General features: G+C 43.0%; 1 protein-coding gene across 1 annotated transcript; it reads right to left on the reverse strand.

Moving 5' to 3' along the window:
• Positions 1-8,322: 8,322 nt before the first annotated feature.
• NAPG (NSF attachment protein gamma) lies at positions 8,323-35,960 on the reverse strand. The gene is made up of 12 exons (XM_047090266.1): positions 35,825-35,960; positions 26,396-26,463; positions 24,355-24,439; positions 23,645-23,662; positions 22,976-23,006; positions 19,713-19,822; positions 19,532-19,598; positions 19,177-19,247; positions 13,555-13,633; positions 11,386-11,465; positions 10,709-10,838; positions 8,323-9,664 (listed from the first exon to the last, which is right to left on the reverse strand). The coding sequence occupies exons 1-12, from the start codon at positions 35,878-35,880 to the stop codon at positions 9,524-9,526; spliced, it is 936 nt and encodes a 311-aa protein (XP_046946222.1). The 5' UTR covers positions 35,881-35,960; the 3' UTR covers positions 8,323-9,523.
• Between the last annotated feature and the right edge of the window lie 31,690 nt (positions 35,961-67,650).

The following is a 67,650-nucleotide window of genomic DNA, read 5'->3' on the forward strand; positions in this document are numbered from 1 at the left end:
CCCGAAGCAGGCTCCAGGCTCTGAGCTGTCAGCACAGAGCCCGACGCGGGGCTCGAACCCACGGACCGTGAGATCGTGACCTGAGCCGGTCAGGCACTCAACCAACCGAGGCACCCAGGAGCCCCAGAACTTCTCTGAATCTTTAATATGCTGTAGTGCATTCCAGAAAATACTATGTAGACTTTCTTAAACATTGAGCTGTTTTCTTAGAACTGTTTTCTCAAGGAGCATCTCACGAGAACATGGTCTGAGACACACCCTGGGAGATGCTACGTGCTGGAAGGGTTTCAGAAACCGCTAGTTGAGATGGAAAAGTGTCGGACGGGCTCATTGCTTCTCCAGGATGCCGCTTAGAGTGTCTCTTCCTCTCTGGGGTGAGGAGATGTTTATTTTACTTAAAGTATGTCTCTCTCTGCTAACAGTTCTTACTTGTTGAGCCAACTTAGAAGCCCGCCTAACACGGAGCTGAAGCCCACGCTCACAGGACCTCCCTGGGGAGGGTCCATGCTCCCTGCTCCCAAGCCGCCACCGCCTGGCGCCTGCTGTGGAACTGAGCCCCCTGTGTCCTCTGTTGGGGAAGAGGGAATTTCTGTCAGAAACCTTTATTTATTTTTTTTTTAAATTTTTTTTTCAACGTTTTATTTATTTTTGGGACAGAGAGAGACAGAGCATGAACGGGGGAGGGGCAGAGAGAGAGGGAGACACAGAATCGGAAACAGGCTCCAGGCTCTGAGCCATCAGCCCAGAGCCTGACGCGGGGCTCGAACTCACGGACCGCGAGATCGTGACCTGGCTGAAGTCGGACGCTTAACCGACTGCGCCACCCAGGCGCCCCTGTCAGAAACCTTTAAATGTCTCCGGGTTGCTAGCCTGGGAAACCTTCCTCTAATCCAGTAATCCAGTCTGAAAGGAGAAAGAGGAGGGGCCAAGGACTTTGCATTTAGGCAACTTTGTGACTCTCGGGAGAAGGAATAAACCCAGTGGGGTGAGACCGAAAACAGTTACTTGGGGGCCTGGATACCAGGTCCCCTGCATCAGGCGTATGTGAAACTCAAGGGGGTCGGACAGGAGGAGCCAAATACATGCTCTGTTGTGCACACCAGGTCCGGTAGCACTGGACCCTGGGGCTATCGAGCATTTGGGGTGTGACTAGCGCGGCCGAAGAGAGGAATTTTACTTGGATCTCCTTTTGATTTCTTTCCATTTGAGCAGCCCATGTGGGGATTATGTAGGGCAATACGGTCTAGAGCCGTGTTGCTGATGCTCTGACGGTAGGTCTATTTAGAAGGTAAGGCAGAGAGATACTGTATTCTCAAAGCGGTCTTGGTTCACAACAAGGGACGTTAACCCAACCCTGGGCGGGGCACGTGCACATGTAGGAGGACATTACTGGTTGGTCACAATGCGTGGGGGACACAGCCAGCATTTAGCGGGCGAGAGTCAAGGAAAGCTAAGTGACCTGCAGTGAGGGGAACAGGTCCACACAAAGAATTGCCCTGGCCAAAGTTAACGCCTCCTTACCCTCCACCACCCCCCCCCTTCCCCTCACCACCACCGGAAGAACTGAAAGTAGCCCAGGACAGAGCCTTCAGGAAGTCCCAGTCCTGTTCACGTCGACTACATAATTTTATGCTAAAAGAGTAACGACACGTAAATAAATATAACCAAGGGTTTGCCTACAGAATGCACAATTCACAGAGACACAGAGCTGCAAGTTTTCATCTGAGTGGTAACTTTGAATCCTAATCAGCCATCCTATAGTTTGTTCACAGTCCCTGTGAGCAGTAACTTTGGAGTTGATCTGTGCGAAGCACGGCCACCCTAGGCCACAGACCCAGGCGCCCCCCCGCCACCGGCAGGCTCCCTTCAAGCCCACTCTAAGCTTGCTCTGCAGCGCCACCTGGTGGCTGGAAAATTCTAACCCTGGAGCCCTGGAACTGTCCTGATAAACCTAAATTATTATGCCCCCCAAAGGGAGGAGAGAAATGAGCAATAAATAAAGGTTCCATTCCAGAAATGTTTTCTCGCGGAAAATGGCATGAGGCGTGTCTTCAGAGCTCTGTTCCCAGGTGAAATCTGGGGAGGGTTTGAGAGGAGCGTCTTCATGAGAGCACGAACCCTGCAGCAGGCCTTTCCCAGGAGGACGTCCTCACCTCCAACACACGGCCCCCCACCCCCTACCCCCAGGGTCCGGGGAAAAACCGTGGCTCGGTCTGACTTGGGTCTACGGGCTTCCTGCCTCTCACGTGGGTAGGTGGCTTCCCTCAGCCCTGGTTGGAGGTCTTCTTCACTCTCTGCTTCTCCATCCATTTTCCAAGGCTCCTTCCAGATGGACTGGCCATGTGCTCTCCCTGCCCTGCTTCCCCTACTGCATCTCTAAAGTGGGAGGCCTCCGGCTCCTGTGTCAGTTATCAGACAATCGGCGTGCACAGACTGGGTCTGAGGACATTTCTTTATTTCTTTTTTTATTTTTTAAAAATGTTTATTTTTGAGAGATACGGAGACACAACGCGAGCAGGGAAGGGGCAGAGAGAGAGAGGGAGACGCAGAATCCTAAGCAGGCTCCGGGCTGTCAGCACAGAGCCCGATGCGGGGCTCAAACTCACGAACTGTGAGATCACGACCTGAGCCGAAGTCGGACGCTCAACCGATTAAGCCCCCAAGGGGCCCCGGTCTGAGGACATCTCTAGAGGGCACCCAGAGAGGCCGACGTGTGCCCCGCACTTGAGAAGGCGGAAGAGAAATCACAACGGGAAAACCATGGACACAGGCAAGCCAGAATCACAGCCGGCAGAGAAGCCCCCGAGGGTCTGTTGGTAAAGTACGAGAATCCTGTCCCCAGCAGCCCTTCCCTGGCATTCCCATTGGGTCTAGGGCTTGGCTACGGCAGACTGATAAAGTCTGGGTCCCCTTAGACCTCCCCACTTTTCCCTCACCCCCAGGGGTGTCTCTTAGCTTAATAATTCAAGGAAGATGGATCATGAGAAGGGGTCGGTATTAGCATGAGAAGTGCTATTTGTGTTTATTTACTCTGCACTCGAGAGCCTGGAAGGCCTTGGCCCCCTCCTGCTAATGACAGTGACAACATCTGCACTCCTATGGGTCCATCGTCAACCCCCTTCTGGAATGAAGATCCACAGGGCCCCTGAGGAACTCCTCCAGGATGGAATAACATCTGGGATGCCAAGAGCGAGAAATGCGTACCTGACCTGAAGCCCTTGCTTCCCAGCTGCCACGGGTCTGGGCTGGGCTCCGGCACTTTTGGCCTTTGGCAGGCGACCGGTGCGATTGCACAGGGTCCACGCGCAAAGGGCCCCACGCCTGGGGTCATCTTGAATTTCTCAGTAATCTTGTCTTTGGAGGTGTCTTTTGTAAGCCAATCTGATGGGATAGTGGGGGATGTGCCAGGGCCTTGGAGCCTTGGCTCATGCGGGGTCCGCCTCCCCATCGTCATGGGAAGGCTTCTCAGCAGCCGGCTCCCTGCCCCTGCCCACCGACCTGGGGCCGCCTCTGCTGGGAGGGCGGCCTGAGTGTGGGAAGGGTCGGCGTCAGGCATGCATCCCTGTGCAGAGGTGCACGGCAGGGCCAAGGCCCCATGAGGGTCTGCTCCAGAAGCACCCACATTGAATAGCAAATGCAAACACTGTGATAGGCAGAGAGAGAGAGAGAGACACACACACGCAAAGAAACAGAACTTTTTTTTTTTTCTGTTTTTGAACAAAGGGGCCTGTTCTTTCACGTGGCACTGGGCCCAGAAAAATCATCGAGTTGACCCTGGCTAGAGAAGGCCTCCAAACTCCAGACTCACTGGAGCTGGGTATGGGTCGCCAGCAGCTGTGGGGCAACTCGTGGCAGCCTTGAATTTCTAGGTCATTTGGGGATCCTTGCATTTCCTCCCTTGTGCAGCTGTCCACAGGCACACCACTGATGCAGGGGGATGCAGGAAAGGGGGGGCAGGGCCACCGCTCACCATCCTGGGTAGCCACACGGTAACGTGCCAACCCATACATCCCGGTTGAGTAAGCACCAGCGGTGGGAGAAGTCGCCAGCGTCACAATGGCAGTCGGGTCCTGATAAATCTTAAAATACTTCCGTCCCATTCATCTTTCTTCTCGTGCCTTCTGCACCCTTCTCGGATAACACAGCTACAGAAACCCACTGCTTTTGCCAAGAGAATTGGTTAGGATTATCGCATTGCAACGTTTAAGCCAATGTTCAGCTCTGAATATACAAGTCCGGACGTGCCTCTCATACGTCTGCCAGGTGACAGGACGGTCCAGCTTCCGGTGGGGTGTTCATCTGTCTATATGCCCACAGAAGCCACGGGTACGGCCCCGGAGCTAAGCGGCTTCTGTAGAGGTGTGGATGAGACAGCGGAGGATATGAAGAGGAAAACATTCAGAGACCGAGACGTGGAAGATGCTGGAAAAACGCAAGACAGCTACAAAGCGACTTCCAAAATACGGGAAGAGATCAAAACGTGTTGCTCATTCTACAACGCTCTACACATCACAGTTCAATTTTGTGAGTGAGTTCACGTAGCATGCTTGACGTCAGCCCTGAAGTTAGAAATATTCATCTGCACGGTTCTGGGAGGTATCACTCTGCCCCATTTTATAAAGCCTCCCTCATCAAAATCATATTCAATCAAATCTCAAGAAACATTTGCTAACATCACAGTTAAAAGGAGCTATTGGCCAAAGGACTAAACCTAAACACACCAAAAAGGTGAAACACTGGTTTCATTTTGAACAGAAATCTTCTGCAGGGGGACTTCTGCAAGCCGCCCATGCAATAAGCTATCGGAATGTCGCCTGTTCTCACCATCAAGGTCGTAGGTGCAAAGGAGGCAGGATGTTCCGCTCTCTTGAACTGGGAAGCCCAGGTTCTAGAAAGAGCTTCAGAGAGGCTTGAAGAGGAAAGGCAAGGTTTCTGTGTACAAGTTCTAAGATTTGAACAGCACAGCTCGAACCAATTTTGTTTTCAGATTCTCCAATCTCCGCCCCTCTGATGGATCGCCCCTGTGAAATCAAAGCCAGACTGGACCTCAGCTTCGAGCAATAAAACAACTTCAGGGTCTGGCTCTGATATCTGGAGAACTTGCAGCCTGAGACTCACCCAACATGGCCTCGCTGGGCTCTGGAAGGCAAATAGTCGAACGCATCTCCGTGTGCTCAGGTATTTCTCAGAGCCTCCCTGAGGAGGCTTGTGTCCTACGAGTGCCTTGGTCTAAGATATAGGGAATGTTCAGTCCCTCTAAATGAGGCATGGAGGGACAGGGAAAACAGAGAAGCTCCTAAGTTAACATTTCATGACCTTAGAATGCTACGTCTACTGGGTTTGAAAGCACTGGATAAATATTGGCTAATACAAATTAAGAGTGACAGAACAGGACCAGAGACCAGCCAATTTCTTTTTCTTTTTTTCTAATTTTTTTTAATGTTTATTTGTTTTTGAGAGAGACAGAGCATGAGCAGGGGAGGAGCAGACAGAGAGGGAGACACAGAATTAGAAGCAGGCTTCAGGCTCTAAGCTGTCAGCACAGTGCCCGACGCGGGGCTCGAACTCACAAACCGTGAGATCACGACCTGAGCCGAAGCCGGACACTCAACCGACTGAGACACTCAGGCGCCCTGAGACCAGCCGATTTCAGTAAGAGCAAACGGAATAACATTTGCTGAGTGCTTTTGTTCCCGTATCTATTAATATTTATTCAGTGCCCACTATGTGCCGGAAACTGTTCTGAAAGACTCACAGGTGAGGGAGAGAATGAAGAACCTGCTCTCATGGCGGCCGTATTTTAACCTAATGGAGTTCACATTTTCTTCACAATTCGTACACAAAAAACACATGCACACATGCCGTAATTCCAAGTACCGAGAAGCACTAGGAAGCAAAATAACACAGGATGAAGAAAGGGCAATCTGGAGAGTGAGAACAAATCCCACATTCTCTGGGAGGGAACGAACCCTAATTTGCTCAGCTGGAGTCAGAAGCCAAGTCTGGGACCAAACCACTGTGGCCAGGAGGATGGGGACAGTGTCTGAACCTGACTGCTGAGGGCCCACCACACAGCCTGCAGAGGGAGGAGGGAGATGTTGGGCTGTCCCCCCACTCCGCCCCCAAGTGCAGAGCCACTGGTCCTGGTCTGAAGGCAGGCAGAGGTCAGCCTCCAAGAGATCACGGGGCAGTAGAGGACGCAAACGGAACTGTGGGAGAGGCCGGCAGGCAGCATCCTGGGTACGCAAAGCCCGAGGGCTGCGGCCCATCAGTCAGTCTAACCGGGAGGTGCCAACAGGCACAGAGACACAAGTCTCTAGCAGAGATTTGGCCTCAGTTGTCATCTGGCCACAATGAGAATAAAATGAAATCTTAGATCAAATGACTTACACCGGAGTCTGAAATGCAGAAGTTCGCAAGGAAGTTTGGCTGTCAAAATTGGAACGACTAAGTGACCTTTTCTCTCCCAGAGTTCATGATCTCATTCATCCCTGAGCACCCGCTATTTGTCAATTACTCCGTGAGGTGCTTTGCGTTTGAGAACTCACTTTATCCCCCAAGCCCCTTTAAGTAGACGCCATGAGGCTCCTGTGGTTAAGTGAGGAAGCCAGCTTGCCCAAGATCCACAGCAAGTCAGCTGGGAGCACCGCGGGCCGGCTTGTCCAGGAGCCTGGCTCACCAGCGCCGCACAAAAAACACAATATAGCTTCCGTCAACTCTTAACAGTAAAGTCATACACGCTTTTCGAAGACCAACCAGAACACTTTACAACAAAACGTGCCTTACTCCAGGCTTATATTCTTACAGAAGTAATAACATTTTTCAAGAAAAATTTCTTGAATAATTAGTCAACTTCTGCACAAATCCTGGGGACAGTCTTTACGTACTAAGACGCACTGGAAACCAAGTTCATTCCTGCTTTGTGTGCATCACAGGTCAGCTGAGGGCTCTGCTTATGGCTTCCGCTCTCAGGGCGGGACACGGGAGCATTCCGGATCTGAGTGGCAGGGGAAAGGAACTCGTGAGTGTCCCTCCAGCAGTAAGTGGTCTGGCCTGGAAATGATGCACTTGACTTCCACCGCCTCCCTTCGTGAAAGAATTACTCTCTTGGAAGAGGTATTAAAGTCTTCCACCTCAACAAGCAGCAGATAGTACAGTATTATACTAACTGGAGGATCAGTATCTTAAAAACTCAAATAGTTTAAAGTAACTCCTAAAGGTACTTAACTGACTCCCAAAGAGCAGAATACAGGACCTAACAAAATATTGTTCTTGTATATGTATGGCTGGAAATCACATAAATGAGACTATGTTCTTGGAAGGAAGGAAATAAGTAAAGCGAAATGAGTAACAGTAATAATCATACTTTCATATCATATATATCATAGTTACAGATTTTATTTTCATAATATCTTCCCACTGAAGCAATAGTCTACATTTCCGTAACAACACACTTAATGTTTTCTCATCAAAGAACTGGAAAAAATAGGAAGGAAGCACAGATTCCATACACAAATACCATACATACTCTATGTACAAACAAATTCAATATATTAAATAGATTTGTAGATCGACTTCACTTACAATATAATAGAACACTGAGTATTCAATTCTGAGCATACTCATGCAGACTTCCACTTTGGTAAAAGTGATGGCGCGAGCTCTGCAAAAGGTTTTCCTGTTGTTGTAAACACACGTTTCCCACTTCGGACCACACTCAGGATACAGACTTCCGTGCGTGGAACACTAAACTGCATGAGGATGGAACAAGGGCTCTTTCCTGGACACCACAGCGTGCGTCCTGCACGTAAGTCCCTGAGCGTGGGCAGGGAGGGGGAAGGAGGCTGCACTTGGAAGAAACAGAGCCTTTTACGTTGCTAAGGGTCAGCTGCCCTGCGGATGCAGAATGCACTGAATCACTCCTCGTTTTTAGAATGTAAAAGTTACCGATTTTTCCAAGGCTGCAATGGGTAATATGGTCTTTAAACAAACAGTCTAAAGTATCTTTTAAGTGCTGCCAAATCTGTTTAGACAGATGGTGACTTAGCTCACAGGAGCGTTAATATGAGGCTCCCGAAGTTTCCAACTAGATCTAAAGGGCACAGCAGCAATGGCGGGATCTTGGCAGCATTCTAGTATGTCCTTCAGTACAAATGTCTAAGTGCAGCTTTACTGAGATTGTTCAAAGTTAATCTCCATACAGTCAGTGAAAATGGGCTGCTACCAGAACTAGGAGAGCAACTTGGGGAATCCAAACATTGTATTTGTTAGTATTTTAAATAGGGTCTTCAATAAATCTGTCTCCCCTCCCACCCACCCCCACCCAAGAGCACCTGCCACATGAAGGTAACGTCCTGGCTAAGCCCTCTTCTCCCTCGGCTAAAACCATGGCTAAACACCACACATCGTGATGGATCGGCCCTGGGGTCTTCAGGGAGCAGCGAACAGACACACGCTGCACTCGCATAAGGCCGGGCTCTGTGAAGACAGGACACGCGGACAGGAAACCACCCTGCCTGCAGAAGGCACCCTGCTGCTGACCGGTGCCTCTTTCCGCTTAGCAGACTGGGAGACAGAGGTGAAAAAGGAATGCTTCAAAAATAATCTCTTAGGAATACCCACCAGGACTAAAATGCTGGCAGTCAGTCCTTTAAACAGAAGTACTTCAGAAACCATTCTTCCCTCTCAGCTAAATGTCTATGGTATACGGCATTCCCACATCTAGTTACCGTCCGGTTACAGCTCTAAGTGAATCGAAAATTATTTTGGAGGGAAGAAATGTTCTAGACTGCTGGGAATTAGAATGCATAAAAACAGTCCTCATTAATTCCCATTTAGTCAAAACCAAGTGGATTTGGGGAGAGCCGCTGTGTTTTTTTAGGTGGAAAAAATGCATTTCAAAGAGGAGCTAAATATGCCTTCAAAGGATTCAATTTACGTGTAAGACTTTAAATGTAACTTTCATTGGGCTAAACAATATTGTAAGGCTCAAAATAGCATCCTGTCCCAGTCTTGCCTTGGAAAAGACTTAGATTTAATAATTTAAATGTATCTGATATCACTGGGGATAAATCTCCTTTTCAAAACAAAAGTTTAAAATACTACTTTGTTTAACCAGTAAACTTTACTTTTAGCAGCAATGATTAAATAAAATGCAAAGAAAATTCTCTAACAATAAATTAAAAAAGCCCAAGAGAAAAGAATTTCTATGTCTACTGTCCCTTTTGTTTAGAACATCATTTGTGGCCTGCAAATTTCAAAATCAACTGTATTAAAATGTGACAATACATTTACCTGTTCATTCTTGCTGGGTGTCTTAGAAAGGCTCTTATGGACAGAAAAAAAAAAAATGTTCTCAGGTAGTGGGTACAATGGGTGACTTCGCAAAATGATGACTAAAGATGAGTCTTTATTAGCATTTTCAAAACCATGACTGCAGTGAAGTCTGGATCCCCTTAGACAAGGTCCAAGTCCATGAACGGCACGTCAGAAATTTCCTCTTCCTTTCCGCGGAGCCAAGACCCTAGCACAGGCCTCCGGCGTACTCGTCCTCGTCTTCCTCGGTGGCAGGGGCAGTGGCGCCTTCAGACTTAGCCTGTGGTGCTGCAGATTTCTTCTTGATTCCCCCTCCTGGAACCACCAAACTCAGGCCCAGCTTAGCATACTGTCAACGACAAAACATGTTCTCAGGAGCTGGATGACCAGAATCTCAGTGTGCCACGTGTCAACAGTAGTTATCTATACGAGACAGATCTTAGTTCTCTACCAATACTACCATTTAGATGGACGAACACCCACAGCACAACCCACACTGCTCTGCCAGCGGATGGCTCATGACCGTGACGTGACAGGTATGCAACCAGTAAAAACATCAGTTCTCTGCCACACCTAGGAATCTGAGATCATTGGGAGCCGCTAAGTAATACTGGCAGGTACCTACAAAATAAAGATCTGTGCAGTAAATGAGAAGTTAAGCTAGAGACAAATTCTTCAAAAATCATCAAACTTACAAAAACCTACAGAAGAATTTATCAAGAAAAAAACCTATATACATCATTACAAAAAACCGAAGGTCTTAAGCTGCTCTAACATCAAATCAAATAAACAGGGGCTCATCAATCTACTGAAAAGGGAAGCACACAAGGGAGACCCACAGACACGGCTCGCGCTCTGTATACGGCCCTGTGCGAGGCTGTTTCCCACATGCATATCTATTCTTCGAGACAGGTGGGCAAGACAGGGACCTGCTGCTCCATTCTTACAGATGAGTTAAGTGAGGCTTCCAGAGTTCAGGAGTTCAGTAATATCTCGTGTCACACAACCAGCTGTCACGGAAGTGGGCCTCCGACAAGGCCCCTGAATTACAAAGGCCACTACCTGAGGAGCTTCTTTCGGTGAAGCCTAAAAGAAACTCAAACTAAGCGACCTGCAGAGGTCTACGGGAGGAAGGCAAAGCTGAGAACTGGAACCGAATTAAAAACTACAGATATGGTCAACAGTTAGAAGGCTAGATAAATGGCTGTGAACCCACATGGCTGACATCTCAACAGTCTAAGACTATGGTGAAATTCAGGGCAACTGCCGCATTCCTTGTCGGGCAGTAGCCGGAGGTGAAAAATAGAGGGGGAACATCTCACACGCCCACAGGAGAAAAATGATCTCACTAGAAGCCTCCACCTTTGAAGGGGAAAGAAAAGAGGCCACTTACATCATTGTCCATGTACTTGAAAAGGGGCGAGTTGCAGACCTCCGACACTTGGTCTTGGTCTTGCTGGTCATAGCCTTCAAGGAGCTGCTCCAGGGCGGCGCAGTCCTCGCTCCCGCTGAACCCTGGAATGCTGAGGCAAGCACGAGTCACACGTCTCCACCTGCCCCCCGGCCATCCTGCCCCCCAGCAAATGTTTGGCAATATCTGGAGACATTTTTGTTAACAAGTGGGTGGCGGCCTGGGATGCCCCAGACGCCCCACAAGGTACAGGACAGGCCAGACAGCAAGGAATTATGTATGCGCCCCAAAATGTCAGCAGTGCCCAGGCTGAGACCACTCATTTGAACTACCTTCAGTAAGACATGATCCTCCTGTAACATATAATCTGAGAACATTTCTTTACTCCTTTTTTTGTTGTTCTTTTTTTCTTAGAAGGCAAACAGAACAAAATCATTGAAGTCATTCACTCCCATGAAATCCCCAGGAGAAAAACACAGGGAAGATCCGAACTTGTCAAAATCCTGCTGAAGTGGTTAGGGAAGTCCCACCACCACTATGAAATGTATTAAAAACCAAAAATGGCTTCAGGACCAATAGCAGCTGTCTAAGCAGTGGTCTGACACTGAGAACTACAGACGTTAACACCGCACATCCGGGCAGCGCTGCCTCCGTCTTACCTGTAGCTCTCTCTGACACACCTCTCCGCGGCCACGTAGTCACTCCTGTGCAGGTGAACTAAGACTTGAGCGATTGTCTTCTAAAACAGAAGAGGTGATTACGGCCCAAATTTACATCTGTTTAGCAAAGTCAATCCCCTGACATCTGGAGTCATACGGAGACTTATAAATTCTTAGTAGCTTCCACAGGACGCGTGAAGGAAAACCCACAACGGCACAGGTCAAACTGTACTGTGCCCACGAGCCACGCAGGGTCTTGCTAAATGAAGGCTGATTTAGGGGGTCCGAGGCAAGCCTGCAATCCCGCTTGCTCCCAGGTGTCCCAACACTGCCAGTCTGAGGACCACACTGAATAACACAACTTAGAACACAACTACCACACGCTGTAAGAAAACGTCTCTTAGGTATCTACATAGGCTCAATCTTGAAAAAGGAATGAAAAAGAGGGGAGACCTGTGACGCCACAATAATACTCTGGAATTCTTAGACAGTAGGAAAAAGACAAATGAATGAATAAAAACTTTAGGTAATAGGAACAATACTATCTATAAGCCCACAAAAGCATCATGAAGACCAAAGATATGACTGATAAGATCTTATTGGCAGAACGGCTCTTCAAAACGGGTTTTTCAATCTTTTTCCGTTCTTCAGACAACTTTTACTGATCCATCTTTAAGTTCACTGTATCTTTTATCATCTCCATTATCAGATTAAGTTCATCCAATATTTACTGCAGACACTGCCTTTTCAGTTCCAAAATTCTCATTTAGCTCATCTTTAGTTTTTATTGAAAGAAAGAAAGAAAGAAAGAAAGAAAGAAAGAAAGAAAGAAAAGAAAGAAAAGAAAAGAAAAGAAAAGAAAAGAAAAGAAAAGAAAAGAAAAGAAAAGAAAGAGAAGAGGAAACAACAGTCCTTTTGTCTATTCATCTGTTTGCCTTTCCACCTCATGGGCCAGCTGCTTCAAAGTTGTGAAGTTGTGGGGTGCCTGGGTGGCTCAGTCAGTTGGGCGTCTGACTTCGGCTCAGGTCATGGCCTCATGGTTTGTGAGTTCGAGCCCTGCGTCGGGCTCTGTGCTGACAGCTCAGAGGCTGGAGCCTGTCCTCAGATTCTGTGTCTCCCTCTCTCAAAAATAAATAAAACATTAAAAAAAAAAAAAAAAAAAAAAGGTTGGGAAGTTGTGACCTGGTAATTCCTACATCTGGGGCACCTCTGGGTGGGCGTCCACTGTCTTCTCTTGAAAACTGGCCGACTTCCTGGCTCCTTCTGTGTGGAGTGCTTTGGGGCTGTATCCTGGACACTGTGGATGTTATGCTGCATAGACTCTCCTAGAGTTCTCAGGGGAGCATGGATGCTTTCAGCAGGCAATACCGCAGGCAGGCTCAGACTGCAGGTTCCGTCTGCGGCTGGCGGGCAGCGGCTCTCGTCTTCAGCGCCTCTGCCCTGCTGCTGCGGCTCGGCCCCAAGCAAGAGTCCTGCCAGGGTGCTGTGGGCCCTGGACAGCGGTCAAATCTTACTTCAGCTCCCAAAGCCTATGCCCTGCTACTCTGGGTCTGTCCGGCACACGCGGAGCTGGAGAGTAAACCCAGGACTTGTGTGGGCGCCTGCTCACACCCACACTCGGGATTCCCTTCTCCTCCTTCCTGGATGTTCTACCTTGCTCTTAGCTCATCGTCCCAGCTCCTCTGGCCAAAGAGACTGATAAGCCTCTCGCGGTGTTTCATCTGCTTGCACCATCGTCACAGCCGATGAACTCACCCTCAGAACAAAGCCATGGGAGAAACACGGGATAGATGGGTCCCTCCAGTTAGAAACATGGGGTTGATGGGTTTTAGCTGCTGGAGCCTCTGCTGCCGAGCTCCAGGACTGGGGGCCTCTCTCAAGCAATGCCACAAGAAAAATAGGGAAAACTCTGGAAACCATCTCCTGTACTGGCTGCCTGTCCAAGTGCTTACTCACCCCCTGCTTTTATTTTTCAGAGTCCAGGAATTTTTATATTTTGTCCAGAAGTTTTAGCTGTAATCAGCAGGAGAGACAGACTATAGGGGGCTTACTCCATCTTGCCCAAAATTATTTTTAAAAATATCCATGGAATCCAGTCCTAGGTACACAGTTACACCAATATGAAAAATTAACAAATATAAAGCCAAAATAAGCACTTTCAAAGCATACCTTATAACAAGTTGGATAATTCTCAATCTCCTTATAAATATTTTTTTCTTTCTGAATAGAAAGTGCTGCCTCATCAAACCTAAAGACAAAACAAAGAAATGTCAAACAAGGCAGCTCTAAATGACCTAAAGGGAAGATCGCCTTTGTATTTGATAGCACAGACTTTAGCGAAAATAACACATAAAGCACTTTTAGCTCAGTAACCCAGTTTCCATGAGCTCTGCACATCTGGCTTATGTTTTTGTTTGGTTTTTAATGTTTATTTATTTTTGAGACAGAGACAGAGCACAAGCAGGCTCCAAGCTCTGAGCTGTCAGCATAGAGCCCGATGCGGGGCTCAAACTCATGAACGGCGAGATCATGACCTGAGCCGAAGTCGGATGCCTAACCGACTGAGCCACCCAGGCGCCCCATGGCTTATCTTTGAAACACTCCACTCACCCGTTCAGGCATCAAGCAGACAGACAAAAAGCAGCACGTAAGGATAAGTTACTTCAAACAGAGAAGTTTAAGTCTGGTAAAGATCACCCATTAATGAGCCATCTATCCAATTCAACAAACTGCTCTGTGAATTTCCATGAAAAGCATTAGACAAGCCCTGATTTAATCACCCCAGAGTTCTTTCCTTCCACTAAGGCCATCCGGACACCCCAAGGGCAGTGCCTCACAGCTGGACAGTTCTTTCCCCAACTCTGTCCTCACCACCACACGCTCCACTGCTGCTCAGTGAGCCAGGAAAAATGTCCCTTTCGTCCTCACCATTCACCGGTTTCAATGAACTCTCATCCGTTTTCCTTTTCTTCCATCCCATTCAGACGGCAGGATGAAGAGGAAAAGCACTGCTAACACTGTTCCCCCGAATCCTCCAAGGCCCTCGCCCTTCCCATTCCGCAGCCTCAATCCCAGCACACCGTACACAGTTCCTCGTCTCTTTCTACAGGCGTACCATGGCCCCGTCCTGGGACTCCCTTCCTGGCACCTAACCCGTGCCTCAAGAAAGTGTGCAGGCCTCACCCCAAAAGCCAAAAGGGCAAGCAGTCTGTACTGTTTGGATGCAGAGGCAAAGAGCTGTTTCGTAACCCAAATTAACGTATAAAAATGTTAACAATTATCTTTTTAAAAAGATAATTTTAAAATTATGCCTGAATAGTTGAGTCGCATATGCGTGCACACACCACACACACACAGTATTGGCTTGGTTTAATTCTTATAAATTAAATTGAATTTCTGTGGGCCTTACCCTGGCAACTTAATACCTCATACAATAAGAGCACCTGTTGGGATGAGCAGTGGGCGTTGTATGTAAGCGATGAACCACAGGAATCTACCCCCAAAAACCAAGAGCACACTTTACACACTGTATGTTAGCCAATCTGACAATAAATTAAATAAATTTAAAAAAAATAAGGCTCATTGGACAAATACATTCTGAATTTCTTAAGCCCAACTTGATAAATCTGGGGAACAAAGCCAGTTTATAAATTGCACATGGTAGCAGAATTCTAAGACTGTTCCCCAAGATTCTTGCTCCTTATATATACCCTTATGTAGTCTTCCCTTGAATGTGGGCATGACCTCTGAATATGATAGAACTCACTCCTATGAGGAGTGACTCAGTGACTAATCAACTGACTTTGAGGGAAGCAGAGAGAATGTCTGGATGGGCCTGACCTAATCAGAAGAGCTCTTAAAAGGTCAGAGATTGAAGTCAAGAGACATGCTCTCACCAACCTTGAAGAAGCCACAGAACTACTATCTTGTGAACCGTCCAGAGGGCACATGCCAAGGAACTATGGGTACCTTTAGAGCTGAGGACTGCCCCCAGGCCAACGACTAACAAGAAAATATGGGCGTGCGTCCTACAGCCACAAGAAAAGGAATCCTGCCGACAGCCAATGAGCCCAGAATGACTTCACAGCCATACTGGACACCTCATTCCAGCCTAATGAGACTCTGAGCACAGGACCCAGCTATACTGGAGCTGGACTTCTAACCTGCAGAACTGTGAGACAATGAATGAGTGACTGTTGTTTTAAGCTGCTGGGTTTGTGGTTACTTGTCATATAGAAAAGGAAATTAATATGCTGGGTAACATACATTTGTATCATTTGTAATTACGACATGAGCTTATCCCAGATCCTGTTTTATAAAACATATTACATCAGGACATTCGGTGAACATCACACCAGATTACACCACTCTAGTAGGAATCTTAACATTTTAAGTTTTTCATATATTTAACGATAAAGGCTGTATTCTTCACACGTGACTCACTTATCTCCTTGGCATAAAAACAGCATTTCCATGTGCTAACAGCTAGTTAGCAAAACAGCCATCTAAGAGAAATACTGTTTATTTATGTGTGATTTAAAAAAATGATCAACTTGGCTAAAAGTCCATGAAACTGACATATAAAGCCAACTGTTTTCAAATGTACCCAGGAAATTATTCATAAATTATAATGGAACATGGAGATAATTCTTAATACTCCTAACAAAATAAAATGCATCTGGTTTTGCTGAAAAGAGAATAAACTGTTTTTGATCTTCCTACAATTCAAAAATAAAATAAAATGTAAGCCCCACAAAAATTATGTGCATACGGCAGGAAATTGTCACAGGACTTCACTCAACCCAGTTTTCAATGGACATCTCCCTCACAATAACTCAAAACTCCTCCACGGCCTCCTGAAATCCAGAACGTATTTTTAACTACCTACAAAACTTTCAGCCAATTCATCACATTGCCAACTAAGCTTAATATCACCCTAATAAACCTTGGCATCACAACGGACAGGACAGGACAAGGACAGGAAACTAGTTATGTTCAACTAGTACCTACCCCACATACACACACCCAGTTCTCCCTGTGTTTATAATCTCATGACTGTCTCAGCCACCAGGGGAGAGTCTGAGAGAGAGCCTTAGAAGTGGGGAGTCAGGTAGTGGTGGGGGTGGTTAACTGATACAGAAGTCAGATTATCCTCCTCACTGAGAATTATGACAAAGCTCTGGAAAGCACTCTGACTTGGTTCACTGAGCACCAACCACACAGTGTTACCAACCAGCTCAGCTGCCTCAGAACTTCTCTGGAAGGCACAGGAATGGTCTGTTAAGTCAAACCAACTGGAAGGGCCTGTTCAGGGAGGGGACACGGGCACTGGTGTGGACAGATTTAAGGCCTCACAGATGGAACCTAAATGAACTCTGACTCACTTCTGAATTATGGCTCTCCAGAAATGTGGGAAGAGCACGAGACTAATACCAATATATTAAACAGGATATTTAATGTCACTATACTTAGAAACTACTGTTAAGTTATGACTAAATATTACAGAATCACATTAATGTAAAAATATATTATTCTAAATGTAACAAACATAAAATTTAAAATTGCAAGCTATACTCTATTAGATACTCTTTCTATCATTATATAAAATTACTATTTTAGTTCTTTTGGACAACTGACAGCCCCAATTGAGATTAGAATCAAAGTATATATTCAAAATACACAAATATCATATAAATTCTCACAGCTATCTTTTTTTAACATATATCCTCCAGGTTTTTCTCATCCCGTACTACTGAAATTCCTGACGGCAGTACTGTGACAGCTGACTTGTAACTCTTTCATACTATCCATACCCAGGGATAGTTTTCAAAACATCAAATTCCTTACCACTCCTGAATAAATTCAAATCAATCTTTCTGTTCTTATAAAACTTAAAGAAAGTATTGCCATAAAACTTTTGTTCAAGATACTACATAAAATACTATTTTTCAATGCACCTTTACTAAAAAGGAAGAAAAAAAGCAATAAAACATTCATGAAGTAAATAAAAGACATACTGGCTGCCCTAGACATATAAATGTCCCCCTTCCAGCATCTCCATACCACTTTCTCGGACTGTGAAGAAAACTCCGTATTTGTTCTAGAATAATGGTTCTCATCACACACGCTACAGCTGACTAGTAACTTCTGGGAATGGTGGTGGCTACTGCTCGGCCGGGGACCATGTACATGTAGCTAGAAAAGGCGGCTCAGCTGCCCTCCTGGGGAGCTCCTCCTGGCCCCCTCCTTCCCTTTGCTCCACCCCCTAGAAACCAGCTTTAGATAATCTCAGTCTGGACAACAGGTGAGCAGATGTGAAAGCAGAAATACCCTGGGGAGACTGAAGCAGCGTGCACTCGTGCCCAGAGCAGGCCTGACTTTCTGTCCCTAGCTCCAACTTCGCTTCGGATGCCTTCAGTGGTTAAGGGACCTCGGTCGGGCCTTAAGAAGGCTCTGGAGGTCTGCGGGGAGGACTGTCAGGGAGTGGATGAGAAGAGGACAAAGTATGCCGGAGCATGCCTGTCGGCCCTGGGATGAGAAGAGTCCAGGGCACCGTTGCCTGTTTCTCCAAGTGCGAGGCTCTGCTCAGAGAATCAGAATCCAGGTACACTTCAGCTATGCTGCACCACCTGGGACCATCACCACAGACAGCTCTGTTTCTATAAGAAACCCTTTCAGGGACTGACCTCAACTTACTATATCACCATTTATAAATTGGGAATCGTTGGAGTTAGCATTCCAGTTGTTTGGATCTCTAGGAAGCTTAGATAAGTAAAATGAATAAATGTAATGACCCAAGGCTTATGTATATGTTAAGTTTTGCCTCACGGTTTAATACAAAACTCTTAACTTAAAATCACAACAAAAATACTACGCCGTTTAGCCCAACAAAAAAATCCTAATCAATGAAACAAGGTCCTATAAAGTAGTATATCTAAATGAAAACACACCAAAGTTATTAATTCTATATCAATTTATTCCGATGCTACTTTAAACCTGTTTGAATTATATTTTACAATCTATTGTCTTCATGAAGAAAACATTTAATTCAGTCTCAGAAAAAGGTCAACTGATTCTTTAGTCATTTGTTTTTTGATTCCTTCACAGAATAGATCTTGGGTCTTTTCTGTCACGAGGGAAGTAGGGGCAAATTTTAATGAGGTTATCTACCTTCAGATTTACAGTTTTCTAAGTGTGTTCATCTTAAACAGTACTAAACAGTGTCTTGGCAAACAATTTTATTAATGACAGAGAGTGCATACTAAGCTTAAATTAAGGTAAATGAATAAAAATAAAGGAAAATCCAGTAGCATTCTAGGTTTCTGGGGTCCAGCTATTTATGCATTAAGTCATATGTTTAAAGGATAAAAAAGCAAATACCCTATTTAATGACAATATTTGACTGTCAAGAACTGGTCAATTTCCCTGGGTGAACACTGGGGGATCTTGTTATTTATGCCTGTACAGCAATTTCTCCTCAAGAGAAACATGTTATAACCCAACCAAATAACATATCAAGACAACTGCTCTCCCACACTGCTGAGCCAGGTTTTAACCAATAAAACCACAATGCATGATACATTTTGGCATCAGATTTACAAAAACAGCAGATCTTTTAATATTTAATTCCATGTTCCATCTTGTAGACATTACTCTTTCTACTCGGTGGCCTGGTGTGCCTGTGGCTTACACCAAATAGATTAACAAGCCATTCCCCACATTACTTAACGGTTCCAAATGTGGACTGAAGGTTTACATGGACACACAGCAACACAGTTTTGGAAATCTTACCTGCGTCCTCGGACCAGCAGTCTGGAGGCTTTTCCTAGTAATTCAACTGCCTGTCGTAAGCGTTCCTCATTCTGAAGGAATCAGAGAAAAGAGACAGTTGGCTGCTTTAATCTAGGAATCTTCTTTTCCTCCCAATAATTATTTGATAAAAAAGTAACAGCACTCAATCAAAGTGGGCAGGGGGAAAATGCCAAAGCTGTTAATCCATTTTATTAACTGTCTAATAAAAAACTACAGTTCAACTGTGAGCACAGAAAACTTTAAAAGCAGTCACTGCATTTCTCTATTTTCCTACAGAAAATGAACCTAAACATTCTAAGTATACTTAAAGGAAAAAAGTAAAATTCAGACTTACTTCGAACACATTTGCTGTCTGTTGATATAACTGTACAGCCTTTTCTGGATCTACATTTTCTATAAGCCTATGAGACAAGAAAATTGGACTCCTATGAGAGATAGAAAACTTGTTTTTCCAAGGACTTTATTAAGACAAAAAGCCAATGGCTCCTATGCAGACTTGTGTTCCACACACTCACTTTCCAGCGCGTTCCAAGGCCATGGCTGCCGTGTCAGGGGTGCCGTTTTCCAGATACATCATGCTGGCTTTCTCAATCAGCTGAACGGCCTCTGGTAGTTTCTGCATCTCCTTTAGGCAAAGGATAAATGCATCAGCTTAAGCACAGAATTAACAATCAGAAATTCATTTTATTCTTTATTCATGAAAGTAGAATTTATTAATTTTAACGTCTGAATACGTTATACAACAGATAGATTTAAGATGAAATGCCTTCACGTGGTTACTCTCCCCCATCAAGTTCATTTTGCCAAACTAAAAACGTTATCAGTGGAGTTCTACAGAGTTCATCACCACTTTAGAGTTTCAGAAAAGCTCTACCAACAGTAGAAACCAAAACCCTTGCTCTTGACTGTATTGTAGGATTTATAATTCTCTGAACACTTACTGAGTCCCTACCAGCTGCGAAGCCTATGCCAAAGGCTGCAAACCAGCAGCTCAAGGGCTGCACCTCATTTCCAAGTGCATCTTGCTTGAACCATTCAGTAGTTTTAAATCAGAAACTTTCACAAAGGTTCTGTTTTACAGCTTCCTATTTTAAAAAAGTATCACAAGCTTTGGCGTCAGCAGGTTTTCATTCCCACATGGCAGGAGTGGGTTGAGGCTGAGCGGATGTCCTGGGAGGCGTGGCGTCTCCTGCAGTGGCCTCCTCTCTCCGCACTCCCCTCCACACTCCCTGCTGTCCTATACGCCCAGGCCTGCCTTAGTCCCCACTGCCCTGGGCTCATCAGAGTCTGCAGCCCTTTTCCACAATGAGTGCCACCAACACGTTAACTCCATGCCTCACTAGGAGATCATAGGTCTCAGCATCCTGTGGTCCTTACATCTATTATCTCCAAATCTAAACTCTTTTAGAAACAGAACAATAATCATTTACAAGCCAGATATAAGGTTTATGTGGCATTGTCCTACTTAGGGTTGACATCCTTAGATCTTAAAGTAGGCTCCATGCAGACGTTTCATGGGTTGTTTTCAAATCTGCTTGTTCAGTCACTCACTAAGTTGGCAAATTCTTTAGGATACAAAACCTGTTGGTCTCATTCTTACTGATGTCCAAATTAACTTTTTCATTCTTTAGCTAAGGAATAAACAAGGATAGGCTGCCATCTGAAAAGTTACACTATTTTATACTCTTCCCCATGTTCTTGTAGCATGGCAAAATCAAAAGGAAAATAAAAACATGCTTATTTTCAGCGGTTTTGTGCCTGAGTCACCCTACTGCTTCTGTGGAACAACCAGGATATGAAATCTAACAGTCGTACAATGACAGAACCAGGGGCGACTCCAGTAAGTGGTGTCTTCCACTCGGCATCCTTCCACATATTGTCACTTCCTAAGCCTTGCTGGCAGATGATTACAAAGGTCTGTATGAATGGAAATTTCAACCCACGGAATTAACACTGAGCCAAGCAGCTCAGGACCCCTAATGCTGCTAAGGACTGTCCAAAGGCATTTAATTTAAATACAAGAGCATGGCAGAAAGCATTTTCTCTTGTCTCTTCCCCTACCTACTAGGTTTATTTTTCCTTCATTCAAAGCAGTGCCTTCAAATCCTCAAATTAAACCAATGCTACCACAACGGAAATGATGTCAAAATAATATCTTTTTATGAAGACTCAAGTCTTAGCCCAGCTGTTAGAACATAAACTGAAGCTGTGAGGATTATAAATTATAGTGGTCTAGCATTTCTGTACTAAGAGAGTGGATCCTAATAATAGCCACAAATGAGATGACACGAGCCACCTGGGAGCTTCCTATTTCTCCGGGGGACCTGGGACAGCAGAAGGTCAGGGCAGACACCCAGCTCCTTCGGCTACAAGAGAAATTCTAGTTGCTAAGAAACTGCTGATAACCTGACCTGCATCACCAAATCTGGTTGCAGGTTTTATCCAGAAAAGCTTTACTACAATGGCAACGTAACAGTTTATCACAAGGAAGCACCATAATTTATTTAAATATCTTATTATTAAAAATTTAGATAACTGCCATTTTTCTTAAGCAATATATAATAAACATTTTTACACATAAATCTTTGCTATCTGTCTCTTTACAACAGAGTCACAGAATTGGAATTCCTAGGTCAAAGGATATGGAAATTCTTAAAGCCCGTGATATATATTTTGAAAGTAATTTTTTAAATGGCATGAAAAAGAAAATCTGCATGAAAAAGTTAAATGTAAATAGTAAGATACGTATGTACATAGAAAAATGACTAAAAGAAAAAAATAAACTCATTACTAACGCTTTTTGGTCCTTCCAGTTTCTAAATGTTCTACAATGAGCATGTATTCCTTAAAAAATCAGTAAGATTATAAAAGTCATTAAAATTAAAAAAAACAGTTTTACTAAAGCATGAGTTCTTAAAGCTTCATAATAATTCAAACAGCTTTTACCGTATTAGGAAACATAAAAATGGAAAGGAAATGTTCTATGTCAACTGCTACTTGGCATGCTTTGTAAGTGTCATAAAGTAACATGTTTTTTCTCACCCCAACAGTGTATTACTTCCCAACCTGCTTTAATGAGGCAGAAATATGAAAAGCGGCACAAGCACATTAGCCAACTATCCCATTCAACAAGAATCAGAATTAAATATCAATTGCTTAAGTCTAAGGTTCTTTTCAATGCCAGCTTTTATAAAACAAGCAAAACTCTCCTTTCTAAAACCCAAGAGTGGGGTGCCTGGATGTCTCAGTCCGTTAAGTGTCTGACTTTCGCTGTTCATGAGTTCAAGTCCCGTGTCGGACTCTGTGCTGACAGAGCAGAGCCTGCTTCCGATTCTGTATCTCCCTCTCTCTCTCTGCTCCTCCCCCACTTGTGCTCTGTCTCTGTCTCTCTCAAAAATAAATATTTAAAAAAAAGTTAAAAAATAAAAATAAAAAAAATAAAACCCAAGAGTAACAAAAAACATGTATTTGTAAATTTTTACTGCATTAAAATGTCCTGAAGCTCTCAGCAGTAGGGAAATCTCCCAAAGAGCTCTCTGTTTATTAACAAGCTCCTGGTTACAAAGCATAGAAATGTGTTCCTGGTTTCCTCCATTAAGTTTTCTCTTAAATTTCACCTTTAAAATTCCCTATCTTAAGACACACAGAATATACTTTGGAAATGAAATCTTAGCACCTCTCACCTTACAGCAAGGAGACTTTTCAATCTGAACACAAATTTACTTTAACACCTAGTTAATTCATTTTACCTACAGAACAGTTGTGACACATTACTGACCTTCAACATCATGCCAGCTTGCTCATAAGCTCTGCAAAGAGAATACAAGTTCTCAGATGAGATCTTAATGAAATAAGGAGGAGGGGAAACTTTCTACCACAGATAGAAGTTAGATCAACTAAAACTGGCTCAGGCACTATATGCTGCTTTAGGCCTTGAGTAACAGTTTTTTCTTCTTTTTATTTTTGAGGGCAATAATGCCTTGGAAACAACTGACATCTGAGTTAAAGGGATTTTATTTTGCAGATGCAAAATTAAGTAAAACTCAGACAGGTTAAAGGACTTTCTATGTGACAAAACTAAATCCAAGTTTTGCAACATGTACTCTCCACGAAAGCAGGAGAAAGCCTGCTTCTCTCCACAAGTACTATTAACTATCAAGGAAGAGGGGGGAAAACATACTTGTTTTTTCATAGGTCATTGAACAAAATGGCCCTAAAAATATTTGGTGAATTGAACTTAACCACTGTATATCTTAGGAGTGACTCAGTTTCTAAGGGTCAGGTAAAGACTGAAACAAATGGAAATGATGATTTTATCTAAATCAATACAGAATAATTCACTATTTATGGATTTATAACGTAGGAAAAATTTACCGACCTATGGAAAAACAGCAACATTTAAAACATAAACTGCAAATACATGAAAACATGGAAAATATTTACTTACTTGGCAGCATGAAAAAGACTGAATGGATGTAACAAAGTTAAAATTAAGGAAAAAAACCAAATCAACAGTTTCCACAGATCTACCACTTAAAAAACGTCAACTGCCCCAGTTGGTTCCAAAAGACAAATCCTACAAACAGATGAAGCAGTAATTTTATGCCTACTGATGTCGCTTAAAACTACATAATTCACAAAAAACACTGAAAAAATAAAAATACCACATAGATTTTTAAGTTCTTTCCACTGCCCATTTATCTGTAAAGTTTCACTAAAATGCAAGGTTATTACAACCGCAATTTCAAAGTAGATAAAAAAGACACTTTTTACAGAGTAAATTTTCAAATACCTTAGAAAAATTTATTTAAACTACTCTTCTTTCAAATACCTAAGGAAGACTGTATTTTAAAAATTTCCACTACCTGCCTCACTCTTCAGCACCTGTGTATTTCCCTCACTTCAGCCCAAGTAAAACCACCATGAAGCAAATCCAGAAACAACAGAAATAAACTCTCAACTACAGTTCTGCAAAACAGTGTAAACATTATGAGAAGTCTCTGTAAATGCTCCCTCAGTTAAAAATGCAGAACTTTTCTAATCATTTTCTAACTTAATAGCATTGTTCTCTCCACACATAGCCAACTTATAACAAAACGAGTTTCAGTCTGTATCATTCTAATTCCCGAACTCCTTTGTAAAGGTTGAAAAAGATACGCCCTGTTATTCTCATGAGCAACAGCTTCTCTCAGGCAGGCATCTTTCGCTTGCTCAAACTGTTTGGCGTTTTTAAAAGCAACAGCTGAAACGGAACAACAACAAAGACAGACGTTCTAATCCATCATGACAAAACTTCCAATGAATCATTACTAAAATCTGTATCACGTGGGAAGTATTAGAAAATATACTTATTTTAATCAAACACCTAAGAAGTTTTATAAAACAGCACTTTTTAAAAAGCAATTTTCTTGTCACTTTTTTGATTACCAGTAACTTAGAAGTACTTTCAAAAGTTTGTTTTTGTTTTTGCTTTTTTTTTAATTGTGGACTACTGGCGATAAGTCAGTGCTACTTTCACTCAAAGCCAAGTCTTTTTAACACCTTTATAAGGTACTGTCATAAAAGACAGTACCTTTCTTCACCAGTTTTACAGTTAATAATAAAAACCGTGCTGTAGTTATAGCTAAGTCCATCTTTCAAGTTATTTAGAAACTGAAGACCAATAAACACATTCAATATTTGTGTAATAAACCCTCCTTCTGTCACAATCTTTAAATAAATGCCCAAAATATTAACAATGCCTGTCTTTTAAAGCGTTTACACTGTTCAGTAGGTTTCTGTGAAAATGACATTTCTATTGTCCAAAGAGCTAAAATATATTGCTCACTGTTATAAAGTGTCATCAGAGTAAAACAATTAGGAATGGTCCTAAAATAGGATCTTACAGATTTTGGAAAACTTGCCAAGGGTTGCTTACAAATAAGTAAAAAAGGATACTGTTTAAAAAAAAAAGTATTTGTTAAAATCAAACTCTTAAAATTCTCTTCAATAAAATGTTGAAAATAAACTACCGAACTATTTTCATCCCTGGGCTTCCACGTTTTGCTTTTTAAAAAAGTTATTCTAATGATTAAATGTATTTTGCATAACCCCTTAAAGAAAAGAAACGAAGGATGATTTAATGGCAAAACAGGACCTGAAATATGTTATCTGTGAAAGCAACTCATGGTCTCGGATGCATATAAAACAAATCTGTGTTATATTTCCCTCAGGAGATTTGCAAAACATTGTGCCCTCCACTTACAAAAGCATTCTTGTACAAGGTATCCACAGAATCCACACGAGGTTTGATTTTAACAATTTTCCTTTTAAGTATAACATAAAGAACTGGCGTAAGTCAACAGAGAGAATTTACTCAGGATTTAAATGAAAGTGTCAAAGACTCATTAGTTCCTACTTACCGGATTTCTTCATTCTTTGGTGATATACTAAAACTAAAGTCTATCAAAAGCACATTACACAGGTGGTCTCTACATTCGGCTAACAAACGTGATCCAAGCTGTGGCTGCAACACAACTGCAAATGTATTCAGAGCACTTCAAAAACTGCATTAGGCTTTATATCCAAAATAATTGTGGATATGCCGAAAGCTATCATTCCATAACTGAATGCTAAATTTTTGATAAAGTCCCTCTCTGTTGCATACTGCAGATCATTTTTATCTAATGTACAGATAAATTTATTCAAATATTTATACAGCTTCATACTTCATGAACACTTATCAGTGTATCTCAAAAGCGCGGCTCTTAAAAAAACACGTGCCAAACAAACACAAGATTGGCAGATCTATTCAGATTAAGGCTAAATTTTAAAAAGTTAAGAAAAATTTTTATTCAATTATAGGAAGCACAAGAGAGAGATACAGAAAAACTCCTGGAAGTAGCAAACAACTGACTGAAATTCAAGCATGTAAGAACAATGCAAAAACCCTGCAGCTATGTGCCACCAACCCTCCCCATCTCTGCCGTCAGGACAGACAGCTGCAGGGAACTGGACCTCTCACTCAGTCCTCAACACATCTGAAAATAACAAGTGAGAACAAAGCAAGGGTTTGGGCAGGTTTATTTTTTTGTTGTTTTTTAGTTTTTTTAACTATTAAAATCTTACAGAGAGCATCGAGTGTTAAGTACTTTGCCGAGAAGTCACCAGCCTATGTTAAGATTACGTGTTGGAGTTACAAGGCTATGGTCACACATACCTGCTTTTCCATATTCAGAAGCGGCACTGTCATAATCTGGCTTCCATTTTAGAAAACCAGTTTTCAGGCTAAAATGAAATGAAGACACAAGTTACCAACTACATGTGTAAGTCAGAACCCTGCTTTAATAACTTTATAGGTGATTTTAAAAAACCAACAACAGGGTGCCTGGGTGGCTCAATCGGTTAAGCGTCCGACTTGATCAGGTCATGATCTCACAGTTCGTGGGTTCGAGCTCCATGTCAGGCCTGTGCTGACAGCTCAGAGCCTGGAGCATGCTTTGGATTCTGTCTCCCTCTCTCTCTGCCCCTCCTCTGCTCATGCTCTCTCCCTCTCTCAAAAATAAACAAACATTAAAAAAAACAAACAAACCGGCATTTATCTTCTTACCCAGCTGCCTTCTTGGGCTGCTCCAAGGAACAAATCCAAGCACGTCTGGTGGGAGGGTCCAAATTATTACTACCAGTAGGGTAATAAAATAACCAAGGACACGAAAATAGAGATCAAGTAACAATCTCCAGAAAAACACCTCCTGAAGGGCCAGGCCCTGGACAGTGTACGACCCTCCTTTAATATAGCAGTGCTCACAGGTGCAGAGCACACAACAAGCTTTTAAAACGCATAAGGGACAGAAAACTAGCCAAAATGGCGAAACAGAAGAATTCTCCTCAAAAGAAATTCCAGGAAATAGCGACAGCTAACGAATTGATCAAAACTGATTTAAGCAATATAACAGAACAAGAATTTAGAGTAATAGTCATAAAATTAATCCCTGGGCTTGAAAAAAGCATAGAGGACAGCAGAGAATCTACTGCTACAGAGATCAAGGGACTAAAAACTAATCATGATGAATTAAAAAATGCAATAAATGAGGTGCAAAATAAAATGGAGGCGGCCACAGTGTGGACTAAAGAGGCAGAGGAGAGAATAGGTGAATTAGAAGATAAAATTATGGAAAAAGAGGAAGCTTAGAAAAGGAGAAATATAAAAAACATCCAGGAGTACGAGGGGGAGAATTAGAGAACTAAGTGACGCAATCAAACGGAACAATATCCGTATCACAGGAATTCCAGAAGAGAGAGAGAAAGGGGCTGAAGGTGTACTAGAACAAATCATAGCTGAGAACTGCCCTGATGTGGGGAAGGAAACAGGCACTGAAACCCAAGAGGCACAGAGAACTCCCTTCAGACATAACCTGAATCGATCTTCTGCAGGACATATCATAGTGAAACTGGCAAAATATAAGGATAAAGAGAGAATTCTGAAAGCAGCTAGGGATAAATGGGCCTTAACATACAAAGATAGACACATAAGAGTAGTAACAGACCTATCTACTGAAACCTGGCAGGCCAGAAAGGAATGGCAGGAAATTTTCAATGTGATGAACAGAAAAAACATGCAGCCAAGAATCCTTCACCCAGCAAGTCTGTCATTCAGAATAGAAGGAGAGATAAAGGTTTCCCAAACATACAAAAACTGAAGGAATTCATCACCACCAAACCAGCCCTACAAAAGATCCTAAAGGGGACTCTGTGAGTAAAAGGTTGCAAGGACCACAAAGTACCAGAGACACCAGTACAAGCATGAAACCTACAGATATCACAATGACTCTAAACCCGTATCTTGCAATAATAATATTGAATGTAATGGACTAAATGCTCCAACCAAAAGACATAGGGTATCAGAATGGATAAAAAAAACAAGACCCATCTATTTCCTATTTACAAGAGACTCATTTTAGACCTGAGGACACCTTCAGATTGAAAGTGGGGGGATGGAGAACTATCTATCATGCTACTGGAAGTCAAAAGAAAGCTGGAATAGTCCTACTTATATCAGACAAACTAGACTTTAAATGAAAGGCTGTAACAAGAGATGAAGAAGGGCATTATATAATAATTACAGGGTCTATCCATCAGGAAGAGCTAACAATTATAAATGTCTATGCACCGAATTCAGAGCCCCCAAATATATAAAACAATTAATCACAAACATAAGCAACCTTATTGATAAGAATGTGGTTAATTGCAAGAGACTTTAATACTCCACTTACAACAATGGATAGAACATCTAGACAGAGAATAAATAAAGAAACAAGGGCCCTGAATGATATATTGGATCAGATGGACTTGACAGATATATTTAGAACTCTGCATCCCAAAGCAACAGAATACACTTTCTTCTTGAGTGCACATGGAACATTCTCCAAGACAGATCACATACTGTGTCATAAAACAGCCCTTCATAAGTATAAAAGAAGTGAGATCATACCATGCACACTTTCAGACCACAATGCTATGAAACTTGAAATCCACCACAGGAAAAAGTCTGGACAACCTCCAAAAGCATGGAGGTTAAAGAACATCCTACTAAAGAATGAATGGGTCAACCAGGCAATTAGAGAAGAAATTAAAAAATATATGGAAACAAATGAAAATGAAAATACATCAATCCAAACGCTTTGGGATGCAGCGAAGTCAGTCCTGAGAGGAAAATACATTGCAATCCAGGCCTATCTCAAGAAACAAGAAAAATCCCAAATACAAAATCTAGCAGCACACCTAAAGGAAATAGAAGCAGAACAGCAAAAACAGCCTAAACCCAGCAGAAGAAGAGAAATAATACAGATCAGAGCAGAAATAAACAATATAGAATCTAAAAAAACAGTAGAGCAGATCAATGAAACCAAGAGTTGGTTTTTTTGAAAAATAAACAAAATTGATAAACCTCTAGCCAGGCTTCTTGAAAAGAAAAGAGAGAGGACACAAATACATAAAATCACGAATGAAAATGGAATTATTACAACCAATCCCTCAGAAATACAAGCGATTATCAGGGAATACTATGAAAAACTATATGCCAACAAACTGGACAACCTGGAAGAAATGGACAAATTCCTAAACACCCACACACTTCCAAAACTCAAACAGGAAGAAACAGAAAATTTGAACAGACCCAAAACCAGTGAAGAAATTGAAACAGTTATCAAAAATCTCCCTTGGGGCACCTGGGTGGCTCAGTCAGTTGAGCGTCCGACTTCGGCTCAGGTCATGATCTTGCGGTCCATGAGTTAGAGCCCTGTGTCAGGCTCTGTGCTGACAGCTTGGAGCCTGCTTCGAATTCTGTGTCTCCCTCTCTCTCTCTGCCCCTCCCCCGCTCATGCTCTGTCTGTCTGTCTGTCTGTCTCTCTCTCTCTCTCTGTCAAAAATAAATAAACATTAAAAGAAAAAAAATCTCCCAACAAATAAGAATCCAGGACCAGATGGCTTCCCTGGGGAATTCTACCAGACATTTAAAGCAGAGGTAATACCTATCCTTCTCAAGCTGTTCCAAAAAATAGAAAGGGAGGGAAAACTTCCAGACTCATTCTATGAAGCCAGCATTACTTTGATTCCCAGACAGAGACCCAGCAAAAAAAGAGAACCACAGGCCAATATCCCTGATGAATATGGATGCAAAAATTCTCAACAAGATACTAGCAAATCGAATTCAACAGCATATAAAAAGAATTATTCACCATGATCAAATGGGATTCACTCCTGGGCTGCAGGGCTGGTTCAACATTCGCAAATCAATCAATGTTGATACATCACATTAATAAAAGAAAAGATAAGAACCATACGATCCTGTCAATCGATGCAGAAAAAGCATTTGACAAAATTCAGCATCCTTTCTTAATAAAAACCCTCCAGAAAGTCGGCATAGAAGGAACATACTTAAACATCATAAAAGCCATTTATGAAAAACTAATATCATCCTCAATGGGGAAAAACTGAGAGCTTTCCCCCTGAGATCAGGAACACGACAGGGATGTCCACTCTCACCACTGTTGTTTAACATAGTGCTGGAAGTTCTGGCATCAGCAATCAGACAACAAAAGGAAATCAAAGGCATCAAAATTGGCAAAGATGAAGTCAAGCTTTCACTCTTTGCAGATGACATGATATTATACATGGAAAACCCGAGAGACTCCACCAAAAGTCTCCTAGAACTGACACATGAATTCAGCAGTCGCAGGATACAAAATTAACGTACAGAAATCAGTTGCATTCTCATACATTAATAATGAAGCAACAGAAAGACAAATAAAGGAACTGATCCCATTCACAATTGCACCAAGAAGCATAAAATACCTAGGAATAAACCTAACCAAAGATGTAAAAGATCTGTATGCTGAAAACTATAGAAAGCTTATGAAGGAAACTGAAGAAGACACAAAGAAATGGAAAAACATTCCATGCTCATGGATTGGAAGAATAAATATTGTTAAAATGTCAACACTACCCAAAGCAATCTACACATTCAATGCAATCCCAATCAAAATTGTACCATCATTCTTGAAGCTAGAACAAGCAATCTTAAAGTCTGTATGGAACAAAAGACCCTGAATGGAACAAAAGATGCAATCCCAATCAAAACTGCACCAGCATTCTTGAAGCTAGAACAAGCAATCTTAAAGTCTGTATGGAACAAAAGACCCTGTATGGAACAAAAGACCCTGAATAGCCAAAGTGATATTGAAGAAGACCAAAGCAGGAGGCATCACAATCCCAGACTTTAGCCTCTACTACAAAGCTGTAATCATCAAGACAGCATGGTATTGGCACAAAAACAGACACATAGACCAATGGAATAGAATACAGAGTCCAGAATTGGACCCACAAAAGTATGGCCAACTCATCTTTGACAAAGCAGGAAAGAATATCCAATGGAAAAAAGGCAGTCTCTAACAAATGGTGCTGGGAGATCTGGACAGCAACATGCAGAAGAATGAAACTAGACCACTTTCTTACACCATTCACAAAAATAAACTCAAAATGGATGAAGGACCTGAATGTGAGACAGGGGAAACCATCAAAACGCTAGAGGAGAAAGCAGGAAAAAAACCTCTCTGACCTCAGCTGCAACAATTTCTTGACATATCTCCAAAGGCAAGGGAATTAAAAGCAAAAATGAACTACTGGGACCTCATCAAGATAAAAAGCTTCTGCAGTGCAAAGGAAACAATCAACAAAACTAAAAGGCAACCGACGGAATGGGAAAAGATATTTGCAAATGACATATCAGATAAAGGGCTAGTATCAAAATCTATAAAGAGCTCACCAAACTCCACACCCAAAAAACATAATCCAGTGAAGAAATGGGCAGAAAACATGAATAGACACTTCTCTAAAGAAGACATCCAGATGGCCAACAGGCACATGAAAAGATGCTCAACGTTGCTCTTCATCAGGGAAATACAAATCAAAACCACACTGAGATACCGCCTCACACCGGTCAGAGTGGCTAAAATGAACAAATCAGGAGACTATAGATGCTGATGAGGATGTGGAGAAACGGGAACCCTCTGGCACTGTTGGTGGGAATGCAAATTGGTGCAGCCACTCTGGAAAACAGTGTGGAGGTTCCTCAAAAAATTAAGAATAGATCTACCCTATGACCTTGCAATAGCACTGCTAGGAATTTCCCCAAGGGATACAGGAGTGCTGATGCATCAGGGCACTTGTACCCCAATGTTTATAGCAGCACTTTCAACAATAGCCAAATTATGGAAAGAGCCTAAATGTCCATCACCTGATGAATGGATAAAGAAATTGAGGTATATATACACAATGGAAGACTACGTGGCAATGAGAAAGAATGAAATCTGGCCTTTTGTAGCAACGTGGATGGAATTGGAGAGTGTGATGCTAAGTGAAATAAGTCATACAGAGAAAGACAGATACCATATGTTTTCACTCATATGTGGATCCTGAGAAACTCAACAGAAGACCAGCAGGGAGGAGAAGGGGGGGAAAAAAAAGTTACAGAGAGGGAAGGAGGCAAACATAAGAGACTCTTAAATACTGAGAATAAAGTGAGGGTTGATGGGGGGTAGGGTGGAGGGGAAAGTGGGTGATGGGCATTGAGGAGGGCACCTGTTGGGATGAGCACTAGGTGTTATATGGAAACCAATCTGACAATGAATTTCATATTAAAAACAAAACAAAACACCAACAACATGGGGAAGCCACCAGGTACAAAGTCCCCATCTTGCCCACCTCTACCCAAATTTATTCACAATGAACTACAACCTCGCCATTTTCCCTTTCACTATCATAGATGTGGATTTCCTTCTTTTGAAATGTTGGTATAACATCCACATACAGCAGAAATTCTCAGTGTGGGGTCCCCAGACCAGCACTGCCAGAAAGCATGCTAGAAATACTAACTCATCCTGCCCCAGACCTACAGAACCAGAAACCCCGGGCTGGCAGCAGCAATCACAGTATAACAAACCGTGAGGTGCATTAACGCTTGAGACCCTCTGCAGCACAGCATCAAGTAAGCAGTTGGATTCATGAGGCTGAAGCTCAGGAGGGGCTAGAGGTATTAACTAAGGAGCCACTGGCTTATGCCACACCAGGGGCCTAGGTAAGATCCCCTAGGGATATCTTAGAGAATGAGCAGAAAGACTACAGAATACAAACATTCAGAGGAACAACACAGGGAGTCAGCAACACGGGTTGAGAACTCACACCAGTGAACAGGGAGGATAACAAGAAAGATGAGGATGTTATGAAAACAACAGAAGCTATTCCAGGATGACCACTGGTTCCTTAGATACCAAAGCAAAGGACCATCAATTTTGAGTCCTTACCTTACTTGCCCTTTCTTCAATATTTTATTCCTTTTTTATTTTAAAATAAGCTCAGACTTACACTTTGAAGTAACTTTAAAGTAACACTTTAAAGTCACTAAAGTAAAGTGACTGTCAAACTTGGGTGTGCATAAGAACTGCTAAATAAATGTCATTTTAGTTTCTAAATTTCAATTCAATAAGGAAAGTCTACTTACACAGAACACTGTAAAGTGCTTCAAAGGAGCACCCTAACTGAAAGACGGGGGAATCCCCAAGAGCCCTCAGAAATACATGTTTATTTTGTCAGCCCTAACTTTTAAGCAATATTTTTTGCCAAGCATGTTTAACATTTGTGTTTGCGTATTTACTGCTATAAGATCCAAATGTGTGAGCAATTTTTTAAGCTCACCAAGAATATTATTGCTCAGAAAAATAAAATGTTTAAATTGCAGTCTAATCCACAACACTAGAGAAGTACTCCAATAAGGCAAAATTCTAATCCTTCACCCTACACTAAAGGGTTCGTTATATTCTGTATACTAACGTAATTTCTTAAATCCCAATCCAAACACAGTATGAATGTATTGTCTGATGTGCTACACATGGAAAGAGCTAGAGATTTAAAAATACAGCAAATCATCCCCAGTCAACTAAATACCACTAATAAGAAAGAGAGAAGGCACACTGGTTAATTTAATGGCTCTACCTGTTAGTGTTTTTGATATTTTGGTCCAAAGAGTCAATAAAGAAGGGTGCCTGGGTGGCTGAATCAGTTAAGCATCTGACTCTTGGCCTTGGCTCAGGTGATGATTTCTTGGTCCTGGAGATCGAGCCCTCATTGGGCTCCGTGCTGTGACTGCAGAATCCTTTCAGGATTCATTCTCTCTCTCTCTCTCTCAATAAATAAATAAATTAATTAATAAATAAATTAATTAAAAAAATTGTTTTAATTAAAAAAAATTTTTTAAATTAAAAAAAGAGAAGAGTCAATAGCTGAAGATCTCTCTTCCACTTCATCTCTCCAAACTCTCCAAAACCTTGACTCTTGTCAAGCTGTTTCACTCCGGTCATTAAAGATTGCCAATTCTGTCTGACAGATGTTGCCCAATCCTGCCCCCTGCACAGTTACTTTAATTTGGACCCCGGTCAAGTCTACTAACCTGTCATGGGAAAGTCACCTTTCCTGCCTGCTCTCTTCTTCCATTTCCCCCACCCCGAGGATAGTAACTTTTCCTTACTTTGTATATCCACTGAAACCACTGCATACCTCTATTCTAGCATTTAATATCTGACTTATATGCCCACCTGTGAAGTCTAGGCTCCTGAGCAAAGGACCACTTTTCATTACCTCAATAACCCCAGTGGCTGGGACAGATACACAGGACAACTTTGCAGATGTTTGCTTACTGAATAGGCCAAAGTTCTCACTTTTCTCTCTCCCTGCCCATTCTCCATGTTGCTGCCACACCTCTTTTGCCAAAAATAAACCTAAACACGTTCCACTCCTTATATGATCCCTAGAAGAGCTAAGGTTCAGGACCATCAGAGGGGCAGCCCCTTCAAAGTCCGACCCCAAATTCTCTGCTCTAGCTCATCCCCTGGCACTACAACTACTCTACATTAACTATTCTCCCAGCATATTTTCAGGGCTGTGCTCAGACTACATCCTGTGCATAAATGCTGTCTCACAGGATTTTCCCTCCGTCTAAAAACGCCCTGCTCAGAAATCACCTCTAGGAAATCTTCCTAAATTTCCCCAGGCAGAATAAACTTCTCTCCCTGTGCTACCAAAGCAAAGTTAACACAGCTTTATTCTGGTCTTTAGTATACACACTTTTCTAATGATACTTTTGTTTGCTCTCAGTAGAAAGCAAGACTGTTGTGGTCATTTCCAGTACCTTACACACTGCCTGGAAGCAGTGATATGGTACAACAGAAAGATCTTGAATTTTCCCACTGTTCAAAAACTGGCGCTGCCATCTTTCAACCGTACAGCTTCGGGCAAGTCACCATAAAGCTTCTCCAAGCCTCGCCTCCTCTTCTGTAAAATGAGATTCTGCACGTCCAAAGTTGTAAAGATCTCAGATCAGGTATGAAGCATCTGACACACGGCACCATGTAGACTTTTTCATGTTCTAGAACTGCTAGACAAAAATTCGTTGCAGTAATGACACGGAGGAGGAGGAGAGTGTTCAAGGACTGGACGAATCAGTTCAGTTCCGCAAATGTCTGTTGGGTGCCTACTTAGTACCATCTCAGAAGCTGGGCGAACACATAAAATGACTAAGGAAGCTCAACCCCCCAGAAACCGTATATTGGGACACAAGAGACAACTGCGGAGTTTTCAGGGTACATCTGTAGTTCCTTTCTCAACTCTACTTTAGAGTGCTGATTTTCAAGAAGGCGATTTTATCTCCCAGGGGGTCAGTTTCGTCGGCTCGAACAGGGAGGAGAGGTGCTGCAGGCATCTAGTAGCTAGAGGCCACGGACGCTGCTAAACTACAGTGCACAAGACGGTCTCCTAAACCAATCATCCAGTCCAGAGAGCCCAGAACAGAAGCAGCTGCACAGCCTCCAGCCCACCGACCCCCAAAAGACAGAGGAGACGACTTCCGGCAGGGGGGGACCAAGTCCGCTTCCGGAGGAGAAGCTGGCCCCGCCCAGGCCGCAGCCCCTCCGGGAGGCCGCTGCCTTCCCCGCTCGCTCCCCCGCGCCCTCCCTCCAACTCCCAGGTGCCAGGACCGGGCGGGGGTGGGGGCACCGACCCACCGCCGGGACAGCGGCCCACGTCAGTGTCTCTCACTCACTATTTCTCTGCTTTGGCGAGGTGCTCCAGCCCCTCATTTATCTTCTGAGCCGCCATCTCGAAGGTCCGGGCCCTGACGTGGAGGGCGAGAGCCCGGCTGAGGAGGCGTGGGAACGCCGAGGAGAAAGCCGGGACGACGCGGCAGCCCGGCTGCTACAGGGGCCTGTAGGGCTCAAACCTAATGCGGCAAAGCAGGCTGGGGGCGGGGCGTTTAGCGGCAGCGTAGGCACACAACGCGCAGGCGCAGAGTGCCAGGGTTCGCGTGAGCCTTGCGCTTCTAGCGCAGGCGCCGTGGGCACTGACGGTGGTTGTTTCGTTCCGGCGTTCGTTCGATGATTATTTATTGAACATCTAATATGTGCCGGGCACTGTTCCAAGCACCGGGAAATCAGCAGGGGGTACAACAGACAAAAACTCCCGCCCTCGCGGAGCCTTGCTTTTCTCTTCATGTGAAAATACGTTGGTGCTATAATTTACTACATTTGTCCCATAGCTGAAAGAGTATTCATTCACTCATCCTGCCTTTTGAGCGCCAACTATACGTCAGTCAATAAGCAAAACAGACTGTCCGTCCTGGTTACTGTCAAATAATCACCCAGCCGCTACAAACTACGGTGACCGCTCTGAATGAAACGGAGTTAGGATCGCTTGCAATGTTCAAGCAGAAATAATAGCCAGTAACACCCTTGGCTCAATTGCTAACTCACGGTGATTTCAATATCCACAAAGACGATTCCTGCAATGCCTAGGCAGCTTCTCAGTTTCTAACCCCACCAACTCATCCACCCATTCCCAGGATCATACTCTTGACCTTACTAATTACTCGTAACTGCGTACTTAACCTCCACTTAACCTCCTCCTGCCATTCCACATCACCTTTCCTCGTGCCAGGAATTTTTCACCTTCAACAGAACGCTCACCTTTTCCTATCCTTCTACTCTTACTCATTGCCCCCTCTTTACCCAGCGTAGATTCTGTGTTCTATCATTTTAGCTACTCTTTGGTAACTAAACCTCGACCTCCGTGGCCGTCCCTTTCTCCTCTCTCCTTGTCTAGAAAACCCCCAACTCTCTACCTACTCTGGAACTGCTCTTGAGCAAGGAAATGTGGCTGGAGAAAAAAAAACAAACCAGCTTGCCAACATTACTCATTCTAATGATCATAAGCATCAAGGAGATCTTTGGTGCTGCTAAGCAATTGTTCTTTATTTTCCTGTCAAATTACTCACCCACTCACTTGGATGGCTGTTGACACCCTCTTTCTCCTCAAAATTCCAACACAATCATCCTGCCTGCCTGCCAACTCTTAACTTCTTGTGTAATAGGAAATAGCAATTGAAGAGAGATCTTGCATTGGCCTCATCAGCCCATCTGCCAATTATCTGTATCAGTTCCCGAATAGTCTGCCTTTTCTCCAGTGAACCCCTCTCATCTATCCTCACTTCCTCACTTAGTTTCTTGGGTATAAGTACCACCCACACATGGGGCTTCCCGCCATCATCCCATTATCTAGTCTGGGCTTCCCTATATGAAGGCACAGCATTCCAAGGGGGGCGGAAGTGGAAATCTAGGCCTTCTGGGACCAACTCAAAATCACCTCCGCAGCTTTCATTGGTTAAAGCAGGTCACAAGGCAAGTCCAGATTCAAAAGGTGGGGAAATAAAGGAGTTGCAAAATATTGTGACCTTGACTTCCAGTCCACCACAGCTCCGGAATGACTGGTTCAGTATAAGAGAACTGGGGCCTTTATCAGAAAACAGGAAAGTCTTACATTTTTAAGGGAAATTAGACTTAACATCCACCCAGCATTATCAACCTCTAAAACCATTTGACTGTCCCAGAAGTTTTTCTGCACCAAAAGGCTTCTCCTCATTCTCCCTTGTTCACACGTTCATTTATTAAACATTTTCTGAGCACCCACTCTGCACAAGGCACCGTGCCCACACCCACAGGATACAACTGTAAGCAAGGGAACATAGGGGAGAAAGAAATATCTTCCTCTACCCAACTTAGAGTCTCCAACTGGGGCACTGTAAATTAGACTGGAAAGACAGATCAACAGGAGGAAAGCATACAGATCTGCTTAATGGAAGTTTCACAGGACACAAGAGCCTTCCCAAGGAAATGAAGATGTGCAAAAGTGGGTACACCTGAATGTGATGCTAGAGTTGATGAAGGAAAGGAAAGTTGCGGGAAAACGTAATAGGACAAAGGGTATGAGTGAAGGGTAGTAAACAGAGGGAAGCTTAGCAAGGACTAATCATTCAGGGTCCCCTCAGCATCCCTGCATCTTCTGAGATAAGGAAGGTCCTCTTTTCCAGGTATAAGGAGGGCACATCTCATAGGAGGGCTGATGGGTTCAGGACATGATCCTCAAAATATGTCACCTTGGCGTATTGAATGTTTTAAGCTGAGGAAGTTTGAGAAAACAGTACAAGCAGGAAGATCACTCTGAATTCCTCTGCCCACCGCCCTTCTGCTCTGAAAACAGGTCATAAAACCCTCACGTGAGAGCTGCCTCCCTACACCTGGAGGAAAACAACATCCTTATCTCCAAAGACGGAGGAGAAGAAGCTGAACAAACAGGCTTTGCTAAGCGTCCGCCACTTTAATACCCTTATTTCTGCTCCTTAACCTGTCATATTTCCACTCTTCACGGAACCTAGGATAAAAGTACACAGGTCTGGATCTTGGGGTCTTTGTTTCCTTATGAAGGCTCCCATGCCATGTAAAACTTACATGAAATATACCTGTAGGCTTTTCTCCTGTTAATCTTTGTCTGTTTAATTTGCAGACCCAGCCAGAGATTCCAAGAGAGTTGAGAAAAACTTTTCCCTCTCCTGCAGGGTCTTATGGCCTGCTTCGGCAGAGAAGGGCGAGGTCAGAGAGACATCCTGCACCTTCTGTTTCTCGAATTTCTTCATCTTAAAGTTTTCACTAAGCCAAGGTGCCATATTTAGGGGTAGCCTGTTCTAAACCCTATCAAGACATAATGCCTGCCCACATGGAACTTGTGGTCTATGAGAGGTCACAAATATTAAACCTACTTTTGTTAAGTAGCGACAAAGAATGGAAAAAAGAAAGAAGGCTAGGACATCCCCATGGCATCTGAGGGTTCTATGTTCCCAAAGACCTTTGACTAGGGAAGGTGTGTAAGTACATGCTAACTCTCCTTCACAGGAAAGGGAGCAAGAGGAGGGAGAACAGGGACAGTAAACGGGGGTACACAAATATTCTACCTTCTTCTTCCCCCCCCTCCCCGCCTCCACCAATCCTTTCCTACATTAGGGTTGAAATAGGGCTTGAGGGAGGGATATTAGGGAAGCCAGCTTGGGTGAGCCAAAAAACGAAAAGATTGGACCAACTGAGGAAAGGCGAAAGAGTGTAGTCTTTCAAGCTAAATCTGGTGGTGTACCCCATGAAAATAATTCTTGATATCATAGCAGCTGCTTCCAGCACCCAAGCAAAGGTTGCCATCGTGGCCTTTGCCTTCGACTCACCTGCTGCCTCGCTTCCTTCCGGGGCATCTCTCACCTCCTCTCCCGAACCCCTTCAGATGCTCCATGTCCCTTGGTGGCGCCTGGGTGGCTCAGTCGGTTAAGCGGCTGACTTCGGCTCAGGTCATGATCTCGCGGTCGGTGAGTTCAAGCCCCGCGTCGGGCTCTGTGCTGACAGCTCAGAGCCTGGAGCCTGTTTCGGATTCTGTGTCTCCCTCTTTCTCTGACCCTCCCCTGTTCATGCTCTGTCTCTCCCTGTCTCAAAAATAAATAAAACGTTAAAAAAAAAAAATTTCAGATGCTCAATGTCCCACTCATTCCCCAGGCTGGCTGCTGGTTCAAGTGACCCCATCAAAGTCATCCTTTCCTCTTATTCTAAAAATTCCTTCTTTTTTTTTTTTTTTTAATTTTTTTTCAACGTTTATTTATTTTTGGGACAGAGAGAGACAGAGCATGAACGGGGGAGGGGCAGAGAGAGAGGGAGACACAGAATCGGAAACAGGCTCCAGGCTCCGAGCCATCAGCCCAGAGCCCGACGCGGGGCTCGAACTCACGGACCGCGAGATCGTGACCTGGCTGAAGTCGGACGCTTAACCGACTGCGCCACCCAGGCGCCCCTAAAAATTCCTTCTTTATCTTGCCTCCACAAAAATTTACCTTCCCACGTGCTGTCCTGGTTTTGGATCTGACTACAGTGATTTCCATCAAAGCTTGTTACCCCCGGCTCTCTAATGGCGGGCTGCGGTCTTGGGCTGTGGTCTTGGGAGAGTTCTTCATGCCCATGCCCGGATCCCCGGGCTCCTCATGTGCACAAACCTCCCTCCCCTCGTCTCCTCTGCTGCCAGAAAGCCAGATTCTTGGACCCACCTTCCTCAGCTGAATGTTCAGGGAAATGTTCAGGGAGAGAGGTTGGTTGATGAACTCTGACTATTTTGACTCAAAAACCCACACTTTGGGGGCACCTGGGTGGCTCAGTCGGTTGAGCGACCGACTTCAGCTCAGGTCATGATCTCACGGTTTGTGAGTTCGAGCCCCGCATCAAGCTCTGTGCTGACGGCTCAGAGCCTGGAGCCTGCTTCGGATTCTGTGTCTCCCTCTCTCTCTGCCCCTCCCCCACTCGTGCTCTGTGTCTCTCTGCCTCAGAAATAAATAAACATTAAAAAAAAATTAAAAAAAGAAAAATAAGAAACCCACACTTTTAATCCTCAGCATTGCCCTATGTTCCCCCCAGACCATCTGTTATCTCCCTACCCGATGTCATTTTCTTGTTTTATGAAGATTTTTGTTTATTGTTCACCTCTCCTGGTGGAAGTTAAGCCTTGTGTGGCTGGCTTTCTTTGTACTGTCTGTTTGCTGGTGTTTAAATTTTTTTTTTTCAACGTTTATTTATTTTTGGGACAGAGAGAGACAGAGCATGAATGGGGGAGGGGCAGAGAGAGAGGGAGACACAGAATCGGAAACAGGCTCCAGGCTCTGAGCCATCAGCCCAGAGCCCGACGCGGGGCTCGAACTCACGGACCGCGAGATCGTGACCTGGCTGAAGTCGGACGCTTAACCGACTGCGCCACCCAGGCGCCCTGTTTGCTGGTGTTTAGAACAATGCCTGACCCTTAAGAGGCACACAGTGTGCACACCTGGGGTTAACTGGTGAATTGTTCCCTGTCCCTGTGGCCGCAGCGCCTCCATCTGGCATTGTCTGAGGGTTTGCAGTATCTGCCTTTGCCCTTCACTTGTGAGCTTTGGGGGACAGAGCCCCTGACTTCTGCAAGACCCAGTACAGGGCTGCACGGAGAACAGAGCTCACTCAGCGCTCTTCTGCAATTCTCTCGTTCCTGCGGAAGAAGAGAAAGACGAGTTAGGACGTTTAGACGCTGCTTCCTCCAGAGCCTTGGTGTGGCTCCTCCCCGGGGCGATTTCTAGATGGATTTATAGATAGGAAACTGTTGCAAGCATCATTGTTAATGCCTTAATATCTTCAGAAGAATTCCAGAAACAGAACAAGAGGGCAAGGGTGTGAGAATGGAAAAGACACACCCTATGTGCTGTTCCTCTTACCTCGGCACAAGACGGGAGACCAGTGTGGCCTCAGCCAGAGCATAGCTTCCCATGTAGCCACGATGCCACAGTCGCCCCTGCCTCAGTGGGGAGGAGGTGGGTGTTGGCGGTGCTGACAGTGGATTCTGTCCGGATTGCCTGACCCTGCAGGCTCCGGATGGAGGCCAGCCGCCAAGACCCCCACCCTGGCAGTCCCTGGCAGCTGAGAGACAAACAGCTCAATAGGACAACTAAAATCTGCCCGAAACCCTACAAAGCATTTCATGTGCACCACCTCAGAAGCACGATAACGATCCCATTTCACATATGAGGAAACTGAGGCTCAGAGAAGCGAAGTAACTTGCCTAAGATCACACAATCAGTAAATGGGAAGGCAGAACTTGAACCCAGAACCATGAGACTCCAAAATCTATCCCCGAGCCACTCTAGTGGACTTAAAAATGGAACCTGTTTTGTAGTCGTTTAATAACAACTCACACAATACACCCACTTAGGCGCATGGATCAATTATAGACGTTCAACTATTTCTGAAGAAAAAAAAATCGGAGCACGTTTTACTACATATCTGTTAGTGTTTGGAAATTTCACTAGTCATTGAAAAATTGGGGAGTTTATTAGATACGACTGACAGAAGTTGCCAAATGGCTGAGAAGGAAACATCCCTGCCAGATGCGGTAAGTGGACCTTACAGAGACTTTCCCAGTTCATTGCCTCCTTGAGGTGGTCTTGTACTTCTCCCTAGTAGACACACGGTGGCGCCACTCGCACAGGCGTTTAGAGCCGCGGGCCATCCAAACAGCAGTGATTTGCTACTTTTGGTACAGAGCCAGACTCCGGCAACACGCTGCCTTCATAACTGAACTTTCCGCATAAAAGTGCTACCTCTCACTATTTTGTACACAAAGTTAGGCAGCGTTTCCCAAGAGTTCAGAGCACAGTAAAGCTAGAAACATCTGCAGCATTAATGGGCTTAGTAACAGATTTTTAAAATCCCCTTTAACCAACACAATTGTTTTGATAAATAATACTTGTAAGAAGAGAAAAGATGTAGAACTTACTCTGATAGTTATCTTTGAATGAAAGTTGAAACCAATTTACCAAATCGGCTTAGTAGAGTCCTACTGTATATTTTATTAGCCTGCTTGCAGACAACCTAATGTCATCCTGAAAATGTTCTTTTTAAAACTACATCCAAAGATATACCTGTAAAGATGACTTTAGCCTTCAATTGTAATAATTTAATACTGTTGCAAAAGAATACATTCGTGTGGCTACATTTTGTGCAAATATAAATTAGACAAATTTGAAGTAACACAACATTGACTTTATCAATGAAATTTTACAAATAGCATGCATCTTCCACATTAAAAATTCCTCAAGAATTGCACAATTTGAACCTGTCAGGAACAAAGAGTTGTAGACTGAGTTCATGCTATTGACCCTTTTGTTTAAATTTATTTTTGAGGGGGGCCTGAGTGGCTCAGTTGGTTAAGCGTCACACTTTGGCTCAGGTCACGATCTCACGGTTTAAGCCCGCATTCGTCTCTGTGCTGACAGCTCAGAGCCTGGAGCCTGCTTCAGATTCTATGTCTCCATAGCTCTCTGCCCCTCCCCCGTTCACGCTCTGTCTCTTACGGTCCCTCAAAAATCAACAAACATTAAAACATTTTTCAAAGTTTATTTTTGAGAGAGAGTGAAAGCACATGCTTGAGTGGGGGAGGGGCAGAGAGCGAGGGAGAGAGAGAATCCCAAGCAGGTGCCACACTCAGTGCAGAGCCGGGCACAGGGGTCCACCTCACAAATCCTGAGATCGTGACCTGAGCTGAAATCAAGAGTTGGACGCTTAACAGACTGAGCCACCCAGGCGCCCCTATGCTGTTTACTCGTTAGGCATTCATTCAAGAGATATTTGTGGACTGGCTTCTGTGTGCCAGGCACTGTTCCAGGCCCTGGGGGTACAGCTGTGGACACAACAGACGGCAGACTTGCCTGGTGCTCTCAGAGTTTATATGCTGGGGAGGGAAGGGTGCGGGTGGGGGCCTGGGCGACCAGCTGGAATGCTAGGTGGGATCTGTGCTTCTTGGAAAATAAAGCAGGAGGAGAGCTGGAGCAGTGCACGCACAAGGGTGGGAGCAGTTACCTGACTGGGCAGGTGACAGCTGAATGAAGTCACGCAGGCACGATGGCTTGAGCCAGTGGGCTCTCCGGTCAAGGAGCGTGGCTAATAGAGAGATAAAGCAAAGCAGCACGTTGGTGTGGCAGGGTGTGTTCCTGGCCTATTCCAGGGAACACAAGGGACCCGCAATGCCAAGGCCCCATCGGAGTGCAGAAGACCAACTGCTGAGTGAATGAGCCAACACACCCCTCCTCCGTCGAGTCCCATCTAAAGCCAGGCAAAGTTCGGATTTGGTTGCAAATCTTCAGGAATATGCCTCTTGATCACATACAGGCAGCTTCCTCCTGCTTGTGTGATTAGAAATGAACAAATAGTAATAAAGAAGGCAAACAAAAAAAAAGTGCCTATAGTCTATGATGGAAAGCTTACTCAAACATGAAAATTTCAAGCCCACAAAGCGCACTAGAGTTGCAAAAGCAGCCTTTTTCTCGAGATTCTCGTGTCGCTGTGAAGATAGAATAACACTATGGTGGGACACATTCCAGTAAAGAGACGTAAAAAAGTTCCAGAGACGAATCATGTTCACAGGGATCAGTAGGGCCCCTGCAATCCCGGTGAACCTACACAGCCCGCACCAAGCTCCCCTCTGCTCGCGGTTCCCGTTCTTCCCGCTGGGGGGAGCTCTAGGGCCACGGCCATTGCCAGAGGAAGGCGTGGGCTCAGAAATAGACTCTGGTAAGGCTTTTTAGTCATGCCCACATTAGAAAGGAGACCTTCCAGATTTGGGGGGGGAAGAAAAAAAGAAGAAGAAGAAGATAAAAAACAAAACAAAACAAAACCTCATCTCCCAGCTCCCAACAAAATCAGAGGTTGAAAGAAGACGGTTTTAGCATGGCAAATAAGAAAAATAAACAAGTGCTTGAAATGGATAAGGTTTTCCTTTTAAATTTGTTTTTGCAAAGGGTTTTTTCTTCCCCGAAAAACAAAATACTAAAATAGCAAGTTATGTTTTCACTTATGAATCCTTCTCAAGAGGAAATCTAATAATAACAAGGGGTTCCCATTGGATTCCAGTGTATTTCATAATGTAAATATATTTCTGTCCTCTGTGGAGAGAAACCTATCCCGCGCCAGGTAGTTCTCATTTCAATTGGTGATTTTGCTCATTAGTAATTTTTCCTCGTCTTTTACCTCGAACAACCTCTCAAACTGAAGGAAACTTTAGATTCTACAGCTGTATGTTGGGACAGGGGGCCTACAGCTAGTGACAGAGGGTGAAAGGTGGCGGTGGCGAAGGGAGTTCTTATGCTTTCTTCTAGATTCGGTCGGAAGAGTTCTTTGCTGCTCACCAAATGTTCACATGTTGACAGAACAGGGCTGGTACTGGAAAAAGAAAAGGCTTCGAGGCAGTCCCACTGCCAGTCTCAGCTGTGTTCCTCGTAGGATGTAAATTATTTCACTTCTTTGAACCTCAGTCTCCTCTTCTATGAAATAAGCATAATAATAGCGTGTTGGATTCAAAATGGCAGTCAAATCTCTGGCGCTCCTCCCACTGGGAGGTGGAGTCTGTGTCCCCTCCTCCCTGGAACCCAGGGTGGGGAGGTGTGCTCCGGCCGCTTTAGCCCGTAGGACGTGGAGGCGGCAGTGCTGTTCCAGGCAGCAACTACTTCCTGCCATTCTTGGAGCCCTGAACACAACCACCCCGAGGCCACCATGATGGGTAGACCCCTGAATTTGCCAGGAGATGGTCTGTGTGCGCGTGGAGGGGGAGATGCCCAGCCAGCCCCCAGCTCTGCCGGCGGCTCCCAGCCCGGTGGGCCACCCCAGCCGGGGTCCCCCACGTCGCGAGGCAGAGGTGAGGTCCTCCGACCGTACCTATCTAAATGCCTTTTTACACTATCATGAGACACATAAATAACAATCGTTGTTTGAAGCCACCGAGCTCCGGGATCGTTTGCTAAGCAGCAGCAGATAAGCACACTGAGGGCTTATCTTGCGAAGCTGTTGTCAGTTTTACCAAAAATACCTCCAAGCCACCTAGCCCAGAACGGACACAGGCTGAGCGCTTGGTAGACAGTGCCCTCATCATTACTGCTGGTTGTATTTTCTTTCCAAAGGACAGTTTTTAAGACTGTGGGCAGAAAATCCTCTCTGAGCTCACAGAGGACATTGAGAGCCCTCGCAGCTGACTCGTCTGGAAGTCCACGGGCTTCGGGACTGCAAATCCTCCGCGGTCTAAGCAAGTCAGGCACAAGGAGAGCCACTGAGTCCAGTCTTTGCTGGCACTTCTGGTAAACATGAGCTCCGTCCGGGAGCAGGACATGCTGTCCCCACATTCCAGGGACGCTACAGCATATGCAAGAGCAGCTCTGTGCCTGCCTTGTGCTTTTTCTCCTGTAAATCTCTTTGACCAAACTTCGGTAGGCAACCGAACACAACTGGGCTTAAAGAAGGTACGGTGGCCTAAGAGATTGTCTTGAAATGCAGCTGCTCATGCCCAGGTCCGTGGAGGAGTTGAGAGCTTGCCAGCCAGGCTGAGAGTCTCTCAAGCACTCGCCCTCCCCATGGCCTCCAAGTGACCTTATCTTTTGGTCACAGGTATTTAGGGGATCCTGCCAGTGATGACACTAGACCTCCTGGGATAATCAAGGCGGTAGTAATGTTAGGATAGAAAGTATTCTTTTTTTTTTAATTAAAAAAAAATTGTTTTAATATTTATTCATTTTTGAGAGAGAGAAAGGCAGAGCGTGAGCAGGGGAGGGGCACAGAGAGAGGGAGACACAGAATCCGAAGCAGCCTCCGGGCTCTGAGCTGTCGGCACACAGCCAGACGCAGGGCTCAAACCCACAAGCCGTGAGATCATGACCTGAGCGAAAGTCTGACACTTAACTCACTGAGCCACCCAGGCCCCCCTATGAAGTATTCTTAGTGCAGTGAACTTCTAGAACTCAGAATCCCAAAGAAGGGCGTGTGCTGATTCCTAATCTGTCCCACATGAGCCTACATTCCCATCCCTGCTGCCACTGGCCCTTTCTCTGGCCTGGACGACTGGCCAACCTGTTCTTACCGGCCAGTCATCCTGCCATCGCTCTGACTTCTGTAGAAGCCATCATCCTCCCGGCAGCCTTCTCGAAGCCCCAGTGTCACGGTGTGACAATACCACTCCCTGTTTCAACGACTTCAGTAGTTCCTCTTCACACAGAAGAAAATGTAGCAAGTCCAGGGCTGGGAGCCCCGCTTTCCTGGCACAGGCCCTGCGTTTGCCCCACCTGCTCTGACTGATGGCTCAGGCCAGTGCTTTGCCCATCCCCGGACAGGAGGGGACGTGGGGAGGACTGGGGGCTGAAGGTGGGGATGTTACAGCCCAAAGGTGGCAGAAGCAGATGACTCCCTGGGAGGTGAGGTGAGGATCTCTTGCTTGAGGACTTTGTACTTCTCACAATTCGCCCCTGGATCCTCAACCTGGGAATCTCAAGGTTGGTTCAGATCACCGGGATTGGAACAAATAACTGAGTGAGGTGCTGTCCCCATCGGTGCTTTGGAACCGCTTGGAAAAAGGCAGGATTCGCTAAAATCGAAAAGTCAAAAAGCAAAAACTGAGACTTTCAGCGAAGGCGCTCGTGTTCCCCAGCAGACGAGGACCAGGCACCTCACTTCTCGTACTGATGCTTCCAAACGCCTCTGTTCCCCAAGGAATGCAACTCTGCCTTAGGGCCCTCACGCAGCCACTGTGACCTCCCCTGTCCCCATTTAGAAACCAAGCTTCTATTTCTCATGTTTCCGGTCTCTCTTGTCACACGAGCTCATGTTTTCAGTTCTTCCTTTGGAGCCGTAGCACACATCTCCAGTATTCCCACAGGCTTGACCCCGATTTCTTCTGTTGACCTGGCACACAGCCCCGGCTCACTTCTGTTCTCCCCACTGGCCTCATTACCTTTGAAGGACACTCCCTGTGTGGCTTCTCTTTGCCTTTGTTTGGCTTTCTGCCACCCACCAAGTATCAGAGTGGGGACAGAAAGACAAGGGGGCTGGTGATTTCCACCTAGTGGGTTCCGGGTTTAACCCTGGGAGTCTGCACACCCGGACAGACCGTTATAAGAATGCAGGGTGGTTGTGAGTGGTTCTAGGAAGCATTTTTACATTAGCTGTGATTTGCTCTAAGTCTCTCCATTTCTAGGGGCCAGTGCCGGTCCTGCAGAGGAACAGAGAAGATTCCTCTTCGGAGCAGGGGGAAGAGATAGCAGCAATCCACTTGAACAAATAGATCTTGTAGCCCTGCTAAAGCTTCATTTTCAGAGCCACCGTTTAGAAGCTGTCTCATTTATCATTGTCGAACTTTGATTTTATGGGTTTCACTTTTGAGTAAGCATCGACCAGCAGGCAACTTACGGTTTAAACTACAGAGTAAGTCTTTGATATTCAAAATCAGCTCTCAAATCAACCTTCTAACTGAATTATACTCTTTTTTTTAATTTTTTTAATGTTTTATTTATTTTTGAGAAAGAGAGAGAGAGAAACAGAGCATGGGTGGGGGATGGGCAGAGAGAGAGAGGGAGACACAGAATCTGAAACAGGCTCCAGGCTCTGAGCTGTCAGCACAGAGCCCGACACGGGGCTGAAACTCAGGAAGAATGAGATCATGACCTAGGCTGAGGTCGAACGCTCAGCCAACTGAACCACCCAGGCACCCCTATACTCTTTTTTTAAATGTTTATTTATTTTTACAAAGAGAGTACTATTGGGGGAGGAGCAGAGAGAGAGAGGGAGAGAGAGAATCCCAAGCAGGCTCGGCGTCATCAGCACAGAGCCCGATCGATGTGGGACTCGAACCCACGAACTGTGAGATCATGACCCAAGCCAAGTCATGGGTCGGACGCTCCACCGACTGAGCCACCCAGCTGCTCCTGAATTATCGTCTTCTATACCTTATTTATTAAAAATACAAATTTGTAAAAAGGGATAAATTTAGTAAGTTTTCCTTGTTGAACGTATCAAGACTTATCGGTTGTCATTGGAAGCCCTTACATTACAGGCAGTGCCCTGCCTTGGACTGGGTCCCGGTCAAGGTCAGCCAAGTTGGTGCTCTTGGCTCCCAGAGACCAGCTTCAGCTGCCTTGCTTGCCAGGCATTGAACAGAAAAGACATAGATCTTCACAATTGTTGCTGGGACTATCTGTGTGTAATTTTCCCAGACAAGATTCTTTTCTCTGCCTCTGGAATAAAGGTTCTCTTTCTGTCTTAAGCAAGCATTGGATGTCTTTGCATAGAGGAGCACTTATAATTAAGTTTGCTCTTGACAATAGTTTTAGATAGATAATTAGAATAACATTCATCTTAGGAAAAAAAGTCGGTATGTTTTATACAGAACTAAACATACTGAATTGAATCAAAAGATCGTCTCTGAAGCTAGAGGTCTGCTAATTGTATTGCCAGAGCTATGATGAAGTTTGTTTATTTTCAAATTTTGTAGCATTCTGTGACCTTGAATTCTTTCTGGGGAAGTTTTTAATAAAGCGAGGCTTTACGGTTGGTGGGGAAACCAGACGGTACATTCAATGTTCACTTATTCATCTAGAACATGTTTGCAAAGTACTAAGGTCCGCTGATATGGAAACAGCATGCGCCAGTCAGGCACCGTCCCTACCCTGGAGGAACTCACTCTGTAGCAAAAGTGTCAGATACTAAATAACATTTAACATTTTTAAAAAATGTTTATTTATTTTTGAGAGACAGAGACAGAGTATGAGGGGGGGAGGGGCAGAGAGAGAGGGAGACACAGAATCAGAAGCAGGCTCCAGGCTCTGAGCTTTCAGCCCAGAGCCCGACGCGGGGCTCGAACCCACGGACCGCGAGATCGTGACCTGAGCTGAAGTCGGATGCTTAACCAACTGTGCCATCCAGGTGCCCCCTAAATAACATATTTTTAAAATTACAAGTAGCTGCGGAGGAGATAGAGCCTGCCAGGGGGCGGGTGTGGGAGAGGAGAGAGGGATGAGCATGGGCATAATCTCAAACAGCTCAGGAAAAAGTTAAGGAGACAAGATTCTAGGGAAGAGAGCACCCTGCAGCTCACAGAGACAGGCCCTGGTGCCCATGAGCCCCAGCTAAACTTTGGGTGGGGATATGGACCTCTGAGCAGCCAGGCACTGAGTACCTATCGACCGAATACATGATGCTTCATCGGCATGTCACAGGTTACTTCTCAAATACTGCAAAGTTGGCAGAAAAGGTTGAGAAGTAATAATATAAGAATTCAAGGGAAAGACACATTCCGGCTAACTCTGGTATTTTTCCCATTTGAAAGTTATTCTTTAAGATGATTGGCTTTTAAGTGATCAATTACTTATATGTGGATATTACAATTATATGAAGATGAACAGAGGAAACTCTTTTTTTTTTTTTTAGTATTTATTTTTGGGAGAGCGCAAGTGGGGGAGGGGCAGAGAGAGGGGGACAGGATTCGAAGCGGGCTCTGCACTGACAGACTGGCAGCAGAGAGCCCAATGTGGGGCTTGAACTCATGAACTGTGAAATCATGACCCGAGCAGAAGTCAGACGTTTAACTGACTGAGCCACCCAGGTGCCCCCCAGCAGAGGAAATGCTCTTATGGGTAGAAGGGAATGGAAGGAGGAAAGAGTCTAATTTGGGTTACTCTTAGATCGGAAGAAATTCCAGGGAAGGGTTGGACGCTACAGTTAAAAAAAAAAATAGTGCGCCCGGGCGGCTCAGCTGGTTAAGTGTCTGACTCTTGATTTCGGCTCAGGTTATGATCTCATGGTTTGTGCATTTGAGCCCGGTGTCAGGATCCCGTGTTGGGATTCTCTCTCTCTCTCTCCCTCTCTCTCTGCCTCTCCCTCACTCACACACATACACACACTCTCTTTCTCTCTCTCTCAAAATAAAAGCTTATCTTGTGGTGCAATGCTTGCTTCTGGTGATGAAACCTGCCCCAGTTCATGCCAGTGAAGATGGTGAGGAGGATATGAAGGAGGCTCTTTTTAACTGGTTTTGAACTCACTTAGAGACCACTCCTTCTCCTGCTGTTTGGGGGCAGCTGTGACCCAGCCAAGAAAGCATCTCTGATTAAAGCCTAGGACACTGTTTTATAAGACAAAGGAAAAGCTTTGTGATGCAAAACACAGACACACAGACACACACATACAGATTCACACACCCATAGATGCATACACAGAGAGAGAAAGAGAGAGAGAGAGAGAAACACAGAAACACACACATATAGACACACACACACACACACACACACACACACACATCCCTGTCTTAGCGATAGCAGGGTTTTCTTTGAGAAGAGATTGGCCTGGATTGAGGACTTAAAAAATAACCCTCTGCAAGAAGATAAAGGAGAATTGAAGAAAGCAAGATAAGAGAGGGTGGACAGTGGGCATCTGAGGAACTCAGCTCTGGAAGACCCATCACCTACGGGTAAGACAAGAGGATGGTTTGTGATCAAGTGAAAGAAAAATTCCATCGTTAGTGTTTTGGATGCCATGCCATGGCTCTGAGATCCAGTTGACTCTTCACAAAGAGATACCACCAAGGTCTGATGCAATTGGTCTGGGGTAGACTATCTAGGCAGGAGGGATGGACAAAAGGACTCCGTACTGCCAATCGTTCGGTGAGAAAACTGGGGTGAAGGAGGGCAAGGTTGATGCGATTAGGGCTGGTGGAGAGAGAAGACCCACTGGCTGGCCTCACTGAGCCCCTCCAGCTGTGGGGACAGTAAGCAGAACTCTGTGTTGCCACTTACTCCCACTCCACCCTCCCAAAGTTTTTCCAAGAACACCCTTGGATGTATAAAAACACAAGGGCCCTTCCACGTGGAGGCCACACAATAAATGGTTTTGCTATAAAGAGGTAGAGCCATTTAGGGTTTTAAAGTTGGATAAGCTTAACCAAGACTGTCATGTCAACTATTCAGCAGAAGGTACTCTGCATGCAGACTGCGTGTCCGGGCCTTCATTGACACCTGACAATAGAATGCCATAATTATGGGACCGCTCTGGGGACAGATAATTATGACCCTTTGATGGGAATGCAGCCTCGTGTTTATGACTGGGGTAACAAGAGGACAATCTGCCTTTCATTAGCACACAATAACATCTCACTTTTATGGGAAGTTCCTTCAGTTGATTTTCTTAATTAGATTTAACCGAAGGATGAAAGTCAACGTTTGCTACACAAAGCCCTGAAAAGGAAGACCACTGTGTTTAACACAGTAATTGAACATGAAAGCCACATACATCAAAGGTACACACAAATAAGAGAAGTATGTTTCCTAAAGATCCCTGCACCAGAGAAGGCTAATTTCAGATGGACCCAGGGCTTCAAATTTAAGCGAAAGCTTCCATACTGGGACTAAATGGTGTGTAGACCTGGGGTATGCAACACAGGCATCCTTACTTCACCTTCTAAAAAATACACAAAAAGGTAGCCAGCTCACTAGGTACCAAGATGGTCTAGCTTTCAAATTCCTCAATGGAAATGACTAGACTGAGGAATAAACAAGCGGATTCTTCTTTATTGAGTAAGTTTTCCAAAGAAGAATCTCTGCTTTCAGAAATAGTTGTTCTTTTTTTCCTGAGCAATTAACTTGTTTAAGTCACTTGAGATTTTAAGTCATGTTGCCTCTTTGGCGTCTAGAAAGCCTGGCATTCAATATGGCTCCCCTCTAAGTGAGGAGCTGAGGTTTGCCAGCACCTCCTGAGAATACCCTGTCACGTCCGGATTGTTCTTGTTTTTGTAGCCCTACATTCTGTTTGCTCAGATGCACTCAGCTATTTTTATATTTCATTTGGTCTTGTTGAATTGTAGGTATTTCCGTAAGCTGCCTTGAATCATTTTGGGAATACAGTGGGATATGAATAAGTAAATGAAGAAACATTGATTGCACATTAAGGAACTCCAACAATTTAACCATACTAAAGTAATGCAGTAAGATCAAAGCTTCAAAAGCACAAATAATAAAGCACTAAGATAGGCAAAATATAACTTTATAACCCCTCCCCTGCTTCAAATACAACCAGTCGCTATCAGGCCAAGGTGATGTTCCCTGTTTTGTCTTCCCCTGAAGATACACCAAATTCTTGACCCATTAAAACTTCTTGATCCTTTATGGAAACGGAACTCAGGGGTCCTGCCTTCCGGGGATAGTGTCTTGGCCCACACACTCATCTCGTTCTTCCACCATAATTAAGTGTTGTTTGTGAGCTTTGATAAGCATGGAGTCTGTCAAAGGTAAAATATTTTAGCCATTGTCTTCATGAAATATGACATATAGTGCATATGTCAGATGCCAGACCAGAGGAGGTGATGCTGGAGTTGCACTGGCAGAGCTTCTAGAGAGACAGAACAAATGTAGACATCCATCATTTCTGTATGAAACAACTTGGAATCTTCTCAAATTCCCAGAGCAATTGAGTCCTTACATTTCTACACTCTACAACTCGAAAGAGACAACTCTAGCTTCTAAATCTTGAAGGACACCAATGCCAAAAATGAATGCAAGTCTTATATTTAAAACTGTAACTTACTGATAACCACCAGAACTGGCTTAGAATAGGGGAAGCATGGGCACTAATATTAGTTTCATCGGTCTATTCATCTAAATATCTATGACAGTCTTTTCAGTATTTTAAGAGAAATGTTAATTTGTGAGACTGACGCCAACTGAAAGAGAAAGAATAAAGAAGTGATTTTTAGCACTGTATCCAAGTGTATTAGGAAAGTGTGAAGAAACTACCAGAGAACAGAATTGGAAAGAATAGTTATTTGGAAGCGTATCAAGTGAAGGAAGAGTATAGTTTATTCCGACAAAACTAAGGCCATGGGTAGGAGCAAATTTGTTTTAACTCAATATGAGAAAGTTTTTAAGAATTTCAAGTGTTTAGGGGCGCCTGGGTGGCTCAGTCGGTTAAGCGTCCGAATTCGGCTCAGGTCATGATCTCACAGCTTGTGAGTTCGAGCCCCGCGTCGGGCTCTGTGCTGACAGCTCAGAGCCTGGAGCCTGCTTCAATTCTGTGTCTCCCTGTCTCTGCCCCTACCCTGCTTGTGCTCTCTGTCTCTCATAAATGAATCAATATTAAAAAAAGAATAAAAAAAAAAAAGAATTTCAAGTGTTTAGAATGGAATGGGAAGCCTTGGGAGATTTGAGCGATGTTTCTGAAAGTGTTTGAGCTAACACTGGACGTCCCGAGCAGTTACAGGATCGAGGGGCTCACTGCATGGGATATGTGGTGGGACTAGATAGATTCGAAGTTTCGTTGTGTATAACATTCTCTATTTGTTGCAATATATTTGCTGTTGCTTAAATGGTGTAAGGGCAGAGCCTGGAGATTGGCTTACATAATGGTGGCCATATAAAAATAAGTGAACTCCAGGATAATTGATTTAAGTCATGCCATCTAAGATTAGCTAAGCTGCATGTACCACTGTGTTGTGGAACAGCTGCTAGTAATAAAGCAGTTAGGATATGTCATTTGCATGGAGGAAGATGCCGGGACTTCACAGACCTTACAAGAACAGGTTGAATAACCGTATTTATACTTGTTAATAGATATTCGTATGCGCGGTAGAATTTTGCGTGAGAGCTATTTTCATTTTGCCAGAGTACCTGGCAATAAGACTATAGATAGAATCACAGATTGTGGGGCAAGGCTGTGAGAAGTCACAAGTCACACAAAATGTGCCAAAAATAATACGAAAACTATAAAGAGCCAAGTTCCCATTGCCAACAGTTATTCTTGAGTCTTTTCTGAGAGATAGAACATAATAAAGCAGTATTCGTCTCCAGCTTGTTGTTTTCAAACAATATATTATTTCAGTGAACCAGATCCTAAAATGTCTTAGAAGAAAGGAAGGCTTGAGTTTTTAAGACATGGTCAATAAATGGATAGATTTTACCTTGAGGCAATCAGGGATATTAAAAAATATGGAATCGATCCTAAGTCAATGCCCGTCAAGAAAATACGTAAAGAAAATTTGATTCAGAGGTGTGGCAAGATTTTGGACTTTTGGCAAAGTCCTTCTGGGATCGGCATAAATTGTGCTATTACATATGAAACAGAAGTAACCGTTGTCGAAAAGCTTAGGTTAAACCATTATTGAATGACTGAAAAATGGTAGTGTAGAGAAGTCTAAAACTACCTTCCCTCACTAAAGCAACAATTAAGCTAGCCAAACCTGTCGGAATTAACTTTTTGGATCTCTGGAATATAATTTAAAAACTTGCAACAACTGGGGAATGATTAAAGAAGAAGGAAGCCACTGAAATTCAATAAGAAATAATGGGGGTATTTTTACTTACCTGCCCATGACCATCCATGCCCCAGCATGGCAGCAGCCATGAGTCCCTGATGTAGCTTGCGCCAACCAGCGGGAGCAGTGTGGGCCTTGTTATCAGAGAAGTGTGTTTGCAGGTACTGATCTGTCTGCTTGCTCCCTGAGCATCAGTGCCAGGGTGGGGGTGGTGGAGGGTGGTGAATAACCTTTATTTTCCTACCTTAGAGCTTCCTCAGGGATGCCTAGGTAACATTTGTCAAATGCATTTATTTATTTATTTTTTTCAACGTTTTATTTTATTTTTGGGACAGAGAGAGACAGAGCATGAACGGGGGAGGGGCAGAGAGAGAGGGAGACACAGAATTGGAAGCAGGCTCCAGGCTCTGAGCCATCAGCCCAGAGCCTGACGCGGGGCTCGAACTCACGGACCGCGAGATCATGACCTGAGCTGAAGTCGGACGCTTAACCGACTGCGCCACCCAGGCGCCCCTGTCAAATGCATTTAAAGGAAAACACATGAGCAGAAGCCACCCACCAACGGGCAAGCAGCAGACAGACCAAAAAGCCAAAGAAGGTAAAGTCTCGGAAAGAGACACCATGGGGAAACAAGGGCTTTAAAAAGCTCCTGCGTGTACCAAGGAATTTAGAAAGCCATGCCCAGGACTAGATACGTGTTCAGGAAAGACCTGAGAAGACCCTGAACTTTGGCCACCCTCGGGCTGACCATTAGGCTCTGGATAAGCAGGAAATGAAGGTTAAGACAAATTTGTCAATGGCCTGGCTAAATGTGGAAAGAGTGTCCCAGCAAAAGGCAATTTGCAAACCCAGGATTTTTTTTTTTCCAGGCATTTAAGGAAGACTGTCTAATGACACAACTAACAGAACAATCAGTGACCTTGGGTGACAAAGAATACATTCTTTATAAAACTAACTTAGAAAAGTCACTAAGCAAGCAACTCTAACGCATAACACACAGCATCAGCAAGCCCTAGACAAAGCAGCAAATCTGATCTCAAGCTGTCTCGTTATAGAATTCAAAATACCCAATTTGCAATAAAAATGTATGAGGCATGTAAAGAAAAAAGAAAATAGGATCTAATCACAAGGAAAAAAAGAAATTTAGAGGAACTCTCCATTATTAAACCCAGGCATTGTACTTACTAGACAAAGATTTTGAAGCCATTGTCTTAAATATGCTCAGGAAACCAAGAACAAAGAACTAAAAGAAACCAGGAGAATTATGTCCCACCAAATAGAGACTATAAATAAAAAAATAAATATTATTAAAAGAAGCCAAAAAATATTCTGGAGCTTAAAAATAGAACTAAAATGAAAAGTTCACTCATGGAGTTCAGCAACAGATTTGAAAAGGCAGAAAAAAGAATCAGTGAATGTGAAGATATGTCAGTTGAAATTATCCAGTTGAAAGTCTAAGAAGTAGAAAAAAAAAGAATGAATAAAAATAAACAGAGCAGAAGAGACATATAGAACACCATGAAGTATACCCATACATGCATAATGAGGGTCCTAGAAGGAGAGAAGAAAGGGAAAGAGACTGCAAACATATTTGAAGAAATAATGGCCCCAAATTCCCCAAATATGATGAAAGACATCAATCTCCACATCCAGCAAACTCAATGAACTCCAAGTAGAATTAACTCAGAGATGCACAGAGACACATTGTAATCAAACTGTGTAAAGCCAGAGACAAAGCAACAATCTTGAAAGCAGCAAGAGACAAGAGGCTCGTCACACTCAAGGGATCTTCAATAGATTAACCATCTATTCCTTGTCAGAGACTGTGAAGGCCAGAAAGCAATTGGATGACACACTTAAAGTGCTGAGAATAAAAATTGGATTTGCCTGATAGGTAGTCTGAGTCAGACTCCTCACAGATGAATCTGGGACAAGGAGCCTTGGGCACTCGGAACACCCAGGAGTTCCTCATCCCAGGAGCCCCCTGCCAGCCCCATAGAACTTCCAAGATCCCATGAGATTGGACTTCTTCTGGGAAGAGTGGTCATGGCTGTAACATCCCAGGCCTGATTTCACCATTCTCTGAGCTGCCCCTACACTAAGCTCATCTCAGCCCATCTTCTCCCTGCCCCTCCATCAGGACCCACACTTACTTCCCCTATACACATGCAGTCACATAGCATATCCTACAGGGCTCTAACTGAGCCCTGTTGGCTTCTTGGGACACTCCACCCACCTGGACCAAAAGAATTTTTTTTTCAAAATATTAAGATTATAATTCTGGGTTGTTGTGTAACTGAATATTTTCATTTTTATTTCTTTTCTGCATTTTAAATACTTCTACATATGTGAAACATGTCATGATTTTAAAAAGATATCAGTTATTTATTTACTTATTTAAAACTTTTTAGTGTTTATTTATTTTTAAAAAAAAATTTTTTTTTTCAACGTTTATTTATTTTTGGGACAGAGAGAGACAGAGCATGAACGGGGGAGGGGCAGAGAGAGAGGGAGACACAGAATCGGAAACAGGCTCCAGGCTCTGAGCCATCAGCCCAGAGCCCGATGCGGGGCTCGAACTCACAGACCGCGAGATCGTGACCTGGCTGAAGTCGGAGGCTTAACCGACTGCGCCACCCAGGCGCCCCTAGTGTTTATTTATTTTTGAGACAGAGAGAGACAGAGCATGAACGGGGGAGGGGCAGAGAGAGAGGGAGACACAGAATCGGAAGTAGGCTCCAGGCTCTGAGCCGTCAGCCCAGAGCCCGACGCAGGGCTCGAACTCATGGACCGTGAGATCGTGACCTGAGGCTGAAGTCAGACGCCCAACCGACTGAGCCACCCAGGCGCCCCAAGATATCAGTTATTTAAAAAAGTGAGTAGGCATATAGATGGCAGACAGATAAAACTGATAGACATCTATAGAACACACTTTGCAAAAATAGAATACACATTCTTCTCAAGTACTCATGGAACATTCTCCAGGGTGGCCATATGTTAGGCCACAAACAACTATCATTAAAGTTAAAAAGACTGAAATTTTACAAATTATCTTCTCTGCCTACAATGGAATGCAAGTAGAAATCAATAATGAAAATATAACTGGAAAATGCACAAATTTGTGAACATTAAACAACACATCCTTAAACACCAGTGGATCAAAGAAGAAATTGTAAGAGAGAATAAGAAAATAAGAAAAATTTGTTTTAAAGTGACAAATGAAAACAAAAACACAACATACCAAAACTTATGGGATACAGTGAAACGTGTGCTCAGAGATAAATTGTAACTAAGGATGTTGACATTAAAAAGGAAAGTAGATCTCAAATCAATAACTTAAGTGTCCACCTTTAGGAACTAGAAAAGGAAGAGGAAACTAAAAAAGAAAAAAAACTAGAAAACTAAAAACTAAAAAAAACCAAAAAACAAAAAAAAACAAAAAAAACCTAAAAAGCTAGCAGAAGGGAGGAAATAATCAAGATTAGTAGAGAGATAAATGAAATAGAGTGTTCAAACAAGTAGATTAAAAATTAGTTCTTTGAAAAGATCAACAAAATTGAAAAACTAAGGAAAAAGAAGATTCAAATTACTGAAATCAGAAAGTACCAGCCTCGCAGAAATAAAAAGGATTAAAAAACAATACTATGGGGGCGCCTGGATGGCTCAGTCGGTTGAGCGGCCGGCTTCGGCTCAGGTCATGATCTCGCGGTCTGTGAGTTCGAGCCCTGCGTCAGGCTCTGTGCTGACAGCTCAGAGCCTGGAGCCTGTTTCCGATTCTGTGTCTCCCTCTCTCTGACCCTCCCCCGTTCATGCTCTGTCTCTCTCTGTCTCAAAAATAAATAAACGTTAAAAAAAAATTTTAAAAAAATAAAATAAAAGCCAATACTATGAAAACTTGTACATCACAAATGAGATTACCTAGATGAAATGAACAAATACCTAGAAACAGCACACTACCAAAACTAACTGAAGAAAAAATAGAAAATCTCAATGACCTATATAACAAGAGATTAAATCAGTAATAAAAAAAAAAAAAACCAAACCCTGCCAACAAAGAGAATCCCAGGACCAGATGATTTCACTGGTGAATTCTACCAAATATTAAAAAAAATTAAAGCAAAGCTTTCTCAAGTGCTTTAAAAAATAGAAGAGAAAAGAATACTTCTTAACTCATTCTATGAGGCCAAAATTACCCTGATACCGAAGCCAGAAAAGATATTACAAGAAAAGAAAATGATAGACCAACATCCCCAATGACTACAGACGAAAAAATCCTCAATAAAACACTAACAAACTGAACCCAGCAGCATACTGCACATAAACATCATGATCAAGTGGGATTTATCTCAGAAATGCAAGGGTGGGTGGTTCAATATAAGAAAATTAATCAATTGAATGCACTCCATTAGTAGAACAAAGAAGGAAAAAAAGCCCCACAATCACAATTGATGGAGTAAAAGCATTTGACAAAATCCACTACCTTTTCATCATAAAAACACTCAACAAACTAGAAATAGAAGGGAGCATCCTCAAAATGGCAGTGGGCATTTATGAAAAACTCCACAGCTAACATCACACTCAATGATGAAAAACTGAAATCTTTCCTGCTAGTATCAGGAACAAGACAAGGATGCCTACTTTGGACCCTTATCTTCAAAATTTTACTGATTGTTATATCAAGAACAATTAAGCATAAAAAAAAGGAATAAAAGACATTCAAATCATAAAGAAAGGAAACTATCCATATTCACAGATGACATAATCCTATGTAAAATCCTACAGTATCCTTATGAAAATGATTAGAGCTCATAAATGAATTCAGCAAGTTGCAGGACACAAGATCAACACACAAAAACCAATTGCATTTCTATACATTACCAATAAACAATCTAAAGGGAAATTAAGGAAGCAATTGCATTTTCACAGGAACATTAAAAGGAATAAAACAGTTCGGAATAAACTTAACTGAAAAGGTACAAGACTTGTACACAGAAAACCACAAAATATTGTTGAAAGAAATTCTAGAAGACCTAGGTAAGTGGAAAGTCTTCTGTGTCCATGGGTTGGAAGACGTAATACTGTTAAGATGGCAGTATTTCCCAAAAAAATTTACAGATCTGCTGCAATTCCTATCAAAACTCCAAGAGGCTTTTTTTTTGCAGCAATGGGAAAGCCAATCCTGAAGTTTATACAAAATTGCAGGGCACCCTAAACAGTCAAAACAAAGGGTAAGGCTGCAGTACTCATATTTCTTAATTTTGAAACTCACTACAAAGCTACAGTAATCAAAATAATGTGGTATTGGCATAAGGATATACCATAAATAAAGGTATACGTGAGATCATATTCATATAGATCATGGAATAGAATTGAGGCTTTATAAATGACCTATACATCTATTTTTCAACATGTCTGTTGAGATCATTCAATGGGGAAAGAATAATCTCTTCAACAAATTGTGCTGAAGAAGGAAGTTGGAACTCTATCTGATCCCATATACAAGAATTAATGCAAAATGGTGTTTAAAACTATGAAAATCCTAGAAGATAAGGTAGGACTAAATCTTTATGACCGTTAGATTTGGCAATGATTTCTTACATATAATATCAAAAGTATATGTAAGAAAAGAAAAGAAAACATAAATTGAACTTCATCAAAATGAAAAATTTTTGTGAATCAAAGAACACAATCAACAAAAAAAGGAAAAGCCACAGAGTCAGAGAAAATATTTGTTAAATCACGTACTCAGTCAAGGTCTAGGATCCAAAATATGTAAAGAACTCTTAAAACCCAACAACTAAAATACAAGCAACCCAATTCGAAATGTTCCAAAGACTGGAATAGACATTTCTCCAGAGGAGACGTACAAATGGCCACTGAGCGCATGAAAAGATGCTCAACATCGATAGTCATTAGGGAAATGCAAGTTGAAACTATAGTGAGATACCAATTCACAATCACTAGGATGGCTATAACAACAATAACAGAAAAAGGGAAATAACAAGTGTTGGCGAGGGTATAGAGAAATTGAAATCTTCACACGATGCTGGTTAGAACATAAAATGACACAGCTGTCCCTCAACAAGTTAAACATTACTCTATGACCTGGCAAATTCTACTCCTGGGAAAAAGCCCAAAAGAATTTAAAACAGGTGTTCAGATAAAAATTTGCACACAAATGCTCATAATAGCACTATTTTCAATAGACCAAAGTTGGAACCAACCCAAATGAATGAATAATGAATGAGTAAACAAAATGCGGTATGCGATGGAATATTATTCAGCCACAAAAAGGAATGAAGTACTGATAAATGTCACAACATGGATGAATCTAGAGAACATGCTGGATGAAGAAGCCAGGCAGAAAAAGCAACATATTGGAGGATTCCATTCAGATGAAATCTCTAGAATAGGCAAATCCATAGAGACAGAAGGCAGATGAGTGATTGCCTGGGGCTGGGGGAAGCAGGTAACAGGAACTACTACTTAAAGGGTATTGGTGTCCTTTGGAGGTGATGAAAATGCTCAGGAACTAAATGGCGGTGATGGTTGCCTAACATTGTGAATGTACTGAATGCCACTGACCAGTGCACTTTATAAAGTGGTTAAAATGATAAAATTTAAGTTACATGACTTTAAACACAAATCAAATCATTTTTAATTCAGAGGCGCCTGGGTGGCTCAGTCGGTTAAGCGTCCAACTTCGGCTCAGGTCATGATCTCACAGCTCGTGGGTTCGAGCCCCACGTCGGGCTCTGTGTTGACAGCTCGGAGCCTGGAGCCTGCTTCGCGTTCCGTGTCTCCCTCTCTCTCTGCCCTCCCCTGCTCCTGCTCTGTCTCTTTCTCAAAAGTAAATAATGTTAAACAATTTTTAAAAATCATTACTGTTCAAATGGTAAATTATAGATATCATCTAAACTTCATTCAGTGTCATATTTTTCTGAAAGTGAACAACTCTGCAAATGCACCGATAACATCTTGCCTCAGATGGAAGTCATTTCTGTTGCCTTGTCAATATTCAGTTGCAAACACTTAGAAGCCAGGGTCCATGTACTCATCTCTGAAGTTTTCACAGTCCTGCCATCCCACCATCCCACCCGGAAACATACAGTTGCCTTATTCATGCCTTACTCAGCAGCACATTTTCATTCCCTTTTTATACTGTCTTCCCAACATATTCAATGTGGATTTCATGGCCACGACAGTTCTCTTTTGAAGTTTTTAAAAATGAGTTGTTGTTTATGAATTTCTTTCTTTTCTATCCTTTTAAAATTCAGCTTTGAAGTTATTTAAAATTTTTTTTTAGTGTTTTTATTTATTTTTGAGACAGAGAGAGACAGAGCATGAGCAGGGGAGGAACACAGAGAGAGAGAGAGAGAGAGAGAGAGACACAGAATCCGAAGCAGGCTCCAGGCTCCGAGCTGGCAGCACAGAGCCCGAACGCGGGGCTCGAACTCACGAACCGGGAGATCATGACCTGAGCCGAAGTTGGACGCCCCAACGACCGAGCCACCCAGGCGCCCCGTGAAGTTATTTATATAATGACAACAAAAAGAAGAGCATGTGCAAATAAGTGTGGGGATTAAAACAACTCGTCAATGAGCACACAAGTCAGTTGGTAGCAGCAGAAGTGCTGAGTGTACTAGAGAGTAAGTTAGTCACACCTCTCGAGCTTGCATTGTGCACAAGAATCACCTAGAGAGAGATCTTACTGAAATGCAGATTCTGATTCAGGAGGTCTGGAATGGGGCCTGGGAATGTGCATTGCTAACACACTCCCAGGGGACGCCACGCTGCTGGTTCGTGGTCCACACTCTGAGAAGCAAGGTGCTGAAGCAAGCCCTGAGCACCAGCCAGGCCTCCAGGATATTTTCTGGAGGGAACCGGACAGTCCACGAATCCAGGACACTGATAAGTGCAGGTCTGCTATAAACATTTCTATCCCACCGGGTCAGGCTTCTCATTATATGAATGCAGAAGCTGAACACAGAAAAGCTGAAGGACTTACTCAAAGAGGGCAAGTGGGCAGTGGGTAAGCAGGCATTCAGATGCGGGTCTGTTTGGCTCCGAAGCCTGTGGTCTTCCCACGGGATGTCTTGCACAGATGCTCAGGGAAGGGCTACAGGAAATGATGGCAGTTCTGGCCAACCCGCCCAGAGGAAACAGCAAAAAGGAGAAAATAGTTTCCAGGGCAAGATCGGTGACTTTCGGGATCGCTTACAAATCGTTAGAAGGGTCAGCTAAAGGTAAGAGGCTAGACACTCTCTTCCTTAAATTTATGTATTACCACAAACACTTGGGGCTTGCAGAGTTCCTATTAGCTTGTAATTATTTTTATCGTCACCATTTTCTCCAACATCCTGGTGCTTTTTGAGTGAATTGCGACTGGAAAGTTAACTTCTTGGCTCTCTGTTGTCTGGAAAAATGCTCAGAAACTAGGCACAAATGAACAATTGGGCATAGTGCAGTGATGTTATTGCCTACCTCATTCCTTAGAAGAAAGGTTGCTCCAGAAATAGAAAGTATTGTTTTGTTTTGTTTTGTTTTGTTTTGTTTTGAATCAGACTGCTCATTTGAATTCATATTCTCTGCTTTATTATGCTGAAAATTGCACATGACTTCTTTGGATCTTTGGCTCAATCATCACTTTGATGTTTTATTTATTGATGCAAAAAAAGGGACCTGCCTTTCAAGTTTGTTATCTCTCATTTCAATGGAATTTTTCAAAGCATCCAGAAACTAGCTTCATAGTACTGTCTACCCAGTTTGGAATTGGCACAACATTCTGAAGTGTTATTGGTGCCCCTGGGTGTTTCCTGCCATTTAGTTTCAAGCTAATAAGGAAATGCAGAGGTTGGCTAGAGTTTGCTATGAATACTGTAGATAGACATTTGTACTGGAACACACTCAAAGAAGTTTCTTTAGAGAATGCATTTTATCGTACCAGGGACTTTGTTTTTTTGGCCATTGAAATGATTTGTATTTGGAAATCAGAGCCATTTCTCATCTTTGACCAACTCTTTTGTGAGGTCTGAACTTCCATGTTTATGGAATCTGTCTGTGACATCATTCAGCCGTTTCCATGGCAAAGAAAGTAATTTTTAAAAAGTTTAGAAAAAGTCAAGGAAAAGACAATATAAAATGTAATATTGTTTTTGGAGAAATGTCTATTCCAGTCCTGTGCCTATTTTGAAAATTAAGTTACTTCCTTTGTGTTTGGCTACTGAGTTGTAGTAATTCCTTATACCTTATATTTCTTGGAATATTAACCCTTAATTAGATATATGATTTGTAATTTTTTTTTCCTATTCCATAGGTTGCCTTTTTATTCTATTAATTGTTTCTTTGCTCTGCAGAAGCTTTTGAGTTTGATGCAGGCTACTGATTTATTTTTCCTTTTGTTGCCCTTGCTTTTGGAGTCACATTCAAGAAATAATTGCCAAGACCAATATCATGAAGATACTCTCCTATGTTTTCTTCTTAGGAATTTTACAGTTTCGGGTGACATGTTTAAGCTTTTAATCCATTTTTATTTGAACTTTGTATATGGTGAAGGGTCCAATTTCATGTTTTTGGGTGTGGATATCCAGTTTTCCCAGAATCATTTGTTGAAGAGGCTGTTCCCATGTTTTTCTAGTGCCCTTGTCAAAGATGACTTCCTGTATAAGTCTGACTTTATTTCTGGGCTCTCTATTCCGTTCCATTGGTCTATGTCTTTATGCCAATACCACACTGTTTTAATTACTGTAGCTTTGTATATATTTTGAAATCAGGGAGTATGATGCCTCTAGCTTTGTTCTTCCTCAGGATAGCTTGGGCTCTTCAGGGTCCTTTGTGGTTCCATATATATTTTAGTATTATTTTTTCTATTTCTGCAAAAAATGCCATTGAGATTTTGAAGGAATTACATTGAATCTGTAGATCTCTCTGGCTAGTATGGACATTTTAACAACATGAATTTGTCCACTCCATGAGCTGGATGTCTTTCCATTTATTGTGTCTTTAATTTCTTTCATCAATGTTTTATAGTTTTCAGTGCGTAAGTCTTTTGCTTTCTTAGTTAAGTTCATTCTAATATGAAAAAACAAGCTATGAAATTAGAGGATATATTTGCAAACTATGAATCTGACAAGAGGTTAATATTTTAAAAATATAACTCTTACAATCCAAGAGCAAAAGAAATAAATATCCTGATTATACAATGAACAATGAAAAGAATTATGCACAATAATTAAGTGGAATTTATTTCAGGCATGCAAGTCTGGTCCAACATTTGAAAATCAAAAATGTAATCCATCACACCAATAGAGCAAAAAAAAAAAAAAAAAAAAGGAAAATCACATGATCACATCAATAGATACAGTAAAAGTATTTGACAATATCCAACATCCACTCAAGATAAAATCCTCACTAAACTAGGTATAGAGGACTTAAGTCTCCAACTTGATAAAGACTACCTATGAAAACCTACAACAAACATCATCTCCAATGGTGACAAACTGGAAGCTTTCCCACAGAAACCAAGTACAAGGCAAGGACATCCCCTATCACCATCACTTTTCAATATCATATTAGAAATTGTAGCTAATGCAAAAAGGCAAGAAAAGGAAATAAAATACATGCGGATTGGGGAAGAAGAAATAAAACTGGGTTCACGGTTGACATGGTCATCTGTGTAGAAAATCTGAAAGAATCAACAAAAAACCTCCTGGGACTAATAGGTGATTACAGAAAGGTTGTTGGGACATAGGAGTAATATACAAATGTCAATCACTTTCCTACATAGTAGCAACAAGTGGAATTTAAAATTAAAAATACAACATCATTTACATTAGCACTCTAAAAAATTAATACTTAGGTATAAATCAAATAAAATATGTAGAAGATCTATATGAGGAAAACTACAAACCTCTGAGGAATAAAATAAAATAGCTAAATAAATGAAGAAACATTCCATATTCATGGATAGGAAGACTCAATAGTTTCAAGATGTCAGTTCTTCCCAAATTGATCTATAGATTCAGTGCACACCCAATCAAAATTTCAGCAAGTTATTTTGTGGATACTGACAAATGGGTTCTACAATTTATGTAGAAAGGCAAAAGACCCAGAATAATTGACACAATATTGAAGAACTAAGTTGGAGGGCTGACACTACTGGACTTCAAGATTTACTTTAAAACTACAGTAACCAAAACAGTGTAGTACTGGGGAAAGAATAAGCAAATAGATCAATGGAACAGAACAGAGAGCCCAGAAATAGACTCACATTAATGTACTCAGCTGATCTTTGACAAAAGAACAAAGGCAATACAATGTATCAACAAATGGTGCTAGAACAACTGGACATCCATATGCAAAAAAAAAAAAATGAACCTAGACACAGACATTTCCGCTTTACAAAAATACCCAAAATGAATCATAGACCTAATGGTAAAACATAAAACTCCTAGAAGATAACATAGGAAAAAAAACCAGATGAACTTAGGTAGGGCAATGACTTTTTAGATACAATACCAAAGGCATGATCCACACACAAAAAAGTAATAATTGATAAGCTGGACTTCATTAAAATTAAAAACTTCTGCCCTGTGAAATACAATGTCAACAGAATGAGAAGACACGCTTCAGACTAGGAGAAAATATTTACAAAATAAACACCTGATAAAGAACTGTTATCCAAAATATACAAAAAAAAAAAAAAACAACCTATTTAAACCAAAGAATAAGAAAACAAAAAGCCCAATTTAAAAAATGGGCTCAAGACCTTAATGGACACCTCATCAAAGAAGATATACATATGGAAAAGAAGCATATGAAAAGATGCTCCATATCATATGTCATCAGGGAAATGTAGATTAAAACAATGAGATACCACCACACAGCTATTAGAATGAACACCACCAAATGCTGGTGAGGATGTGGAACATCAGGAACTCTCACCCATTGCTGGAGGGAATGCAAAATGGTACAGCCACTTGCAAGACAATTTGATGGTTTCTTACAAAACTAAACATACTCTTACCGTATGCTCCAACAAGAATGCTCCTTGGTATATAGCCAAAGGAGTTGAAAACTCATGCCTACCCAAAAACCTGCACATGGATATTTATAACAATTTGATTCATAATTGCCAAAACTTAGAAGCAGCCACGATGCTTTTCAACGTGTGAATCAATCAACTGCGGTACATCTAGAAAATGGAATGTTATTCAGTAGCAAAAAAGAAATGATCTATCAAGCCATGTAAAAACACGGAGGAACCTTAAATGCATATCACTAAGTGAAGAAGCCAACCTGAAAAGAACTACATATTGTATGATCCGATGACATGACATTCTAGACAATGCAAAACTATGGAGACGGTAAAATGGTCAATAGTTGCCAGGGGTTAGTGGGGTGGAATGGGGGAGGGATGAATAGGCGGAACACAGAAGATTTTTAGGGCAATGAAAATGCTCTGTATGATACCAGAATGATGGATACATGTTACTGTACATTTGGCCAAACCCATAGAAGGCACAGCACCAAGAGTGAACTGTAATGTAAAACCATGGACTTTGGGTGATAATGGTGAGTCAACATAAGTTCATCTATCCTAACAAATGTACCACTTGGGTGCCAGGATGTTGATAATGATGGAGGCTGTGAATGTCTGGGAGCAGGAAGCATCTGAGAAATCTCTGCACCTACCCCTCAATTATGCTGTGAACCTTAAACTGCTCTAAAAACATAAAGTTTTAATTAAAAAAAAATGAGCAAAGGACTTAAGTAGGCATTTCTCCGAAATGACATACAAATTGCCAATGGGTACACTAAAATCATTAGGGACCTGCAAATAAAGACCACAATGAAATATTACCTTCTACCTGCTAAGATGGCCCT

The sequence above is a fragment of the Lynx rufus genome, unplaced genomic scaffold, assembly GCF_022079265.1.
Source record: "Lynx rufus isolate CCGP_SWC_20201006 ecotype Redwood Valley unplaced genomic scaffold, mLynRuf1.p SCAF_29, whole genome shotgun sequence".
Classification (NCBI taxonomy): Eukaryota; Metazoa; Chordata; class Mammalia; order Carnivora; family Felidae; genus Lynx; species Lynx rufus.

What these genes read in the sequence shown, in the direction of transcription:
- NAPG (XM_047090266.1), bottom strand. Translation starts at nt 35,880, where the DNA reads ATGGCGGCTCAGAAGATAAATGAGGGGCTGGAGCACCTCGCCAAAGCA. An exon ending in AAGCTGGCATGATGTTGAAG is followed by an intron (nt 19,823 to 22,975) that starts GTCAGTAATGTG and finishes CTTTGCCTAAAG; the next exon opens with GAGATGCAGAAACTACCAGA. An exon ending in GCCTTGGAACGCGCTGGAAA is followed by an intron (nt 19,599 to 19,712) that starts GTGAGTGTGTGG and finishes CTTGTCTCATAG; the next exon opens with GCTTATAGAAAATGTAGATC.